This window comes from Bactrocera tryoni, unplaced genomic scaffold (assembly GCF_016617805.1).
Source record: "Bactrocera tryoni isolate S06 unplaced genomic scaffold, CSIRO_BtryS06_freeze2 scaffold_7, whole genome shotgun sequence".
In the NCBI taxonomy this organism is placed as follows: Eukaryota; Metazoa; Arthropoda; class Insecta; order Diptera; family Tephritidae; genus Bactrocera; species Bactrocera tryoni.
In genome coordinates, this window is record NW_024396366.1 from 3,745,873 (window position 1) to 3,817,961 (window position 72,089).

General features: G+C 35.1%; 7 protein-coding genes, 1 long non-coding RNA gene and 1 other non-coding gene across 10 annotated transcripts in view; 3 read left to right on the top strand and 6 right to left on the bottom strand.

The window, feature by feature from the left end:
• The window catches only part of LOC120781865 (lysine-specific demethylase lid), a 13,438-nt gene extending 12,490 nt beyond the window's left edge, over positions 1 to 948 (top strand). For both annotated transcript variants that reach the window (XM_040114087.1, XM_040114086.1), the window contains one exon: positions 1 to 948. This exon is cut by the window's left edge and continues 2,087 nt beyond it. In XM_040114087.1, coding sequence (XP_039970021.1) covers positions 1 to 505 — 505 coding nt within the window. In that variant the 3' untranslated portion in view covers positions 506 to 948.
• Positions 949 to 21,709: 20,761 nt separating this feature from the next.
• Positions 21,710 to 22,370, bottom strand: LOC120781513. The gene is made up of 2 exons (XM_040113735.1): positions 22,343 to 22,370; positions 21,710 to 22,274 (listed from the first exon to the last, which is right to left on the bottom strand). Exons 1-2 carry the CDS (start codon positions 22,348 to 22,350, stop codon positions 21,710 to 21,712), a joined length of 573 nt encoding a protein of 190 aa, XP_039969669.1. The 5' UTR covers positions 22,351 to 22,370.
• Positions 22,371 to 30,213: 7,843 nt separating this feature from the next.
• On the bottom strand, positions 30,214 to 30,874 carry LOC120781626 (putative nuclease HARBI1). Its single transcript, XM_040113858.1, has 2 exons — positions 30,651 to 30,874; positions 30,214 to 30,596 (listed from the first exon to the last, which is right to left on the bottom strand). Exons 1-2 carry the CDS (start codon positions 30,775 to 30,777, stop codon positions 30,214 to 30,216), a joined length of 510 nt encoding a protein of 169 aa, XP_039969792.1. The 5' UTR covers positions 30,778 to 30,874.
• Positions 30,875 to 30,959: 85 nt separating this feature from the next.
• On the bottom strand, positions 30,960 to 31,485 carry LOC120781515. The gene is made up of 2 exons (XM_040113736.1): positions 31,361 to 31,485; positions 30,960 to 31,296 (listed from the first exon to the last, which is right to left on the bottom strand). Exons 1-2 carry the CDS (start codon positions 31,483 to 31,485, stop codon positions 30,960 to 30,962), a joined length of 462 nt encoding a protein of 153 aa, XP_039969670.1.
• A 2,895-nt stretch (positions 31,486 to 34,380) lies between these two features.
• On the bottom strand, positions 34,381 to 34,589 carry LOC120781896. The gene has a single exon (XR_005706174.1). It is a non-coding gene; the product is annotated as a small nucleolar RNA U3 (small nucleolar RNA).
• A 9,739-nt stretch (positions 34,590 to 44,328) lies between these two features.
• LOC120781539 lies at positions 44,329 to 47,207 on the top strand. Its single transcript, XM_040113771.1, has 5 exons — positions 44,329 to 44,624; positions 46,642 to 46,708; positions 46,775 to 46,864; positions 46,935 to 47,034; positions 47,103 to 47,207. The coding sequence occupies exons 2-5, from the start codon at positions 46,642 to 46,644 to the stop codon at positions 47,194 to 47,196; spliced, it is 351 nt and encodes a 116-aa protein (XP_039969705.1). The 5' UTR covers positions 44,329 to 44,624; the 3' UTR covers positions 47,197 to 47,207.
• Positions 47,208 to 48,002: 795 nt separating this feature from the next.
• Positions 48,003 to 48,829, bottom strand: LOC120781679. The gene is made up of 4 exons (XM_040113900.1): positions 48,766 to 48,829; positions 48,510 to 48,697; positions 48,289 to 48,445; positions 48,003 to 48,212 (listed from the first exon to the last, which is right to left on the bottom strand). Exons 2-4 carry the CDS (start codon positions 48,549 to 48,551, stop codon positions 48,097 to 48,099), a joined length of 315 nt encoding a protein of 104 aa, XP_039969834.1. The 5' UTR covers positions 48,552 to 48,697; positions 48,766 to 48,829; the 3' UTR covers positions 48,003 to 48,096.
• A 5,595-nt stretch (positions 48,830 to 54,424) lies between these two features.
• On the top strand, positions 54,425 to 55,763 carry LOC120781516. The gene is made up of 3 exons (XM_040113737.1): positions 54,425 to 54,442; positions 55,001 to 55,114; positions 55,179 to 55,763. Exons 1-3 carry the CDS (start codon positions 54,425 to 54,427, stop codon positions 55,761 to 55,763), a joined length of 717 nt encoding a protein of 238 aa, XP_039969671.1.
• A 545-nt stretch (positions 55,764 to 56,308) lies between these two features.
• Positions 56,309 to 56,683, bottom strand: LOC120781676. The gene is made up of 3 exons (XR_005706127.1): positions 56,616 to 56,683; positions 56,420 to 56,552; positions 56,309 to 56,363 (listed from the first exon to the last, which is right to left on the bottom strand). It is a non-coding gene; the product is annotated as an uncharacterized LOC120781676 (long non-coding RNA).
• Positions 56,684 to 72,089: the final 15,406 nt, after the last annotated feature.

Below are 72,089 nucleotides of genomic sequence, written 5' to 3' on the forward strand. Positions count from 1 at the left end.
AAACTCAAACACGCTTTCAGGACAAAAGAAGCGGAAACGCGTTGGAGCCAGTTCGAACATCAGTACTAATGTTACCTGTCAAAAAAAGCACTCTCAACGTAGTCAAACAGAGCAACAAGAAGATGATGAAGAAGAGTGCCGCGCAGAAAACTGTCATAAACCAACTGGCCGTGAAGTTGATTGGGTACAATGTGATGGCGGTTGCAATGAATGGTTCCATATGTACTGCGTTGGTCTAAATAGAAGTCAAATTAAAGCCGATGATGATTACTTCTGCATACGTTGCTCCAGAACGATGGCTATATCGACAGTCGTGGCAAGTGGCGCTAATAGTAGTAACCATTCTGTAATTGAGTCCAGTGCAACATCCACAGCAATGCCCATTATTAGTACAAGCGGCAATAATAGTAATGCGTTAAGTACAGGGACATCTGCACCACAACAACAACCATCGACAAATAGCGCTGTTGCATCATCTAAGGGCAGAGCTCAAGCTACGCGTTAAGTTCTTAATACATATAATTTTAAATACATAAATAAATTTTCATATTTTCCTGCATTTTGGATTTGCGAAGCAGAATAAGTAAACCTGAGTCCTCATTGTGCTAATTTTTTAATTAAGCAAATGCAAAACCAACTTAACTCTTAAAAAAATTTACATATATGATATTTTCAACTATATGGAACGCTTTAGAATAATATGCATTATATTCTTCCCTTTAGCTATTTTAGTGCATTATAAAAGTTTATTTCAAGACTGCAATGCTGCACATTCAACAAAAACAGCTGGATTCCGACTTGACATCCTTTGTTTTATAATAGAATCCATTTATAAAAGAAAAAATGGGTTTCACCCTTTTTGAAGGAAGCTATTTGGGATTAACATTTTTGATTCAATGCCTGTCTTTTTTTTTTCTTACGATAAAAATAATAAAAATTGAGACCATATTTATTTATTTTATTTTTTTTATTTTGTTAGTAATCCATAATTATTTTTATAATTATTTGGTAAAAGTTTTATATTGAAAATATTCGATTTTGCGTCCTTCATTTTTTTAATTATTATTGCGACGATACGGCTTGCAAATATCAAACAGCAATTAATCGACATACATGTGTATATACTTCTTTGGCGTGAGTAATTCCAGTCTGCTATTTGTACATACATTACACAATAAATGCATATATTTGCCACTTCTATATAATAGTCTTAAAACTGTATATCTTTAAAAACGTAATGTAAAAACGTGTTATCTAAATGGCTTTAAATGCCATATACATATACATATATGTATAATTTATAAGGCCTAACATGGTGATTTAAATTTTTTTCTGTTCCTTATTTCCATAACATAAGCATATTTATGTATGCCATAAAAATTAATTATTTCAAGAATCTATTTGAAAACACCCTACTTAAATTTACGTATATAAGATATTTTCGCAGAGGAATGTATTTTATTTCTAGATTTTCCTACTAAAGTCCCTTGTGAGAATATAATGTCAGGAAATTTGAGGTTTAATGCTATAAAGCATTTGATTTGCTGGATAATTTGGTCTTTTAATAATACATATATGTACATATATGAACTTGCAACATATTAATATTGTTATAAGTTATTTTAAGATTTAGTATGTTCGTATACATAAACACACGTGTAATAATTTACTCAATTGAATGTCTTTTTAATTTAATGAAGGTACTAACCATTAAACGTTAATCGCAGTATACTTTCTTTTAATCATACATATTAATTAGTTAAAAGTATTAACTTCAATTCAGTGAGAAACACATTTACTAATATAGCAAGATTAAGATTGTGATTAAATTAGCTCTTTTACTTTGCATTTTCAAATAGATCAGATATTTGAAAAGGACTTGTTTAATAAAATATAAGATTTTTCTTTGTAAATGGATAGTCCATAAATATGAATTTTTGAGCGCAATAAAATATTGCAAATATTTTTATACAGAATAAAAATATTGGACTTTTTCGGAAATGCAGTAAATACTGGTACATTGCGCAGTTTGCACTGATTTTCTGCCGGCTGATGCCCTTGCATGGAACTCCCTGACGAGTTACATAGTAACCAAAAATAAATGATCGATTTCAATTAAAAAGGTACAAAAAAAAGATATTTATTAATTGCGACTAACTAGCACAGTTGGCTTTGCTGTAAAGTTTTGTGCAACTACTTTTCAAATGTTGCAAGTTTTATGCGTTTATGCGTGTTCAGTACGATATTGATGTTTTTTCGAATTTTCAATATCGGCAAAGATACTAGGTTTGCTTTTTCGAACAAATTTCATCATGCATACTGCGCAGTTTGCATCACCGTAAGCGTCCATTAATATTTTTTTTAAATACATGTATACTACTTACTATATCTACGTTAAATGGAAATTGAATAACTTATGAATATAATCGTTAAATTAGCGCATATTATGTCAAACGTATGACCTGAATTAAAACAATATTTTTTTTTTCAAAATCATAACAATTAATTGTTACTGTCTAATTAACTGAGTGCAATTGTATCAATTTCAATAAATACTGTCATGAGCGCACCAAATATCCAAAATACGTTTACATTGGTATGTGCAATGAAGCTTCATTTCGCTTTTTTTTTTTTTATATAGTTTTTCTTTTTACCACTAAAATCGAAAAAAACTTACAAAGACTCATATACTGCTTTGTTATTTTTAATATACATAAGTATATGGAATAAAAATTGCACTAAACCTATGCAAACAATAACAAAGTAATATATATATATATATATATATATATATATATGTATATATATTTATATATATAATGTAGAGAGTAAGAATTTCATGTAATTCTTTACAATAAATAAATCAAGTAGTAATTAAATAATTGTTATATTTGATTATCTCTTTAGTTAAGTGATTATAGTTAAAATTTTACATTTTTCTGACGGTGCAATAGACGCTTATGTAGTTAATTTAACAAGTGGAACATTTTGATGTCCTGTGCTCATTTAGAAATGAGAAAGATAATGGAATTTCAAAATATATGCTCCGCATTTTCACTACTGTTACCACAGAAAGAGCAAGTAACTCCATTGTGATGACCATACCTATGCAGGTACTCTCTGAAACATCCATGTCCTGTCAGAAACAACGTCATGTAAAAGTCTATCATGCTTTTGTTCCAACCATTCTTGTACATTTCCGAATTATCGCTACCATCTTCCCTTTGTTGTTGTGTCCGAACGATTTTTCCATTCCTCTATGCTTTCTTGTCTTTCCTCTTTTCGCTCTGTCATTGTCAGCTTTCTGTCTATAATTTTGCTCTTGTCATAGATCCGCTTCAGTTCTCGAGCCATTATGTCTGGCGTCATTGCCCCAGATATAATGCTAGCGGCTTCATGAGATACCGCGCGGAATGCGCTAATAGTTCTAATTGCGCTTAGCCGGAACACTGATTGTGTCATTCTTGCATATGTTTTTTTAATTAGTTTTGGTCCCCATACAGGTGCGGCATACGTTAAGATTGACTGGCTAACCTTGCTCAAGTGTTCTGCTGCTTTGTTTTGGACCTCCTAAGTTGGTCATAATTCTGGATAGGGCCGCATTTACACGGGCAGCTTTTTCGCAGACTTTCTAAATAAGAACTTTGTAGCTCAGTCTGGCGACGATAATTACACCAAGGTACTTTAGTACTGATAGTGTTCTAATGCTGTGTCCGTCAATGTTTAGGGAGATATTCTGTAGTTTTTTCTGCTTGCAATAAGCACTGTTTCCGTTTTTTGTTCCGAGAGTTGAAGTTTTGAGCTATGTAGGCAGTGTTTTATTTTTGGTGCCGTTTCACTACATATGCTCTGAATTTGGTGGAGTTCTTTGGCCAGTATGGTTACCGCTATATCATCGGCGTATCCGATAATCTGGACTTCTTTAGGTAGCGGGAGGCGTTATATTCCATCATACAGGACACTCCCCAATACAATATGGACCCAATGCGGAACCTTGTGGCACACCACCAGTTACCGTATACTCTTTTGGACCTTCGTCTGTGTCATAGAGCAGCAGCATTTTGGACAAACAGCTCTGTTTGATGCTCAACAAGTAAGTTAGTATTTTTTTCGCGAATTAAATGCGTTTTTCACATCAAGCGTTATGACCGCGCAGTATTCTTTATTGCCGTATTTTCCGCAATACCTGTGAGCTTCTTAATTGCGTTAACAGTTGAGTGTTTTTTGCGGAAGCCGTATTGGTTATTTGATAGACTGCAGGCCTCCCCTTCTAGGTAACTTTCTAGTCGGACACAGATAATGCACTCCAGCATGTTTCCCATTGTGTCGATCATGCATAGTGGGTGGTAAGAGCTCGGTTCCCCTGCTGGTTTATTTGCCTTCTGCAATAGCGCTAGACGTTGCATTTTCTATATCCTGGGGAAATTCCCTTCTCGTAGGCATCGTGTAAAAAGCTCCACAAATAGTTTTGCTTTACATTTTACTGCGAGCTTCTGGACCTTGTTCGGGATTCCATCCAGGCCTGGTTTTGGAATTGCCGAAACGTTCAGCAGCTTGTAGCACTTTGAGGTCATTTACTGGTGCTGCATCTGTAGGCTCTGCTTCTTCGAGAAGTAAACTTCCACCTTCTTGGCTTTGCTTAGGGAATAGCGTTTCTATCACATTTCTTAGCAAAGAGGGACAGGTCGGAGCTTGCCCCTTGCCCCCTCCTATCCTTTCCATTACTATCTATATGGCGCCTAGCCCCATGGGTTTTCATCTACTTTGTCGCATAACATCTTGAAGCAAGAAGTTTTGCTCGCCTTTAGCTTTTTTGAGGTCCCTGCGCTTTCTCCTGAAAATTTCTCTCAGTCCAGTACAATCGCCGCTGCCCGTAGCATAGGTTACGTTGAAACCGGCGCCTCACTTTGTGGCACTCGCTTCTCAGTAAAGCGATTTCATTGTTCCACCAGTATACCGGCTTTCTATGAGCTATTTGCTTCCTTCTGACCATAGTCGCATCGCAAGCTTTGGATATGTGTTCTACTAGCAGTTTGGCCTGGAGTTCTGCGTCAGTATCTTCCTTTAGGGTATCGTCCAGCATAAATTGGAAAAGTTCATCGTCAAGTGTTTCAATCCTCCACCCTTTGGACTGCATTCTTTGGCGACAAGTGGTTCTACGTAGTTCTTGTGAGGGTTTACTGATATTTATTAATATAGCCAGGTGATCACTCTGGGTATATATATCGCATACCCGCCAGTCCGTTGATCGAATTAAGGTTCTGCTAGGAAAGGATAATAATGAAGCCACGTCCATTATTTTAAAAAGTGTTCTTTGTCCCTGTATTCAGCAGGACAGCGTCCAACACAGCGAAGGCTTTACGCTTTGCTTCCCAATTCTATCGCCCAGGCATTGAAGTCCCTGGCAATTATGTTTGGCGTAGTTGACGTTGCATCTTTCACAAGTTCGTCACGTATTTTTATTATTCGTCAATTGGCATACTTGGCGGTATGTGACGGCTGTAGAAGTAGATCCCAGATATTTTCGCTCTTGCGTAATAGGCCCTTCCAGTTAGTGGTTTGTGTTGGAACGTTTTGTCTCCACATGCTCATATTGCTACCTTTTTTGTGGTATCTGAGATCCACTTGTCAGTCGTTTTATTTTTGTATTGTTTACAAATTATTGCTACGTCAATACTATATTCATATATCGTTTGCGTTAATAGCTCCTGACCCACCTCACAGTGGTTCGGGTTTATTTGCAGGATCTTCATCTTATGTCTTTACTGCACGCTGCTGTGTAAATGAGTGTTCGCTTTCCCATTCTTTTTGCACGCAATGCAAAAGGTTTTATTAGTACACGATTTCGAAAAGTGATCCTCCTCTCCGCATTTAATACAGCACTTGCTCCTGTCTTCCAAGTTGCTGCACGCCTTCGCCACATGCCCATATTCGAGACACCTAAAGCACTCCTTCAGTTGAGCTTTCTCCCTTATCCTGCAGATTGTCCAGCCGAGCCTATCTTTTGGGCCTGTAGTAAATATCTTGCTTCTAGCGCAGGAATACTTACCACTGCTATCTGTGTGTCGCCGCGAGTTCTTTAATTTCTGCTCAGATTGCTTCTGCTATGTCTTCTTTTGTGGTGATATCGTCCAAGTTCAGCAACTCTACTGTGGTTTCTTGCTTCAATGGTTTTCTTTAGTTCAAGTAGAATCTCTCCTTTGGCTGTCTTTTTTAATCTCGAGACATTTTTACCAAGTTCTTGTAGTGTCCCATTTGTTTTAACTGTTCGAAGAATGTCTGCGTATATCATTTCACCAACTTTTTCAATCACGATAGCATTAGGTCGAAGACGTTGTGTCGTGTTTGCATTCTTCTTAATCTTTTTTTTTTCTGTGTCCTACGCTGGACCGTGACCCAGTCTTCCTCTGTAGCTGATTTCGCTCTAGCAAATTTAGGATAGTTACCTTTGTCCTCGCCTGTCAGATCGACTACAGTTCTCATCGATAGCACTTCATAGGCGGTTTTGATTTTTTTTTTGGGCGTTCTTCTCCCCATTTGCCTTCCGTCACGTTGCGTTTTAGGTGTTAGTTCGACAAGTTTTGTCTGACTGGACACATTACGCTTCAATTCACCCAGTCGGGCATGCTCATCCTTGGCACATGCGTGAAGCTTCGCGATAGAACTAAGTAGCTCCTGCATGAAATTGTTGATAGAGCGCTTTGGTGGGCGCATCATATCAACTAACTTCTGTATCATTTCTCCTAACTCTGCCATGTGGTCTCGTTTGCCTAGTCTTCCCATTGATGACGGCGAGGGTGAAGATTTGGCTCGCGCAAGTCTATCCACCGATAGAACATTTACAAGCGATCTGGCCATTCGCGAAGCCTTCTTAAAGGGATCCATCCCTGGGTACTCCATATTTTTTTGCTGCTATTGTTGTTGTCGTTGTTTTTTTTCCATTGCTTTCCATTGCGGGCCGAAATAGATAGGAACGGGTGTACACTCGGGGGCGATGTCCCTACCTCAGTTCCCTGAGCTTCTCCTTCACTTTACCGGTCCCGGAATACGCGTACGAACCGCCGCTCTCCCTGAGTAACGCAGTCTACTAGTTCTGCGCCCAATGAACACTTCTTAACCAAGGCTCGAAGGGGCTGGTTGCTGATTCACATCGTGGCTAACACTTCGGAAGAGCAAGCTCACATCACTCTTTCCACACCATCAGTGGGAAACAGCTGATGGTGCTTCGTGGGACTCCCAGTGCGCCCCGGTATTGGCCCGTCATGTTCGCAGCCGCACCTAACATGGTGAACAGACGCTGACCAGGAAGCCGCTCGTTGTGAGTCCGTCCCGCCTGGGTTTTTGTATTACCCACCATGCCCACGCATGATGGGGTGGGGAGAGGGGTTGGTTACACCTATTTTTAAGAGGCGGTATCGACTCGGCTCTGTCGCAGGGGTTCCATCGGCTTAGCTGGCTTTTATACCGCATCCTCCACTCCTGCCGCTCCTCCTCGGGGGTTGTTTATTCGTTTTAACTTATTTTGCAACTAACCTGTTACTACCGGCCGTCCGGCTATCCGCGACCTGCCGACCTTCAAAATACCATATGAGCAATGTAGTATTTTGCTGGTAACAATACTATGATGTTTCATTGTGGTATTTGTGTAAACACAACTAAAAAAAGGTAACAAGCTTTCCTAAAAGCTTTTACACAAAAGCTCTTCGAAATATTCTATGACTAACATTACTTAAAAAATTAATTAATAAAATGGAAAACAAAACATTTTTCACAATTTTTCTTCCGGAAAAGCAGGAAATGCCTCATTTTATGTGAGGATTTTAGAGAGACTTTAACCAAATCGCTTTTTTGCGATAAAAATAGATTAACTTTACAGTATTTAAAAAAAATATACTTATTTTCTTCACAACACACAAATACATATTTATTGTTTGAATTTTTTTTGCAATATTTAACGCCTATGAAACAAAGCTTGTATTTGAGTTTACTACATTGCCTTTTGTGTCACCAACGTAGTAAACAGAATACCATGATGCCTTTACTATGGTATTGTTACTACATGTCTGTTAGGGTGGGTCGATTCCGGACTTTTTTCGATTCGGGATTTATAATAGTGCGGAAAAGTTGCCTTAGTACTTCCTGATTCCAATGCAACTTTTTGTTTTTGTATAAAACAAAAGTTATTTGTCACGTCATTTGCTACCGAAATGGTATAAATGATCATGGCCGTAGGACGAACCGTTCCCGAGATACGAGCGAAAAGGCGGCGCGCCACAGCGCAAGGTGAAAATTGTTGCAGCTCTCAGCTAACCTGTATTTGTCACCCAGAACCCACCGCGTGGAGGTGGCTGCTCCTCGGGTTCCTCCCAAGCCCAACCCAACCAACCAACCATACGTCAGACTTGTTTTAGTCTGAATCTGTGTCAAATTTATTGATAAAATCAGATTTTGTACTAAACTTTGGCACTTGTTGCCTAGATTTCAGTGTAGAGCGTATAAAACGATCACAAGATTGGGGGCCAATAACTTAAAAGATGCCTCTGTCAAGAGTTTGACGGTTCTCTCGACTGCCACGGTGTGAGAGGGGAATTCACTAAATTTCCATACCTCTGCAGTGTCTCCCGACAGCCCTTTTATGAGTTCTTCGTTAGAAACTGAACAAAGAACTGGTGGAACAGTCAAGGTAATAGTCTTCCAGTTAATCATATTGTAATAATTATTAGCTTTGAAATTCAGCTTTGGCACTTTATTACATCTAACCCTTCCATTTACAGTGTCAGACTCTGCTTCTCTGGCTGCCAGAAGACGGTCAAGGGCCAACTTTCTGACTTCCATCCGTTCGTCAGTCATACTAAGGAGAATGTTTTCTGGAAGAGCAAAGAAAGCATTCTGTTGAATGGATGAATCGACAACCTTGCGCAGTTTAGCAGGTAAGTATCTCGACCTTTGAATTGCAGCATAGAGATGGCGCGAGCCATCTTTGATTGAACTGTTGAATCTTATTGAGAACCACAAAGGTGAGTAAACTGTAAGTATGTACTTGACCAAAATCTTTATTTCCTTTGTTGGTTTGTCAGTAGAAATGCATAATCTCAGAATTCTATTTGCACAGGTGAGCCAGCGAGATTTGCACATGTTACCTGGATGCATCGACGCTAAATCTGAGGAACATTGACCGGAAATAACTGATTCAGATATTTTATAGAGATAAGCTTGGTCTGTGCTAAGTTGGGTCGGATTAATAACCTCAGAAGGTAATTGGCAGGATGGAAAACTTTCAAATTTGACAACAGGCAACTTCTCACAATCAGGGAGTAGTTTACCTATGTCGCCAGAGAATGTATTTGGACTCTTTGAGACACCATCTATGTGTTCGGAAAGAGCACGAAATGGAATTTCGTTGAAATGTAGAAGACAAACAACCCACTGTAAAGGCCTACCTATTCTTTCTTCTAGTTTCCGAATGATTCCACCTTTCCAACCTGTGTTCGTGTTGGTGCCATCAGCACCGACAACTTCTCGATGTTCCACATCAACTGAATTATCTTGTAAATGTTGCCACATAGCTTGCGTCTCATCCTCAGCTGACCCGGAAGGAGAGGTGACGTGGCCAAAGTAATGACAACCAGGTTCCGCTATAAGAGAAATATGTTCCTCTTTGACAGTGTCGCGGTAGTACTTTTCACCTACGCTGACCTGTGTAAGTGTATTGTCTTTGCGGCCGTCAAAATACAGCTCATATACAGAGTCAATACTTTCGGTGTTTTGGAGCTTAACTCCAACACTTTTTTTTGCCCGACTAATCTTGCATTTGTCAATGACAAAGCTAGCCTGATCCTCTGTTATCAAACCTGCTTTTTTGCCATCCAGAAAAGCAGATGAAACAATCAAGGCCGCTGCTCTATCTCTTACTCCAAATCTTTGGGCAGCTAAAGCAGTGTGTTCTAATACTAGTGTGTTTTGTTTGGTTTTAGAGGATGGAAGAGAAAATTCATCATCAGCATCGTTTTTGGAAGAATCCATGTGCGACGCACCTACATTGTTGTCGTCTGTATGAGAGTCTGGCTGATCTGAATGGTCACGTGTTCTAGCTGATACTTTTCTGGTAAGTGTTGATGTTGAATGACGTTTTGAAAGCTTTTCTTTACGTTCATTTTTCTTTGTAATCTTTTTTGTTTCAGGTAGATCAACACTTCCAATGCGACCAATTCTTCTAGTTCTTTGGTCCAAGAGAAATGGTTGTTCATTGATATGAACTTTCCTTTCCTTTGGACAAGTGAAAGAAGAAAAATAAATTCATTTACAAGCAGCGATGTCAAATATACGTAATTTTCCGGCAGAAGAGACAAAGTCGTCTCTTTTAGAGCTCAAACCTATTGGGTTCCTTAAAAACATTTGTTTAAGAGTCAGAAATTTCTTATGGTATGTGGTGAGCATTTGTATAACTCTGGTGTGTGAAACTATCAGAATAGATGACTTTTTGAAAGTATTTTCAACCTTTTTTGCAACTGTTTCTGTAACCTGTTTACTCCTAGGTTCATAGTTGTCGCCGCGGAGTCGCCCTATACGAAATCTTTCAAACTGATAACACAAAAGAACATCCTGGTAAGTAGGTAACTGGGACTCAGAGAGATTGTACGGATATATGCCAAACACAGGACATTTCTGTCTAAATTTAAATTTAGATAGAGACATTTTGAGTTCTGTGTTCTGTTGAGAGAATATAAGTGATAGCACTCGGCGAAATCAACGACAAGAGTGAAGGAACTCGATGAAAAAATATTTATGTGGAGACCAGTCCGAACGTGTCGTATGGCGCAGGGAAATGAATGTAAGTGATAGAACTCGGCGAAATCACCGACAAGAGTGAAAGAACTCGATGAAAAAATATTTGTGTGGAGACTTGTCCGAACGTGTCCTTTGGCGTAGGTGAATGAATGTGAGTGATAGCACTCGGCGAAATCAACGTCAAGAAGTGTGGCCGCAAGCCGATTTTCACCTTGCGCTGTGGCGCGCCGCATTTTCGCTCGTATCTCAGGAACGGTTCGTCCTACGGCCATGATATACCATTTCGGTAGCAAACGACGTGACAAATAACTTTTGTTTTATACATTTTGCCATGAGATGCGTATTTCAGGTGCTAGGTAGACAATTTCACGATTTTAGGCGAATTTCCGAAATTTCAAGGCCGGAGTTGGGGTTGAAGATGCAATCCGATCTCAAAACAAAAAGTTGCATTGGAATCAGGAAGTACTAAGGCAACTTTTCCGCACTATTAGAAATCCCGAATCGAAAAAAGTCCGGAATCGACCCACCCTAATGTCTGTCACGGGTATGCGAGTTATTTCATAATTTTTATTTATTGCTCATAGAAAAATAGTTATGCGGTGAGCTTTAAATAACTTATAGCCCTGACAGACGACAGCGCTAATATGCATTAGCGGGCTTAATTTACATTTACTTGCGCATTTGACCGATGTTAATGCAAGTTTGTAATGCACAAGAATTCCGTGCATTTAGTTGAATTTACCAAATTTGAGTAGGCAACACTGCTCAAAAATGGCCGATTTTTGCTATTTTTTGAAAGATGTCGCTTGACATCTGCCGCCTTGTTTGTGTTTACAGCTTCAGAGGTAAACAGTTTTTACATATATTACTTATTAAATTATGTGCAAGTATATTAACAAAAACAAATTTTAATATTTTTAGAAGGCAGAAAATAAACAACGCACAGTTTGCTATCCATTTTTCCAAAATTCTTAACTTTTTCGCATACTTTTATTTCACTTTTTTTTTTTAATAAATAAACAAATTTCACTGTCAGCTGTCTAAATGCACAAGTATGCCGTCTGTCACCATAAAATTGCAATGCGAATTAGCATTGCTTAAGGCGCATTAATTTTGCTCGTCTGTCAGGGCTATTAGGCAATATCAGTTGAAGAGTAAGCTTAATTTTCTTGACAAAAATATACTACTTTCACGTTTTTACTTTCAAATCGCAAAGGCAAAACAATAAGCTTAATCTTCAATTTCCTCAAAAAAAGAAATATTTTCATTACTACATAATATACATATATCTGCCCCTCCCTTCATAATGATTTTTTCAGTCAAAAATTATGAAACAAATGTTATTTTATGTCCCCTTCCGCGCTAGCTGCTGTGAAACACGGTCAAGCGATGCTTGTCCGTAGGTGGACCTTCTCTATAATTTACGTTCCTTGTTTCAGCGCAGCCGAACTTGTCTGAACTTGATATCCCCACAAAGCTGTATAAGCTGACGTTGAGCAACACCAAAAGCTCCCTCAAGATCGAGCTGTTCGATAGCAAACGAGGTTTTAGATAAGGCGACTCCCTAACATGCGACTTCTTCAATCAACTGCTGGAGAAAATAATTCGAATTACAGAATAGTGAAAGTGCAATCTTCTACAAGAGTGAACAACTGCTGGCGTAGTTGTTAGTTTTGCTTTCTCCAGACTGGATAAGGAAACAAAGCGTATGGGTCTGGTTGTGAATAAGGACAAGAAGAAATATTTTCTGTCATCAAGCAAACAGTCGTCATATTTGCGACTAGGCTCCCACGTCACTGTTGACAGGAATGTAGTACTTCAAAGAACGCAGAATAACTCTAGCCAACAGGTTCTACTTCGGACTAAGTAGGCAATTAAAAAGTAAATTCCGCTCTCGTCGAACAAAGACCAAAATCTACAAGTCCCTCATCATTCCCATCCTCCTATATGGTGCAGAAGCATGAACAATGATATCTGATGAGTCGGCCTTAGGAGTGTTCGAGAAAAAGGTTTCGCGGAAGATTTATGGTCCTTTACGCATGGGCAAAGGCGAGTACCGCAGTGGATGGAACGTTGAGCTCTACGAGATATATGCGACATTGACATAGTTCAGCGAATCAAGAGACGGCTGGCTAGATCATGTTGTCCGGAAGGAACAGCACACTCCAACTTTGAAGGTTTTCGATTCTGTATCCATCGGTGGAAGGAGATATCAAGTGGAGAAGGACTGTGCCGCCTAGTACTTCTCGAATTGGCGCCAAATAGCGAAAAGAAAAATCTGTACCTATTCTCTTATCTACTACAAGAAAAATAAAACAATAATATTTGCCATTCATGTAAACATCATAACAAATATGCTTCTACAATGTATTATCACCTAATGCACAAAACAAACAAACAATAGGTTCGAAAATATCCTCAACAGCGGATGAGCAGCAGATAAGAGACAATATACAAATCAATGTACGAAAATTATCTTATTAGCAATTAGTAGGGGAAGGTGGGGAATGTTGGGCAGGTAGGGAATCCCGGGCCAGCGCGATATTTTTTTCCCTAGTATAGGTTGACAGCTGCAACCAACTGTCATCGGCTCGTCTCATACTAAGCTCAGTTTCTATATAGCACTCGAGCTGTGAACACGTGTTATAACCTCTCTGCGACAACAAAAAGAAATTCGACACTCCGAAAGTTTTTTTCAACTCTGTGTACAGTTGATTTTTTTCACATTTTCCAATAAATTCATCCAGGTAAATATGTTTATAATATTAGTTGAGCCTTTAGCCTTCGACACACAAAAGAAATTTTGCACGAATTTACATTGTGTTCATTATCCACCGCCATTTTGCAAATATGAGCGTTTGGGGAATCTCGAGCCAATTATTACGGGGAATGTCGGGTCACATAGTTTTTTACATTTGACATGCTAACTTCATATATTTGACGTGTATAAGTGATTTTTCGTGCAGAATTTCAACAACACAATAGTTTTTCAACATTTCCTGATAGTTTCGTGCTCCGAAAAATTTTTTTTAGTCATTATGCCGCGGTACTATCCCAAACAAGAGAAAATTGTTGATTTCGACAACATTCGGTGAAAATACATCACAACAGCGTTCGACAATCTGCGACAGCACACAAAGTTCCGAGGACCAACCTGATGCGTTATATTGCAGCATTTGATGGTGCGAGCATCGACGTTACTACTGCCAATGCCGATGTAATGAAGAATTTGCTGGCTGAAAGCACGACGATGGGCACTAAAACAGTGAGTTCTGCTGGCTTCTTTCTTTTTCTTTCATCGAATAAGAAATAATTTTTGCCGCTCCTTGTCGATCAGTGCCTCGATGTTATGTTAACGCCGAAAACATTCAAATCGGCTTCCGAACAACTGGTATCTACCCGTTCAACCCGCAAATTTTCACTGATGTTGACTTTGTCGCTTCGGAACTGAGCGGCGAAAATTTGTTCGGTGACGAAGAGAAAGACGCCGACAATCAACGTCGAGTTCTTGCCTCTGGTGATGCCATTGTGACTGCTGCGAATGAGGAGGTGTCAACGTCGGAGGCATCGACAAGTGCCCCAGCTTCAACAAGTGGTGCTGCATCATCGTCGTTGTTCGTTGTTCTCTTGTTTCGGCTCCACAGCTCCGTGATGCATTGAAATCGGTTGGCCCGTTGAAATTGGGCACACCTGCGCCGAAATCAAAACGTGGCCGCAAGACAATGGAGTCAACGATTTTGACATCGTCTGAGGTTGTCGCAGATCTGCGTGACAAGGCCGAAAAAAAGCGGCAAAAATTGACGAAGGCAGCCGATGAACCAAGAAGCCAAGAAGCAAAAAGGCCGTGGCAAATCGAAGACGCCACGGAAGAGAAGCCCGTTTTCGACCGAAACCGACATCGGAGAGGACTTCGATTTTTGCACGATTTGCAAGAAAAAGATGCCGAAGCACGAGAATCGTCAAAACACGGCCCATTGCATCGTTTGTGATCGAGGGGTTCACTTGAAATGTGCCGGACCGAACCCGAACACTTACACCTGCATCCACTGCGAGTCGGAATAATTTTTTTTCGCCAATTCCTATTTTTCTTATTATTTATGAATCTCTCTTTCATTTCCATTGATAAATAAACGTTTTTCATCGGTAACAATCATGTTTTAATCGATGGCCCGACATTCCCCAAAATCAATTCAATTCCAAAATCGCAAAATCAGGTTTTTTGCGCCAATGGCTATAACTTTTAAATTTTTGTAGAATTTTATCAAACCAATGTTATCAAAAGGAAGGTTACGACTCGCACTACAAATCCATGCTTTGGAATTTTCACAAAAAATAACTTTTATGTGACTTTTTAACCGAAATCAAAACTATGCCCAACATTCCCCACCTTTCCCTATAAATAAGTAGGAGTAAGAGTATGAAATCTAGTTAGTAAGAATTTACAAAATTGTTATTTATTAACTCAACGCGAAATCACGCGTTTGCACAGATTGAGATGCTAATACAGACTCTTAGCAATAATCAATTAGAAGTCAATGCACTGGAAGATCAACAATAACCCCAAACAATATCGACGACCAATAAATACGAAGAATTTACACCGAACATCATAGATGCAAAGCAAATTAATTTGAAAATATTTGAAGATTCTGGAGGGAAAGGGTATGGACATTTATAGAATACATAAAGAGATTTCCAATCATCCAAATTTCTACACAGCATTTGCGATAGAACATTTAAAAATTATCGAAGATGTTGCTGATATACCCATTAACTGTAATATAAAAATGAACTTCTATGCGATTATAGACATTCTTGGTTACACTTATGCCGATCAAAGAAAGGCTCCACATCAATGAGCGAGCATGCCAATGAAGACGGCGTTCGTGCATTTATAACAGGACTAAATAGTAAATATACAACTGATATGTACATTATACAGTCAGCACCCGAAATATTTGGAAACTGCATATTCTACCGTGCAAAAAGTGAATTATACAATCAAAAACGAAAAATATAAAAGTGAAATTGAAAATTCTATTCAAACAAATGAAGAGACATGTGAAATTCCGCCGTTTACAATTACGATAGCAACTACATCTATGACAAAATCAGAAGATCCTATTTGGGGAAAGAATATCCGTATCCGAGCAGACAATGAATTTATAAATAGTGAAATAAACGAATTATTAAACAACCGCATTATTAAACCTACTAAAAGTCCACAGCTCTCCAATCTGGACCGGTGCAAAAAGGTACCGATAACGAAGGGAAGCCTAAAAGACGTATGGTAGTAGATTTTCAGAAGCTTAGTGCTCAAACTATCACTGATAGATCTCCTATCCCAGATGTTTCAGTGATTACTCAAAATCTAGGCAAAGCAAAAGTTTTTACAACGTTAGATTTAGAGTCAGATTTTCACCACATTTTGATCAATGAATCAAATAGGGAAAAAACCGCATTCAGCGTGAATGGTGCTAGGTATGAATTCCTTAGAATGCCATTTGGTTTCAAGAACGCTTCTTCTATATTCCAACGTCCCTATATTGACAAATTCGTATATGTTTATATTGATCTTCCTCACATGAAGAACATATGTACATACATATATTGTAGAGCATATTCGCACAATTAAAAATGCACTGCACAAAGTCAATATGAAAATTTCAAACGAAGAATCTAATTTTGTCCAGCACTCAGTAGAATACCTTGAAATTAAAATAAAATAACTGTAGATCCTTATCCTAATCCTAATTACGATAATTCCTAGATTTAGGAAGCTACTATAGGAAATATATACAGAATTTCGCTGCAATAGTAAAACTCCTTACAATCTTTTTACGAAGAGAAAATGGCATTGGAAACAAAAAATCAAAGTCGGAAAATGTTAATTATTTTAGATTAACCGGCACTTGAAGCTTTAACAAAAATAAACAAGAAAAAACGTAGACTTCGGCTGCACCGAAGCTAATATACCCTTCACAGGTGCATTTCTTTTAGTAACTATGTGTTCATTTGTATGGAAGCTATGTGCTATAGTTATCCGATCTGAACAATTTTTTCGAAGATTATATTATTACCTTAAGCAGTTATACATGTCAAATTTCGTGATGATACCACGTCAAATGCGAAAGTTTTTCATACAAGCCCTTGATTCCGATCGTTCGACAGACGGACATGGCTAAATCGACTCAGCTCAACATACTGATCATTTATATATGTATATACTTTATAGGGTCTATGACGCTTAATTCTAGGTGTTACAAACTTCGTGGCAAACTTAATATACCCTGTTCAGGGTATAAAAATACATTACAAGCACAAGTCGAATTATTCCAACCAGATTTCAACAAACCATTTGAATTAATGACAGATACAAGTAACTTTCCAATAGGAGTTGTACTCTTTCAGAATAGGAAACTTATTTCATTCATATCTAGAACTCTTAAACTTGAAACGTACAATAAATCCAAAAGTAACAACTGCTATTAAAATAGAAGAAGATGCTCTATTCAATTTTGAAAATGAGATTTTTGCTAGATTTTCAAATATATCAATTGTTTTAATTCAAAAAATTATAGAACAGGTAAAAAATATAAACAAACAAAAAGAAATTGTAATGCAACCACATAAATGTGCACATCGCAGTTATAAAAACAACACACAAGAAACACTAACTAAATATTTTTGGCCAACTATAAGACAAATGTGTAAAAATGAAACGCTGAAATTTGCCTTAAAAACAAATATGAACGCAGACCAAATAAATAACCAATTGGAGCTACGTTAAGGGGCTATACTAGTGTGACGCATGAAAAATTAGGCGATTTTCGCGAATTTTTTTAAAAGAAAGTACTAGATTGAATGTTTCGACGTTCTATGGACGTAATAAAGTATATTTTTAGCTATATTACATTTTTTTTTTACAAAAATATTGAAAAATAACGGAGTTATGTGCTGTCTGCGGAAGTGCCGAAAAAAAAGTGCCTCAACTACTGGCGTGATTCCGGTCGAATGAGTAGCTGAAACAAAAAAATTCAAAATGTTTATTAAACTTAAATATAGTTTCTATACAATGAACTACAATCTTTGAAAAATATCAGAAATTAAAAAAATGGCGTAATTTTGAAAAAAAAATCGTTTTTTTACGAAAAAATTGTCGTTTTTTTAATACCAAATTGACAATTTTCAACCAATCAAAAATCGTAGTCCATTGTATAGCAAATGTATTCAACTCTACCCAGTTTTAATTTAAAGTCGATCGCTCAAGTTCTCGTTGAGTTATCATGTCAGCAATTTTGAAAAATGTCGCTTCGAGAAAAAGCGTTTAAAGTTTCACTTATATGAGTATGTATGTTTGGACCTCTGAGCGGTCGCTGTTTAGAACGCTGCCATTCAAAAACTATTCAAGATATGACCTTGCCGATTTCACAGGATATTTTTGAATATATAAACTAATTTTTTTGAAAGTGTCACACTGGTATAGCCTCTTAATACCAGATAAAGTAAGTCAACACATAAATTTAGATCTATTCCAAATGAACGGAAGTATTTACATTGGCACAAATGATAAGTATTCAAAGTACTACTACATAAATATACTATATAGATGAAATATTTTCACAAATTTGCCCAAATGCTAAGTTTGTAGTGACTGATAACGAGTCAGAATTAAACAGTATACATATGTACATACATATGTGCGAAACAAATATACAATTCAGCAACCAACGCTCAATTTGTACCATCACACATTGATAGAAATTACAAGAGTCCTGCATAGGAAAATGGTACATCCCCAGGAGACAAAGTCTTTAACGCACCTGATCACGATGATTTAATTGAAATTAAAACAGGATTAAATATGCTAATAGAAAACAATAACAAGCAAAAGAAAATTAATTCAATTATTAATTTCCGAAGTGTATAACAATTATTTTCGGAAAAAGTAGAAATATTTATTCAGGCACTCTAAATCCAAAGGTATTCAACAAATGGTATTCAATGAAATATTAGATTTACATATAATTAATATTTTAAAACACGCTGATATACATATTTGTTATTTTAATCACGCAATCGTAATTATTTATAAATATATTATTATAAAAACAAAATGTAATTTCCGTAAACTACATACATATATTCACTTGCACACAAAAAAAAAAATTATTAGATTCTAATATATCAAAATGCAATAATGCATTTACTTCTATCGAAAAATTCCAAAACTATATTGAAAATTACATATGTAAATTTAAGAATGCAAATATTTGTACTATTAATATAATTATTACAAAATGCGCCAGCTAAATGTCAAGTAAATAATGTACCTATACAATTACTCGAAAATGGTAATATTATAACCTATCATAAACATACCTGGAATAATATAGAAATAGATAGGCCTAAGTTAATACAATTTAAATATTCCATAACTATCGATGGGAGACAATACATCAACCGCCAATAAGAACTTAAAGATGCCATACACAAGCAACATGGCGAAAAACTAGAAATTCTGAGAATAATTGAATCCAATGCCGAATATAGATTTAATAATATTGAAGAAATTTCAGCTTTTGTGATACCAATCGAAGAATATCCCATAAAATACACAATCTTTTGCATCCTGTGAATCTGTATTATAACATTATTTACCTATGCCACAATTAAATTCTGCGAATGCTACGAGATAACGGTAAAGGAAGAGAATCGATGAAATGTATAAATTAGAACTTTCAAAATCGAACAAAACCGCAATTTACACTAAAGATAATACGCTTAATTTTAAGAAGGCTTAATAATGGCTATCTCAAATCTGTCCTTAATCCCTTATCTACTACGAGAAAAATATGTACAACAAACAATAGGTTCGAGAATATCCTCAACATCAGATAAGCAGCAGATAAGATACAATAAACCAATCAATGTACGAAAATTATCTTCATAGGAATTAGTATAAATAACAGCAAGAGTTTGAAATGTAGCCAGTAATTAGCCCAATTTACAATTAATAAAGCAGAGTCGAAAGGTGGCCATAATTACAGTTGAACTGAAAAAGGTAAAATCTCAAAGTAGCATATCCCTTTATTTTCCGGTGGTGCTCCTTCTCTCTCTCATGTAAATCTTTTAACATGCGTGCCTCTATATTTGTTAATTCAAACACAAAGTATTTAACGAAAATTTGAATGAAATCAATTTGAAAACATCATTTAATTAAATTTGGCCTTATTACTTGTATATTCGTAAAAACTATGAGATCTTCAATTGTCACTGTCGATGCAAACGTAAACTTAAGTAAACATTGAAATATCATGGAACAATTTGGTACACGTATTCCTTATTACAACGAAAGAGAGGCATTGCAAATGGGCGAAATCGAGTTAGTGACATACCCACAAAATTCCGTGGTTAATTTTTTTTTAAATGGGCGAGGTCCCTCAACACACAAATTGTATAAAATTTTTCTACTTTGAATCTTCCTATTCTTAAATTCATTTTGCCACCGCTTGTATTTTGTTGATACATACTTTCTTAGCCACATCTGCCTTAGCCAAAACCGAAAAACGCAACGGCAAAACTTGGTATAATGGCCGACTTCCTAAACGCAAGTTGCGATGCATAACTCGAAAAAATGCGTATGAAATGCAAAGCTGATTTTCAACGCAACTCTACGTTGCAAATAAATGCTTTGCATATAAATGACGTTTAGGAACGTCATCGTAAAACTCATACATAAAACAAATGTCAAATAATGACTGTTATTACAAATAACGAAATTTTGAGTTAATATGGACGAGAGAAGAAATTATTCATTAATTTTGATAAAAAAACTAATTGAAAAGAAAAAAAAGAAGCGGAAGTTTTTATTAAGGACTTTGAATTTAACGAGATGAAAGGTGGTGAAAAATAAAAATTTTTGTGGATCTATTGTATTTTATTCCCATTTTCGGATGCGAAGAAGCACGTTCAAGGTAAGTACACAATTGAATTTCAAATATGGATAACATAAAACGTGTTCGCTGCAATTTCAGAGGCTGATGACTATGCTGCAACCAATGTGGACCGAATCATCAACAGGTCGTACTGTAGTTTCCATGAAAAAGGCATTGTATTTGACAATTTGGAAGCTTGCCAATAATACATCATTTCCACAAATTAGTGACAGATTTGATGTAGGAATGGGCGCCACTTATAGAGCATTTATTAAAATCCTCAAACTTATATGTCGTCTAAAATCGACAATAATAAAATTTCCAACTACTACTGCAGCTCAAAAAAAGATCGCTGATGGGTTTTCTCAACGTCAAACGTGGCAAAGGAGCTCATTTCGTAGAGCAGTAGTAAGCGGTGAATTAAAAATTCCACCAAATCATCACTTCTTAGGCGACGCAGCTTATCCGCTAGAAACGTTTCTCATGGTGCCATATCGGGATAATGGTTTTTTAACATCGCAGCAGAACCAATTTAACACTATTTTAAGCACTAACCGAGTTTTTGTTGAACAGGCGTTCGGAATATTAAAACAAAAGTTCAGAATTTTAAAATTTATTGGTGTACAGCTCGCTCATATTCCAAAAATTATTGTATTAACGTGCATGATAATACATAACGTGATTATAATCAATGAAGTTCGGCAAAACATTGATTGCATAGAATTGGACGAAGAGGAGGCCCAAACATCTGAAGTTAGTGTTCCATCATTGCAAAGAGATGAAGCCCAACAAAAACGAAATGCCCTGGCAGCGTTGTTTTCAAGTTGAATTAAACGACAATTCTAAAATAAAAAACACAATTTGAATAACATGAACATAAATGTATTTTATTTCATAAGATAGGAACTTTCAAAACTATAACATATATACATATATATATTTCTTATAATTATATAACAGCAATTATTTATATTATTTATAAACTATCCTGGGTTTTCAAATAAAGCCCGTAGTTGCTTTAATTCTTTAAGTTTTTCTTTTTCAACTTCAAGTCTTTCACTTTCTATTTTTATAAGCTTATTTATAGCTTCGTTTTCCTTTTCGGATTCTTTCTCTAAGAATTCGATTACGTCTTTTCTCTTTCTTTTAACTGATGTTGTAGGTGTTACATCCATTCCGTCAATTGTTGCTGCGGTGGAAGGACTTTCCAATGAAATTATAGAATACTCGGTCATTTCTAATGGCACTTCAATACTAGAAAGACTCCCAAACACTTCATCGATTTCACTAAAATATTCCCAATTTGATGCTGCTTCGCCAGAAGTACTGTTTCTTTTCTTTATACGCTTATAAGTCCCCATTATGTTGAGAAAACACCTCGTTATTTCATCTCTTGAAAATGGAAACGAGCTCTCAACGTCCCTCATTTCCCTTAAAATCGATTCCCAAATTGTATTTCTCTTTCTTTTTTTGCCGGAAAATTCTGCTTCATGGCGAAGCCTTGTTGTTATTAATAATTTCTTCCGCTCGTGTGTCCACTTTTTTTCTCTATAATATAAGATAAAACGAAATGATAACACAATTTAAATTAGTTACAATAAATAAAAATTATTTACTCTGCCATTGTCTGTTCTGCATACCAAATAAAATTGACGCACGCTTTAAACATCTGATGCGTTTAAAACTGAGTTGCCAACTAATTAGGAACATTAGGCGTTGCTAGAATATTCAAGTATGACTTTAGGAACTATATGCATTGTAAATATGCATTGCAACCTGCGTTTAGGAAGTCGACCAATCTCTTTCTTTATCATTCCTAGTATTGTGAATATTCAACTGTGATGTTCCGATTTTCAAGACTTTTCCAGCAGTGTTGAAAGAATAACCAGAGAACGTATAATATAGAGAAGGTTCAATTACGGACAAGCGTGTAAACTGTCAAGAGCCATGAATTTTCTATAAGTGGATTTCACCACTTTTGGCTCGGCAGGAGAAATTTTAACAGAAATGAGTGAACAGAGTTGAGCATTCAATGAAAATTATGCTCAGAAATATACATTGCTTTTACAGACGCATGTTGGCCTTTTGGCTTATATTTTTATTTGTTTACATGCTATCATATCAATTGATATGAATGTAATTTTGCGAATTTTTATGAATTTATGCAAAGTTGATAACATTATTATTAAATTATGCTATTTTCAAGATAATATTTGTAGTTAATGTCCAAATAAAAGCTACTTTTTAAATATTTCTTATCTTTGATAATATTATCTTTGATAATAAATTTCGCATGCATGTATATATGCTATATACATATATGAAATATTATCGTAATATCCTAAAAACATAATATATTATAATAATAATATATGTACAGTGGCGAGCAAATGTGGATACATGTTTGTCACTTTTGCACTCTTTTTTTTGTAAAAACTTTAATATTTATTCAAGAAGTACCGCTTTAGCGGGGCGACAACGTGGCGTCGCCACCGTCGAGTGTGGTTGCCTGCATGTCGTCTCTTCGAGGAGTACCGTTTTAGCGGAACGACAGCGTGGCGTCGCTATCGTCGAGCGTGGTTCGGTGGTAAGTTCAAAAGGAAGAAAACGACGTAGAGTCAGTCGAGTTGAGGACGTGATCTAGTGAAGTCGTGTTCAAGAGTTAATAGTGTGAAGTGTGAAAATATTGTGAAGTGAGAAAATATTGTGAAGTGTAAGTGTGAAACCGAAACTCGCTACGCTGCAAACATGTCTACCGAAGACAATGGTATTCCGACATCAGAAGTGGAATATGCCCATCTGCCTCAAACATTGGATGGACCATGGCGTACCATGATGGAGTTGCAGAGTGGAAAATTGATTGTGCGGGCCATGGATCTGGCTGTGCCAGATGCGGGGCGGAGCAGGTCAGTGCAAGTACCCAAATTCGGCTCAGACAAAGCAAGCGCCAGCACTTCGTCGTGATGTGCTATTGTTGAAGTAATTTTACAAGAAATTGTATTGAAAGGCAATGAAATGTGGATGGATACGCGATGCAGATAAAAGCGTTGCAGGATGGCTTGTTGCAAGTAAATGAACCGAGTTGAGAGGGTGCCGGAGCTGTCTTGCGATCCGCTCGTGCAAAGAGTGTTGTTGTGCATTGAAAAGTACTTAGAAGAAGGTAATGTGGGTGGTTACTTTTATCAGAGTTGCATTTGTGAGAAGTGTGTGGTTGGACGGACGGACGGGCGATAGAGTGAAACTGCTTCGAGTATTAACTGTGAAATAGTTGTGTAAAGTGCTGCGGTAAATAATATTTTAATGTGCATGCAAAGCGAAAAAGAAAGCGCTCATGGCGAAGGTGTAGAAAGTGATAAAATATGTGAGAAGTGAATAGTTTAAGTAAAGCAAAGAAGGAAGTTGATAAAAACAAGGCATTCAACCGGGAAAAGCGAGTGGAACAGTGCAGTGTTGCAGTACCTAAAGGTTGCCTGAACCACAGAGACCAAATTTTTGAAATCACATTTGATTCTGGGTCGGAATCTTCGTTAATGAAAGAAAAGCTAAGTATAAAATTTTGTGGTAAAATATTCAATAACATTGTTATGCTAAAAGGTATAGGCAGTAATGGAATTTGTAGTACTGTACAAATATTAAATAACGTAAAAATTGACGATAATTGTATTGAAATTTTGTTTTATGTAATGAGCGATGATGATATGCTAAATGACATTGTCATTGGCCGTGAAATACTTAATCAGGGTTTTGGTATTGTTATTTCATCAAACCAATTTAAAATGTCAAGAACCAAAATTGTTAATTTATGTACTGGCAATGAGCCAACCGATATTAATACTGAGCTCGAGGGACAAGACAAAATAAAACTACATTCATTGTTAGCAAAGTACTCAAATTCATTTATGACTGGTATCCCAAGTACTAAAGTCAGAATTGGTGAAATGAAAATAAGATTAATTAATCCAACAAAAACTGTACAAAGAGGGCCATATCGTTTGAGTCCATGTGAGCGAGATTTAGTTCGAGAAAAAATTAATGAATTACTAAAATGCAATATAAGTAGGCCAAGCTCTTCACCTTATGCAAGCCCTATATTATTGGTTAAGAAAAAAAAAATGGTTCAGACAGACTTTGTGTTGACTATAGAGAGCTAAATTCAAATACAGTCGCTGATAAAAACCCGTTACCACTTATACAAGATCAAATAAATAGCTCCTCCAACTAATTACTTTACATGTCTAGATATGGCCAGTGGATATTATCAAATTCCTTTACATTCAGCGTCTATTGAGTACACGGCGTTTGTAACACCAGATGGCCAATACGAATTTTTATCTATGCCATTCGGGCTCAGAAACGCACCTTCGGTTTTTCAACGATTAGTAATGCAGGCACTAGGGGATCTAGCTAATTCCTTTGTTATCGTCTATATGGACGATATCATGATAGTTGCCTCAACAAAATGCGAGGCGTTAGAAAGTTTACAGATTGTTCTAAATGTTTTGACGGAGGCTGGGTTTTCATTCAACCTTACAAAGTATTCTTTTCTGAAAACATCGGTTCAATATTTGGGTTACAATGTAAGTGCTGGTGAAATTCGTCCAAATTCACAGAAAATTGTAGCGTTGACTGCTCTTCCGCCTCCACAGTCAATCAATTCACTCACACAATTTATTGGGTTAGCATCTTATTTCCGACAGTTTATTAAGGGATTTTCACAATTAATGAAACCGTTATATTTCTTAACTGCAGACAAAAATAAATTTATTTGGAAAACAGAACATGAGCAGATACGGAAAAAGGTCATTGCCATTCTTACTGAAAAACCAGTTCTTGTTATCTTTGACCCAATTTATCCAATCGAATTGCATACAGACGCAAGTTGTACTGGCTACGGTGCAATTTTATTACTTAGAATTAATAACAAACCTCAAGTAATAGAATACTATAGCAAAACTACTTCACCCACAGAATCAAGATATCACTCGTATGAATTGGAAACCTTAGCTGTTCTATTTCGACATTATTTGTTGGGCAGGAACTTTATTGTTTATACTGACTGCAACTCTCTAAAAGCGTCAAAAAATAAACAAGATTTAACCCCCAGAGCACAACGTTGGTGGGCTTATTTGCAGTCATTCACATTCGATATTCAGTATAGAGAAGGGAAAAGAATGGCACATGTTGACTTTCTATCGAGAAATCCTCCTTTGACAAAGTCTACTTCGGCCACAAGATTGGTCGATGAGAAGAGAGTAAATTTAGCTGAAATTTCAAGCAACTGGCTTATTGCCTAACAGCGTCGAGATTCGGACATAGTCGAAATTGTAAAAAAATTAAAAGGGTTTTCTCTGCCTGAAGATATTGCAAAAACCTATGAATTGAGGGCGGGAGTTCTTCATCGAAAAATACAGAGAAATGGCAGAACACGTTGTTTACCAGTGGTGTCACGAGCTTTCATATGGTCTGTTATAAACCAAGTTCATGAGTCAATAATGCATTTGGGTTTTGATAAGACATTGGATAAAACTTACGATTTTTACTGGTTTGACAATATGTCAAAATTTGTTAAAAAATTTGTTGACAACTGCATCACTTGCAAAATGTCAAAATGCACCTCAGGGAAAATACAGGCTGAATTGCATCCAATACCAAAAGTCACTACCCCTTGGCACACTATCCACATCCATATTACAGGAAAATTAAGTGGCAAGAGTGACCAGAAGGAGAATGTTATTGTTCAGGTAGACGCGTTTACCAAATACGTCTATCTTAGTCATAGCCTTAAATTAGACAGTGAGAGTTGCATAAAAGCCGTTCAATCCGCTGTTTCATTGTTTGGAGTACCGACGAATAATAGCTGACCAGGGAAGGTGTTTTACAGACGCAAAGTTCAGTCAATTCTGTTCAGATCAGAAAATAAACTTGCATTTGATAGCCACTGGTGCAAGTCGAGCTAATGGTCAAGTGGAGCGAACCTTAAGCACGTTAAAAAATATGTTAACGGCGGTTGAAACTGGAACTCAGTCTTGGCAGAATGTGTTAGGAGAGGTGCAGTTGGCAATCAATTGTACAACCAACCGCATTACAAAAGCAAGTCCTTTAGAAATGTTGTTGGGAAAGGTAGCACGCCCATTAGGATTACTTCCACCTAGTGACATAGAAAATGTTGTTGATCTGCCAAACGTAAGAGCGCAAGCTGCAAAGAATGTGTTAGCCACTGCAGTTTATGATAAAAAACGATTTGATAAAAATGAAGCAAAAGTAGTTAGACACAAAGTTGGGGATTTTGTGTTACTTAAAAGTGAAGAAAGACATTAGACCAAGTTAAGTCCGAAATTCAAGGGACCTTTTGAAATAGGAGAGGTTCTAGAAAGTGACAGGTATATTTTGAAATCTTTAACCAATAAAAGGAATTATAAATATGCACACGAGGATTTAAGAAAGTTACCAGAGTCGCAAGCGCCCGAGGATGTTGTTGCAAGTAGAGAATCCGTTGCGAACGGTGAAGAGAACGAAAATGAAAATATTGAGAGTGTTGAAGTTACTGAAGAAAATAAGAATGAAGATGTTGAGAATGTTGAAATCACTAAAGAGAGTGAAAGAAACAAATAAGAATGACAAAGTATATGAATGGCTGGCCAAAGAAAATGGCAGAGTACTCAGATCATAATGCAAGCACAAGTTCAAAACATACTAATGGTTGTTTTGATCATGGCGTGTGACGCATTTGATTGAGTAATGAATTGATTATGTGACAGTAATGTAGAAATTGAAAAAAGACACTGTTGAAAGAGACAGTAATAAAGAAAGTTGAAAGAGACACTGTTGAAAGAGACAGTAATAAAGAAAGTTGAAAGTTCAAAGAGACAGTACAATTGCCTTAAGGGCTTATAATGATGTTTGTGATAATAATGTGGGCACAAGTGCGAAACAATTGTTTTGATCATGGTGTGTGGCGCATTGGGTATTATAATATAAACCATGAGTGGTTAATGATAGTGTGAAAATGAGCTGTGTTAAGGAAAAAGATTTTATATTAGTTAAGAAGGAAATAGAAATATGAAGATGTAATTTGTCAATGGAAATTATAAGATTAGATGAAAAATTGGAAATTACATTTGAATAAACTTTTATAAGTTGATTGAATGGTAACATAGCATTTTTGATAAAATTGCACGAGGTCGTGTAATGGTCAGAATGGCCGTGTCGGCGCACCCTAATGGTATGTGGATATTGGTATGCGTGTGTGAGTGTATGTGTATAGACATTAGAAGTCTAAGTTCCTCATTATTCCATCAGCCGTTAATTGTGCTGTGTTTGGTTGTCACTTCAAGAAGTACCGCTTTAGCGGGGCGACAACGTGGCGTCTCCACCGTCGAGTGTGGTTGTCTGCATGTCGTCTCTTCGAGGAGTACCGTTTTAGCGGGACGACAGCGTGGCGTCGCTATCGTCGAGCGTGGTTCGGTGGTAAGTTCAAAAGGAAGAAAACGACGTAAAGTCACTCGAGTTGAGAACTTGATCTAGTGAAGTCGTGTTCAAGAGTTAATAGTGTGAAGTGTGAAAATATTGTGAAGTGAGAAAATATTGTGAAGTGTAAGTGTGAAACCGAAACTCGCTACGCTGCAAACATGTCTACCGAAGACAATGGTATTCCGGCTTTCTATTCACTTGACAAGTAGGGTCCCTTCGGCATGGCTTTAAAGGGTATAAAAAAAAACAAAACGTAATAACTTAAATGAACCCAATAAATCTATGCAGTGTCAGTTGTAATATTTTTTCTAAAAAAATACAAATTACCTCTTAATTTCTTTGTAAAATGACTTTTACCACCTTTTCGGCTAAACGAAATGCGCACTGAAATTGACACTGATTACCTCTTTCCACTAAAAATTTTTCAAGTATGATATATGTAGACTAATAACATTGAAAAAATAAATGGTTACGAAAGCAAAATGCAAAATATTCGTAGAAAGCAAAAAGTACCGTAGCAATTTTCAGAATAACGTTAAATAATAGGAACAACCAGCCATTCGGCTGAACGAAATGCGCTCACTGTATGTATGCAAGTACAAATCAATTTCAAATCAAGATATTATCATTTATCAGTAATATAAAAAGTGCGCGCTTCTCTATATTTATGTACGTACACACATATGTATGAATGTGTGTATGACATTCTCACACAAATAATAGGCCTAGTCATTGAATCCGTTTCGATCGAAATATGGTTCGATATGATCGAAAAAATTTGCGTTGAAATCATTGAAACCGTATCGAAAATAAAATTTTCGATCGAAGTGAACTCACTTACCGACTTGATAAAATGCTTTCCGCGGCACATAGATGTCGCTAATTTCGAAATCATTGATACCGCAATATCGAAAATTTGTGTCGAAATCAATCCGTTGGTGAGTGCGTTGCGGAATTCTTACAAAAATGGATAATTTGTAAGTATTTTTAAAAACAATTGCTAATGACGCAATCATTTATATTTTAAATTGATATTTTAGAGATAAGAGACAAAAACACACCAACAAAAAACAATTTGAAGTGTTAGTAAGTGAAATGAAGCTGCACCCCGACATAGCGAAAGGATTTTCGCAAAGAGCACCAGGCGAATTGAATAATTTTTGGGAAGAAATTTCAAACAAATTAAACGCAGTAGGTCCCCCAATCAAGGACAGAACTGAATGGAAGAAGGTATGAAAAATCACCATTTGTATATTATCGGAATTAAGCTACCTAAGTTATAGGTTTGGACAGATTTCAAGTTTGCGACGAAGAAAAAAATGGTCAAAAATGCAAAGCAAATTTCAGGAACAGGCCAAATTTCTTTAAGTGCACTGGAAGAGGAAGTGAGTGTTATTCTATCACTCAATGCATCAGTGGAGGGATTAAAGGGCATTACAAGTTTTGGATGCTCAAAAGAAAATATTCCGGAAGAAATACCAACAACAAGTACTCCCCGCAAAAGACCGGTTGAGTCAATTTATTCCCAGCCTGACATTGACTTGATTGAAACGTCATATATGACTCCTGGCCAGACCATAGAATCTAATGCAGATGCTGATGTGTTCTGTACCCCGCATAAAAAGAGTAAAATAAACAAAATGGGTCTTCTTACAGAACAAATAAATATTCAAAAAAAGATGGAGGAAAATGTATCTAAATTGTTAGCCACGCTCATTAAACATCAAAAAGACTATATCCAAGAACAGTCCGACACAAACAGGTGGCTTAGGAAACTAAGTGAAAATGAGAAGGATAAATTGAAAGAAATGAAGCGACATAACGCTGTCATGGAAAAAATAGCCTTTGATAAATTGGAAACCAAAAAAAAAATTCTAGAACTGGAACTTGAACATTTAAATAATCCATAAGTTTTTATTATTAATTCAAAATATTTACATTTTAATGAATTTTTACGTTTTTTAACTTAGTTTTAATAGAAATGAACTCAACATATTTAGTTATATATGAACTTATACTAAAACATATCTGAAAAAGTTTCTCTTTTTCTATTTGCTTCGTCGGTAGGCATATCATTTAAATCATTGTCATCATTGTTTGAATATTCATTTTCAGATATATCCAGGTGTGGCTCATTAAAATTTTCGTTAGAATTAAAATGCAAACGAATATTATGCAATGCACAGCAGAAATTAACAATACGCGCTGCTTTATATGGTGCGTAATGTAGTCCTCGTTCACTACAAAGGCAACGAAATACTGATTTTAATAAACCTATTGTTTTCTCAAAAATTATTCGGCCTTTAGCATGATTCGTATTAAATCTTCTTTTTCTGAGGCATGTGATTGGTTCTCTAAATGGAGTTATGAGCCATGGTTGAAGAGGATACCCTTTGTCTCCTTTAATGCGTACAATTTTATTAGGTGATTGTACTTTTATCAATGGTTTCTCACCTAATATTAAATTTGGATTTCCTCTCCGATAATTGGTTGCGCTGATAGTTTTTATGTCACTCAAATCCCATATATGAGAATCGTGACTACTGCCAGGATATTTTGCACTAACGTAGCGTATTTGCATTTTGTGGTCGCACACCTATATACATTCAGAAAAGCGAATATATATAAATATTCAGTTTAAAGATAAATATAAAAGTCTCACTATCATAACGTTCAGACTTGAGAATCCTTTGCGATTATAATACAGATGTTTATCTCTCGTTGGAGCCATTATCTTTATGTGAGTTCCATCAACTGCCACTGTCACACCCGGAATTTTTGACTTGGCAAAAAAAATGTTTTTGATTCCAATTCTTCGTTTTCATTCATGTAAATAGAAATCCTCCGTGAACATAGTCTGTACTCAAGAATGTTTAGAACTTCCTCTAATATTCCACAGAATGTCGATTGGGTCACATTTATATTGAAGTCCTTTCCAACACAATGCTGATAGTTGCCTGTGGCAAAGAAGCGCAGACATGCAGCAAGTTTTATTTTCGGAGAAAGAGAACCTTGTCTCTTATCATTTCCACATACATTTTCGTATTCCTCTAAAATGTATATAAATGCTCCTTTGTTGATGCGAAAATTTTTGAAGAAACTGTAAATGTATATGCATGTAAACAAAGTTATCTATGTATGTCGTTTTTAGCTTAAATACTCACTTATAATCATCCATTTCCAATATGTCTTTTGAATTATTCCTCAAATTTCTGCGCTCGCGACGAATTTGTATACAATTTTCATCCTCATTATCGCTATCACTTAAATGTAACATGATTGTATCCATTTCAAATATTTATATAAACGAAGCAAAAGCCCAGCCAATTTAATTTTTCAAACTTGTCAAATTTACCGTCGATAATGTAGTTTGACATTTGTGTTTTTTGATAAAGCAGTTTATCGACGGAATGAATGACTGCATGAAAATTTTCGATCGAAAATCTGTATCGTATCGAAATCGAATTCGTTGCGGATTCAATGATTAGGCCCAATATATGCGTACGCATGTAAATCAAAAAATACAAACATTCTTCTGGAAAAACAACAATAGTCTCAAAAGTCATCATACATGCAATATGTTTAAATATGTAAATATGTGCGTATGACATTTCCACACAAACAATACATACTTACATGCGTTCACATGTGGATATGTCACCCTCAAAAATTACAAATATTGCTCTACAAAAACAACAATCGTTTGAAAAAGCATCAGAAACAGTGGTCGGCATTTCATAGCAAAATTTTGCAAACTAACTTCACACGTACGCTTACGCTCTATCGTTCAGTCGTTGTCGAGCCAGCAACGAATTAACATCACGCAAAACTATAGCGCAAAACCAAATATGCCCTGCGAGAAATATTTTATGATTCTAAATGCCTTTGATGCCATGCAATGCCTTTTATGTTCCAAGTCTTTTAAAGATAATAGGGAATATATCCTTAAAAGACATTTTGTTAATTTTCATTATACTAATAATTATTTATAAAATTTGCTTAATTTTAATTCCAATTTCTCACTGGGCTACTTTTTTTTCGTGCTTACCAACACAGTGACAGATCCTCTCATGCCGACCACTGATCAGAAACCAATATGGCAGCCAAATTGCCGACGTCAAAATTTGTAACAACAACACAACAACAAAATTTTCATTCGTGAACGCAAACGTACTTTCAAAAAGCATATTCGATTCATTCATAAAAGCAGACGCCATTACATCTCCCCGAGCATGCCTTACCCACAAGCTTTTTTCGCGACGTTTTCAAAAGCTAAAAATCATAAATTGAATATATTTCTGAAATGTATGAGAAGGAAAAAGTGACAACCTCGCAAATATAAGTATTAAAAAATATTAGAATAAAATAGACAACATAGTTTATTTGCCGAATTTCAAGTTTAAAAATTTTTCATATTCAATATTCTTCTTATTTTTGTGTACAGTGAATCCCGCTTAAGTAGTACTCCGCTTAAATGAAAATCATCCCTCTTAACTGCCTATGTCTTGCGGCATCTCACGGTTTGTTTTTTGAAAAACATAGAAATTATTTGTTCAATTCACAACCTGTGGTAAAGCATCGTAAAATCGTAAAATTATAAATTTTTACTCTTGTTTTTTTTTTATAATTTTACGATTTTACGATGCTTACGACAGGTTGTGAATTGCTCAATTGTTTTAAGTATCACTCGCTTAAGTATCCGCACTCGCTTATGTGCCATATGATATTTTTATTTTTAACAAACCACAAAAATCTGTATCTTTGATTGTGACACATAACCGGGATTGACTGTATTTGTCAGGGAATGTAAAAAATATTTTGTAATATTTTTACGCGGCTCACAAAAGTCTGCGTCGATATGTATGCAAGCTCACACACAAACATACATATTTACGCTTGTTTGACGGCAAAGCTGTACAGCGGCAAGGGAAGCGGTGACAATCAGCGGCCATTCGTTAATTTTTTTCGCACAGCTTGGATTTTCCACCAACAACACAATGTTGTGACGCTTTGTATGGAACAATGGGTGTGTATATTCACATACAAAGTTGTGTGTAGACAAATTTACAAACATGCGAATGGTTGTTTCAAATTTGTTTACGTGCACACAAAATTACATTCATATGTGAATATGTGAACATTATGCGTATGGTTTTTTAGAATCTTTTTACATGTACACGCAATTATATGCATATGTTAATCTGTGTGACGGCTTGGTTATAAGATGTTATCAAAACTTCTAATGCCCAAAGAAAATAAATTCATACATAAATACTTACATATGTATAAAACTTATAATAACTATATTAATTAAATATTTATTTATATTTCAACAGATTTAATGGAATTCATAACACAGTACAACAGCTAATCTGGGGGGTGAAAAATTCCAAGTCAGGGTGATGGTACTAGGTCAGTATAGTAAAACCCTCAAAGGGTTTGGCGTTCGTATGTGTCAGTTTTTTTATGACCCTTTAAATTTTATCTTATGTTATAGTGAGCGAAAATTGGGTACCAAATATAGTGTGCTACAACCGTCTAATGGATTGGAAAAATATATAATAGTGGTTCGCGAGTTATGTTAAACTACGTTTTTGCAAAAATGTTACAACTAAGCGAAAAACATCAAGATAAGGAAAAAATTTAAAAGGTCATAAAAAAAAGTGCGTGGAGTCCCTACGCGCGGATAAAGTTCTACTTCTTAGTGATATTCCAAGAAATGCATATCATTTTGTATGAAAGAAAACTAGAAAACTTAAATTCACATTTTATAAATTTATTATAATTTATTATCTCCCCGAGCATGCCTTTGCCAACAAGTCGTCTTTTCGCGACGATGGCAAAAGCTAAAAATCATAAATTGTACAACTTTCTGGTGCTTCTCGCAAAAATCTGCGTCGATATGTATTCACGATCATACGTATACATACATACATATTTACGCATGTTTGTAGGCGAAGCTGCTACAGCGGCAAGGGGTGACAATCGGCGGCCATTACTTTACTTATGCCATAGAACTTCTATTGCTACGAATATGGAAATGACAACGAAATAATGCAAATATGCATATTTCTAAATGTCATTAATTTCTTTGAAGAAATGAATGATCCTGAGAAGTATAGTCTTAACTTTTCAACGGCCAACGCAGAGCGTTTCAACCAAAAGGAATTCATTCATTAAAATCACCACTCAGAAGTCGTTTTATCCGTTGTAAGCGAATGATTTTCGAAGAAACATCATTTCTAATATGCCACAAGACAAAATTAGAAATGAACTTCTTAACCTCACGCTGTCAGATAAAACGAAAATACTTCGTCATCGTGGGTCGATTTCCAAGAAATGTAAATGAAGACCGTACTTCACAGGATCATTTCTGTAGTGAAGTATAGTCTTAATTTTTCAAAGACCAACGCAGGGTATTTCAACAAAAAGGCACATAAAATAGTTGAGAATTCGCAGAAATGAAAGACAAAGGAAAGAAAAAGCAGTAGAACTTCAATAATGAACAAGCATACAAACATACATATGCGCAGCAGCAGCAAGGAAAGAGGTAACATTCGGCTATCCATTGTATATTTCTTTCATGCATAACAAAACTATCATTAGGACAACGCAATACAAGTGTCAATGGTGGTGTTGGTGGAATGCGCTTGAAAAGTTGCGACGAGCACGTAGGTTCGAATCCCAACAGAATTTATTTTTAATTGAATATGTCACCAACCAAAAATTGAAACATTGTTCTACAAAAACAACAACAGCATAAGCATGGCAACATTGTGATGTTAGTTGAAAAGCCGAGCTGTGCCGATAGAAACGAACAAACGATCGCCGATTGTCACCGCTTCGCTTGCTGCTCGAACATCTTCGCAGACAAGGTTGCGTAGATTCATATTGAGCAAGGTTGTGCAACCTGAATCTATCGCAACCTTTCCCGAACTCGTATAAGAAGTATAACTTCAAAAACTGACACATACGAACGCCAAACCCTTTGAGGGTTTTACTATACTGACCTAGTACCATCACCCTGACTTGGAATTTCTCACCCCCCAGACAATAATCCCAAAAATGTTCCACAGTGTAATTAAAAGGGTCAACTTGCACATATGTATATGCTTAACAACTAATATGCTCAAATATACTTTTATCTTTCATAATATATACTTATGTATAAATGATATCCATAGTCGTTTCCGCATTGTATATACGCGAATCTGTAACCGTACATTTGTAAACATTGAAATTAGCATCACTTTTCTCATTTAACAATAAAAATGCTCAATTCTGCTATTTTCGACCCCCTCATGTTAAATATTGGTGAAATCCGCTAAAAATATTTTTGTGGTGAAATCCACTAATGGAAAACTCAACCCCTCCAAAAAGAGGAACGTGATGACAATCGGCACACCATGAACCTTCTTTATAAATGTACGTTCTCTGGAATAACAGTTTTAACCAAAGTGCATAAATAAAATTATTTGCAGTGTAGGGTTGTGAAGGCTAGCCTGTAAGATTTCGCCGTATTCAAGGTATTATTTTCCTTTATTGTATTTTGGCTAATTAGCCATCTTTTACCGTCAAATTATAGTGAGTAGCAATTTATATACTTTATATACAATCGGCACACCATGAACCTTCTTTATAAATGTACGTTCTCTGGAATAACAGTTTTAACCAAAGTGCATAAATAAAATTATTTGCAGTGTAGGGTTGTGAAGGCTAGCCTGTAAGATTTCGCCGTATTCAAGGTATTATTTTCCTTTATTGTATTTTGGCTAATTAGCCATCTTTTACCGTCAAATTATAGTGAGTAGCAATTTATATACTCACCAACAGATAAATGAAGGAGTGAGATGAAAATAATCTGTGATTGATCGTAATCAGGGATGGGCACCATCACAATCAAACAAGCATCACATAATGAGATTGTGTTAGTGCGCTTACTGTGGGACCAAGCATACCAGCAACCAAAAATAATCAGTCTGCTTGCAGATGTCGAACGAGCAGGTCTATGTCGCACGAAGCCGCAATGCTACGAATACGTATGTATATACATATGCACATTTTTAAGAATATGTGCATAACCATTGAATATAAAATATAATTATTTTTAATTTCAAGCAAGAATAAAATTTAAGTTATTAGTTAATTATAAATTAGTAATCTAATTCATTTAAAAACTTAAAAATAGATTAAATTTGTATATGAAAAGAAAATATAAATCTATATTTGAATTCATCGAATATTTTAAATCTATAACGAAACTTCAATAAAGTTAAAGCTATTAGAAAATGAAAGCTATTATAATATGAAATATTATGAATACACATTTCAAGAGGTCAGTTAATTTCAAACAATTATCCGAGTGTCAAAAAAAAAAGAGTTCATTCTGTAATAAATTTAAGAAGGTCGTCATAATTTATATCAAAATTTGCTACCTTTATTCTAAGCAGGTCTTCTAAATGTTTGTCTGAAAGCCTTGTTCTATAGGAACTTTTTGACATAACAAGCACTGCGGCTTCCCAGAATTATTCAAAAGAAAAAAAATTCAAATTCCCACTCTGTCTGAAACGTTTTTTGGTCTTCCATGTTTATACTCGCATATGTGTTCATTTATATACGGCATACAACTCATGCGCATCAACCTGCTCAGTTCAACTTCTGATTGCAGACTGATTTTAACATCGCTTTGTTCCATCGTAAGTGCTCGTTTTACGCTCTTCGCTTGTGCGTGTTAGTGACAATCGGTGTGTGTACGTATACGATAGCTTACGCTCTTTTAGCACCTGCTAAGACTTTGCCCATGCCTGATCGTAATCCTGAATCTTGCTTAGTGTGAGCAAGAGCTAAATGTTAGCCAGAGATAAAGAGATCTTTAACTGCTCTCTCACTGGAAGTGAGAGAGCAATTGCTAAACGTCAAAACCACCTAAACTTTGACAGTTCATCGAGTTCAGGAGGTTTTGACGTTTAGCAATTGGAAACGAGCGATGGCCAGATTGAAATCCCGCCAAATTAATATTCGAATGGAGACATTTTTCATTTTTTTGTCTCCATTTGTAACGGCCATTAGTTCAAAGAATAGCGAAAGCAAAACAGCACATAATTTGGAAGATGTGAGTATATTTTAACTTTTATTAAATAAATTTGCATTTATTTAATACTTTTTTATTTTATTTTATTTTACAGATAAAATGCCGAAAACAACCAGCAGTTGGAGGAAATGTGTTGCTGGCTGCAGCGAGGGAGGGAGAATATTCAGTTTTCCGAACAGTGGAACGGATCTCGAACGGTGAGTAAAAAACGCTAAATAGTGCAAAAAGTGTTTGTGACTTTTACTTTCCATGAAATAAGTGTTTCAATTGTGCAAGTAAAATAGATTGGATAATGAAATTGAAATTCCGGGTATTTTTAAGTGTGATATGCTGAACATGTAGATCGCGACAGACTGCAAGCGACATCTGTCAAATATTAAAATGCACACGTTCTTATGGACACAGTTATGTAGTCGTGCAGCTGCCTCAATAACTATGTCTTTAAGAACGTGTGTATTTTAATATTTGACAAATATCCTGCAGTCTATCGCATCTACGTATTAAAACTTAATTGTCAATTTGTTTCCATTACCGTTAATTAACTAAATAAATTATTTTAAAGTAACGATTTATCTTTGAATATTTATGATATTTATAAAAAAAATCGTACTTTAAAATATTCATTAAATATGCACTTTTTGCACTATTATTATTATTATACATATTTTATGATTATATATAACATTTCGTATTTTCTTTTAATAGGCGTAAATGTTGGCTCAAACGTTTAGGTGTTTTTGAAGATCAAAATGAAAAAACACCTAAACATATTTTTGCGTGTGAGCGGCATTTTTCTGAAGAAATGCGTAACGCAAAAAAACTGCGTCCGAGAGCCGTTCCGGATATAAATTTAATTATTGAGCCAATGTTTAACGCCCCAAATTCTTTTTTTGAAAACCCTATTGAAATGGGCGTTGAAGATTTTTTTTCCCCAAATGGAAGAATCTGCCTCAAATGCAAACGGTGCATCGAGGCAGCTGCTTCCGCTTTTAGAAAGGGAAGACCGCGGGAATATTTTAGAGCCTCTGCCACTTCTTGAGGAGGAACTACTAAATAGTAATGAAAAAGCCGCGCAAACATGTAGGGGTCTGACAGCAGGGACAGATAGGAAAAAAAAATTGAGGGAAGAGAATAGGATTTTAAAAATAAAATTAGATGAAAAAAGAACAGGAGAATAGGAGTTTAAAAGCTCAGGTGGTCCAAATGGCAACTGAATTAGAAAGATGTAGGGAAATGTTAAGAAGTAGTTCATTTAGGGAAAAGTCAGATCCTCTTGAGATAGTTTGCAGCAAAGTTCCTCCTCAGTTAGGTGCTTGTATTAGAAGTAGTTTTGTTAATAGTAATCGCCAAAGTCAAGGTCGGCGATATGATAGTTTTCTTAAAACTTTAGCTTTGGGTGTATTTTTTGTCGCCAATCGCTTACCGCTACCTAAAGCACCAACTTAGTTTTCCCTCGGAAATTACGTTACATAATTTTGTCGCAGATTGGCCTCGTTTCCCAGGTTGCACCCAAAGCAGTATAAAGTCTTTACAAATTAGGAGTAAGGGATTTTCTTTCGAACAAAAGTTCATATCAGTTTCTTGTGATGAAATGTCACTGAAATGTCATCTGCAGTATGATAGGAAATTTGATAGGGTGATAGGTCTGGAAGATTATGGCGATGAAAATCGCACATCTAGAATAACCACAACTGCAATGACCATAATGGTGCAAGGTATAGGTGGGAACCTTGGTCCCACCCGTTAGCTTATTTCTTTATTAGAGGCTCATGTAAAGGGATGTCCTCAAGAAATATATTCTTGAAGCCATTACCCAACTTCAAAATATAGGGCTAGTTCCTTGCCATTTTGTTTGTGACCAGGGTACCAATTTTCAAAATTTAGCCAATTTGCTAGGTGTTTCAATGTCACGGCCTTTTTCAATGTTAATGGTAAGGAAATATGTTTTTTACGATAGCCCCCATTTATTAAAATGTAGTCAGAAACTGCTTACAAAATATGAAAAATAAAGTCGATTTTAAAAATAGTCGCGTATGTTGGTCAGATATAGTCCATTTTTATAAACAGGACTCTAAGTCGAGTTATCGGTGTGCGCATAAATTAACCGATGCTCATATATACCCCAATACATTTCAAAAAATGAAAGTTAAATTCGCGTCTCAAGTGTTAAGTAATATGGTCGCTTCAGGTATGCTTTCTCTTTACAGCTCGGGAGCCTTAAGCTCAAATAGTATGAGTTTTATTAATACCGCGGATTTCGTTTCTTTTTTTAATAAATTATTCGATATCTTTAATAGTAGTTTCACTGAGGCCATTGTACCCACTAAAAAGTTTTTATAAGTTCCCCGGAGCAAAACCAGTTTTTAGATGAGGCAGAAAAAGTTTTAAAAACAATTCGGATCGTAGATGAGTTAGGAAACAACACAACAAATAATTTCAATTTTATTAAGGGGTGGTTAATTAATATTAATAGTTTAAGACGATTGTGGCGATTGCTGTCACACTCAGGATTTCCTTACCTAAAGACAAGACGACTATGTCAGGACAGCTTAGAGCATTTTTTTGGTCACATTAGAAGTAGGGGAGGTACTAGAGTAACACCTTTCATGTTCTCTAGTTTATTTAGGAAGTCGTGGGGTTTACGTTACGTAAATATCGTAACAAAAGGTAACTGTGAGCTGCCTTTAGAACCCGAAGCCACAGTTATATCAGAACATAGCCATAATGTTCTTCTTAATGTGTGCAATGATTCCGTTTTAAGTGACCTTTCTTGGCAGGATTTCCAGGGTTTACCACGGCCCGAACACTCCATTGTTAGATCCATTACTTTAGATAGTAGTTTAGAAATTAACTTTTTAAAGGAAAATGCTTTTAACTATTTTTGCGGCTACCTTTATTTGAAAATTTTTAAAATGCACACATGCCTCCTGCCATTACCTTATTTAGGAGATGAAATTCCTTCTGATGAATTCATCTTCATACACCAAAACCAGATCGATAAATGCAACTTAGTGAAGCCGCCTCAAGAATTTGTTGCATTTATTAATAATTTAGAAACAAAATTTGTTGAGGAATTTGACAGAAATTGTCATAAAATAGGATTAGGAGAAATTCTTTTACTAAATTAAAGATATTAGGCCCTTCTTGTGTTGTGAAGACTGTGACCCAAAGGTAGTTATTGCTCTATTTATTAGAATTAGAATTTATTTTGTGACTAAATTTTTAAATAAAGATTTATCTCTACCCAATTTTAAGAATAAAATTTTGTGTGTTTCTCATTTGTAGTTTTTATCTTCCTTTTTTAGTGGTTGCAATGAGCTAAATATTTTATACTAAAATAATATTTTTAAGCAGATTCGCATTAAGAGACTCTAAAGTTAGAACGATAAAGAATAGAAAGTTTTTAATTACAAATTAGAATTTGGGGCTTAAATATTGGCATTTGTATATATAGTACGTTTATTTTTATAGTTTTAAGTATCATACTCGTATAGTATTATTATGTGATATCAAGTGATATTGTTTTTGTTACTTTTTTTATACTTTTTATACTCGTATATGAATTGTTATCGTTATGTTTTTTCATTTTTTTATGTAAATAAATTTTTAATGGGTGATATAGGCCTACTGGGGAACCGAGCACCCAAAAATAACTTCGGTAACGCGCCATTTTGCATACCTCATAGGTGGTGTGGAAAATGCGAATTGGGTGTTTTACATATTTAAAATGCCCAAAAAATAGTTTTTTTCTGATCTGGCCACAATGGAAAATGTTATAAAAAACGCTTATTTTGAGGCGCTCTCACACTGGAATAAGTTTAACATCCCCTTATTCCTGATGTTAGCCCTTAAAAATAGCTTTGTATCTTAACTGCTAGTAGCTGCTAGCAATCAGGAAGAAAAACATTGACAGTTACTCTCACAAAGAGCGAAATAACAAAAAAGTAAAGAAACGGAAAACTAGCAAGAAAATACCAAAATGTTGTTTTTCACAATCACTTCATATCAATACTTGAAAATTAATCCAAAAAAATTATTTTCACAATTCAAAATAATGAAAATAAGCAAAATCAAAGAAAATTCGTCAAATATCGCTTTTTGACACATGTGTTTCTTCATAAAGTAGTAGCTATTTTCTGATTTGATTTCACTAGCAGAAATTAACAACTCTCTCAGCTTTTTACGCTCTCAATTTATGCTCTTTTCTAGTTTCTGCTAGTTTTTTTTGGTTAAAAAACGCTTTTCCAACAAAAATTGTGCTAGCTAGTAATAGTTAAGAGATAAAAAACCAACCTAATGAGTGTTACCAAGTCAAAGGGATGAGACAGTTTAACAATGATATACGCGTTTTAATGGTTAGTCATTGTTCAATTACGGATGACATAGCACCACACTCAAATGTCAAGATGAACGACTATATTTTCAAATCGAACCCGCCATAGATAATTTTAAACTTATTTAAATCAAATATTTCTTACAGATTCATTGAAAAAAAAAAGATGAAAACTTGTTAAGCTCGTGGAATAAAATCCTGAAACTGTACAAGGCAAGACACATTTTGGTAGCAGTAAGATTAAAACTGGATTGGATTGTTATTGAAAATTGAAGAAGTCGATTTCCGAACCCGATCGGTTAATACGCTCAACCAATATACATGTGTAATTATTCCCAGTCCTCTGAATTTGTAGTTGATTGATTCGTTCCCGTTTTGTAAGAATACTCAATACAATAAATTTTGTCCTTTTGGTTGATTTTATAAAAAATTAACTCACTCCGCGGCTTCGCACTCATTAAATCTTTTGAAGGAATATCAAAGATTACTAATAAAACAAAATTTCTAAATACATAATATGTACACGAATACTATACCGTTGATCAACTTTGTGATTGTGGTGTTAACCCAAATTTTTTCTGATTAATGGTTTTGATGTATTTTTTTTAGATTTTTATATTTTTCGAAACAAATTTTTTCAATTCCGAAAATTATTTTACAAAAAGAAACTGAAATTTATTTCATCGAATAAAATTGCAAAACAGCGGTGATTTTCCAAAAGATTGTGCAAATTTTCACATCTTTCCGAACGATAACGTTACAGTTAACATTACGTTATTCTGTGGTAAAAATCAGAGCTGTTGGTATTTACCTCCCTATAGCATATTCATCATATAGTATATATTTGAGTTAGTTAGATTGATTTTAATATAAATATTTCGGATATGAAGCACATTGTAGTCGGTCGTGTAATTTGCCTAACATCAAATGTTGAATTTGTAAGAAATATTTTACATAGACAAGTTGAAGTAGTGCGGTCATCCGCAAGTACAGTGAAATCGCTCATAAGCGGACAATGGCGGGGCCAGCCTTCCTATCCGGTTCATAGAGTTGTCCTTAATAAACATCAAAAAATATATAATTATGTGTAATAATTATGAAATTATTATAATAGGGGAAATAAAAAAAAATTATTTGGTAATGGTCAAAACATATATACATACCAATATTTAATTAATTGAAAATAAGTTTTTAATTTCTGTTTGATGTTGTTGCCGCTTTAGAAGTTTAGATTGGAAAACTCACTCAATATTTTTCAGACACTTAAAACCCCTGGTAGTCATTTCTTGAGAATTATTTCAAGTTTTTTACTTAAATCAAAAAGGAGTCAACACAGCCTGTCTCGGAGCACACATTATTATCAAAATCAATGAATCAATGAATGTAGATTATTACTATTCAATAAAGTTCATGTTAAATTACTGTTGTCGAAGGTGGATGTCAGAGTCCGCCCGAGAAAAGATACTATTGGGCGAGAACGAGCGATGAACCACTGCATATTTTTTCATATGCAATCGCTCGAAAGATGTCAGACTGAGAGCGAAGCGATAAAGCGAGAGAACAGTTCGCAAACTGATGACCAGAAAGGGACAGATCAAGAAAATAGTCGTATTGCTGTCAGAGTTGAGTGACAGTGAAATAGATAAGTTTAGAATACACCGAGTTCATGCATATCAAATACAAAAACAGCTAGCACGATATAATGAAATTGAGCGATTCCGCAGACGCAGTGTTCCTGTGATTCTGGAACCAGCTGCATTCCACTATGATCCGACGCTACGACCTTTTGATAGAAGCTGTGAACAGTGGATCTGGTAGAATAATAATTCCATAATTCCTTGATGCTCTCGGAGGAACCAAAAGAACGTTCAATATTTCATTGTTTTTGTCGAGGATCCGATCGCGGAATGATGTAGCACGTCTGAAATAGCTGCGAGTCTGCATAAAGGCGAGTGAACTGCACATTCTGCCTTAAAATTACCATTGAACATACAAACCACTGAAACACCAATTTACAACATCGCCAAAAATCGCGCAATGGCCAAGATCCTACAAGAATCCCCGATAAACTGTTTCTGACCAACTAAATGCATCCCTCATCGAATTTGTGGCAGTACGCAAAGAAACTAAAATTAACAACTAATATGCGAGCATTTTTGTAAGAAGATGAAACTGCAAATGTGTTTTCGAAGCAGTTGTTAAACATTGCAAATAATAAAGTCGCAGTGGACACTTCGACCGGATTCATCACATTACCAACAGATTTCTGTCTCATCACAGACACAAAATAAGAGCTTATTCAGCGTGTTTACCCAGATATAACGCAACAATTCAATAGTCATAACTGGCTAGGTGAACAAGCAATACGACCATTTATAATTTTCTTCCAGAACAAATGGTACTATAAACTCAAATAAGTATCCTTAACTTCTTACCGCTGGTGGGGAAAAAATATAGACTTACATACATATGTATATGAGCTGAGAATTTATTCATTCTGATTTTATTTTGTATTTTCCTTGCTTATATACAAATTTTAAAACTATCTTAAATAACTAAATATATGTGTATGTGTGTGTGTTTGTATGCCCAGCAAAACCTGCGTAACCGAAACTCCCACACATTTACACAATTTTTACTTATTACTAACACACCCTCACAAATCATTTAATTGCGTAAAGAGTCTATCCGCGGTGCCTTTTGATTGTTTTATATTACAAGCTCTTCACACAACATCTTTTCTATAAAAACAAAACAAAAGAAGACAAATTGATTTCGGACTTGCCACTGTTTATGGAAAACGATGTATGTAAAAGTATACAACATGATAACATGATTGTTTACATTCGTTTATTCGTTGCGAAAATTCGAATTCAAAGAAAAAGAAATTCGGCACGCGTGTTAAATTGTGAAAAATTTGTATTCTAATTAAATTTGGTTATATTTTATGAAAAAAGTGATTAAAAACGTGATTATAAAAGTGGTCCATATATAATTTGAAAAGGTGAGTAAACGGAGTAAATTTTAATATGAAAAAAAATACATTTAGTGCTTACATGAGCCGAGAAAAAAAGGCTTTTAATGTCAGTGCCTCCAAATTTGCCAAAATATGTAGTATTAATGTGAATTCTGATAGTGATTCAAATGTGGAAGAATTGAGCTCCGTAGATGTATCTTTAAATGATTATGATAGCCAAGATACCATTGATAGTGATAGTGGCAATGTGAATATTGTAGTGAAAAATGATAAATGCAAAGAAATAAAAGCTTGGGCTTTACGCAATAGAGTGTCCCACAATACAGTGACTGATTTGCTTCAAACCTTGCGAAAAATAGGTTTAGTGGATTTGCCCTTAACAGCAAAAAGTCTATTAGGTACAAGTAGAAAAAAAGTTAATATTGAAACCATTCCAAGTGGCGCGTTTTTATATAGAGGAATTCAAAATTATTTTGAGAAAAATTCATTTCCTCACCTTGAAATAAAAGATAGCATTGTACTTGATATAGGAATAGATGGTCTTAGATTATTCAAAAATTCTTATAAGGTGTTATGGCCAATTTTAGCGTCCATCGTTGATTTTCCAAACGAATTGCCATTTACAGTAGCATGTTTTTCTGGAACAGAAAAACCCTGGAATATTAACGATTTCTTAAAAGACTTTTGTGAAGAAGTAGCTTATTTAAAAGAAAATGGTCTTCAGGTAGGTTCTTCTTCCGTTAAAAAGAAATTTAACATTCGTTTATTTTGCTGTGATTCTCCCGCTCGAGCTTTTGTCACAGGTGTGCAATCGCACACTGGAAAAACCAGCTGTTCGAAATGCGATCAAATCGGAGAATACAAAGAGAGAAGAGTTTGTTTTTCAAAACGAGTTAATCAATTAAGAACTGACTTGTCTTTTAAAAATAGAATTGATAAATCACATCATATTAATCCATTTAAATTTAGAGAAAGCATTTTAGAATTAGCTAATTTCAATATGGTCTCCCAATTTTCATTAGACCCGATGAATCTTGTAGATCTTGGTGGATGTAAAAAGTTGCTTCAATTACTAATTAAGAAAGGGAATATAAATGTAAGCAAAATTAACGAAAAAATAACTTTTCTCTCTAATTTAGTTCCTTCTGAGTTTGGCAGGATATGTAGAAGTTTAGATGAAATCAGCAATTGGAAAGCGACAGAGTTTAGGCAGTTTTTATTGTATGTAGGCATATTTGTCCTAAAACATTGTATTAGTAGTGACCATTACTACCATTTTTTATTATTGAACGCAGGAAAGGCTGTTATCATGTGAAAAATCATATAGTACTGAAGCCAACGTTGCCCAACAAATATTACAAGGATTCGTTGATTTGTTTGGGAATATATACGGAGACCATTTAGTTAGTTATAACGTGCATGGTTTACTGCATTTAACTGACTGCACTAAGCAATTCGGTCCTCTAGATCAGTTTTCAGCCTATAAGTTTGAAAACCATATGCAATATTTAAAAAAACTTATAAATAAACCGAATAAAATCCTTCAGCAATTGCATTTAAGACTTGATGAAAGAACTAATACAAACATTGAACCCAACAAAACTTTAAAAATTAATTTATTTAATATAGAATTTAAAAAAGAAAAAGATTGTTATTGTTTTAGTGAAAAATTAGGGCCCATAAAAGTAATAACTATGTCAGACGAATCTGGTTGCGTTATGGTATCTGCACATTGTTTTTTAGATGTTGAAAATTATTTTGAAGAACCTTTAGAATCGTCATCGGGTTTAGGTATTTTAGTAGCGAAGAAATTAGATAAAAAAGTATTTAAAATCAAAAAAGACGACATAGTTTACAAATATTTCTCTATTTCACATGAGGGAAAGTTTCTCCTTATACCCTTTCTACATCATTTATTTCATAAATTTTCAAATTAGGATTTTTAAGTCTTTATGTACATATATTTTTCTCGGCTCATTTTATTACATTTTCATAAATTTTTGGAAAAGAACTTTGATACTGCCAATTTTTATTTCTCAATTAGATGGAAAATATATTTGACGAAATTGACTTGGAGGATTGTCCAACAACGTCTTCAACTCCCGCAAAAGGTATGTAAATAAATGTAAACTTACAAAATTTCGTTTCAATATATTGTTACGTTTTTGTTATTGTAGACCAATTACATTTAAAGCGTAAAAAGTTTAACACGTCTGGTTGCTACAATACAGAGGTCAACATTTCAAAACGACCTGTGGAAGGAAACGGTAATCTAACATCCATATAATTTATTTCTTTAAATTTGTTCAATTTATTATGTTTCCAACCTTTTTCCAGAGGTTATTGCCATTTTAACCACTATTTCCAAACAGCTTGACGATTTGACGACGAGGGTATGCGATTTGGAAACTAAAATCGATAAGCATTTAAAGAAAATGTAAGTGAACAGTTTTTATATGCATACATTATTATTTTTCTCTACATGTCTCTTTGTTTCTTTTTCAGATTATTCATAAAAGTGAAGAAATGGCGCAGCAAAAAACCGTTCGTGAATGCAAGGTCCTCATCCGCAAAATTCATCAATCGGTATGCCGAATGACTGGTAAAGATGTCGACAAGATTCAAACCGAAATTGCTTCCACCCTTTGGAAATGGACGAAAAATTGAAAGGCGACGAATTTGCTGCTACAACGGTAAGTAATATATAAACTTTTTTCAATAAACAATTCAGTTTTTACATACTATTTTTATTTACAGAAACAATTCGTTTTGAGGATAAAAGGTACTTCAGATAGTGTACATAATGTGTTGTTAAGTCTGTACACTGATGAACTTCTTTATTTATGTAACTGGGACGGTAGGGGTGGGAAGCAACCTCTCTCCAAATTCCTGCTGGTTTCCGGCACGCGTTGCCGGCATGTCACTAGGTAACATGACCGGCACTGTTCTAACTGGGTGTATTGCAGCATATTGTTTCCCAGTTAGAACAGTGCCGGTCATGTTACCTAGTGACATGCCGGTAACGCGTGCCGGTTTAATTGTCACACTTTCCTATCACGCTCTTAAGGGCGAATCAAAAAACCTCCCAAAACTTTTGTATACATGTGATTTTTATCACCTTCTTGAGCACACATTTTCTGCTACAATAAAACTATATCCTCGCTACTCACACTTTAGTTAAATTTAAGGCAAACGGGGAAAACTGGTTCCAGGAAAGCGCGACGCTGCATGCTATACTAGCCTAGTGGTTAAACGCACGGCTTGGTATTCCATGAGACTGCAGTTCGAATCTCAAAATAAAAGATTTTTTATTTTTTTTTTAATTTTTTTTCAAATTATTTTTAACAAAAATTACATTAAAGTTTAAATTAAAACAAATATTTCATTATTAATTCAATTCCTGCTTTGCAATGCTTTCTTAAAATCTAGTATGTATTAAAATAATTATTTTTAATAATATCAGAAATACATATAACTTTTTAATAAATATTTAAAGGGTTCACTCCTCAGTTCTCCTCTTCCTATAAATTCTTTGTTTGTGCCTATGGTGGCTCATTTCAATGGCTTTTCGAACTTGTTTTTCGAACATTGCCAATCCATACGTTATGAATGAATCTATAAAAAAACATAATGAAAATTACAAATTAAAACAAATAATTGTAAGTAAAATTAAATAAAAAACAGAATTTACCGTATAAAATGTTGGAAACCAGCAGGAATTTGGAGAGAGGTTGCTTCCCACCCCTACCGTCCCAGTTACATAAATAAAGAAGTTCATCAGTGTACAGACTTCGCAACACATTATGTACACTATCTGAAGTACCTTTTATCCTCAAAACGAATTGTTTCTGTAAATAAAAATAGTATGTAAAAACTGAATTGTTTATTGAAAAAATTGTATATATTACTTACCGTTGTAGCAGCAAATTCGTGGACTTTCAATTTTTCGTCCATTTCCAAAGGGTGGAAGCAATTTCGGTTTGAACGTTGTCGACATCTTCACCAGTCATTCGGCATACCGATTGATGAATTTTGCGGATGAGGACCTTGCATTCACGAACCGTTTTTTGCTGCGCCATTTCTTCACTTTTATGAATAATCTGAAAAAGAAACAAAGAGACATGTAGAGAAAAATAATAATGTATGCATATAAAAACTGTTCACTTACATTTTCTTTTAAATGCTTATCGATTTTAGTTTCCAAATCGCATACCCTCGTCGTCAAATCGTCAGGCTGTTTGGAAACAGTGGTTAAAATGTCAATAACCTCTGGAAAAAGGTTGGAAACATAACAAATTAAACAAATTTAAAGAAATAAATTATATGGATGTTAGATTACCGTTTCCTTCCACAGGTCGTTTTGAAATGTTGACCTCTGTATTGTAGCAACCAGACGTGTTAAACTTTTTACGCTTTAAATGTAATTGGTCTACAATAACAAAAACGTAACAATATATTGAAACGAAATTTTGTAAGTTTACATTTATTTACACATACCTTTTGCGGGAGTTGAAGACGTTGTTGGACAATCCTCTAAGTCAATTTCGTCAAATATATTTTCCATCTAATTGAGAAATAAAAATTGGCAGTATCAAAGTTCTTTTCCAAAAATTTAAGAAAATGTAATAAAATGAGCCAAGAAAAATAAATGTACATAAATACTTAAAAATCCTAATTTGAAAATTTATGAAATAAATGATGTAGAATGGGTATAAGGAGAAACTTTCCCTCATGTGGAATAGAGAAATATTTGTAAACTATATGCCGTCTTTTTTGATTTTAAATACTTTTTTATCTAATTTCTTCGCTACTAAAATACCTAAACCCGATGACGATTCTAAAGGTTCTTCAAAATAATTTTCAACATCTAAAAACAATGTGCAGATACCATAACGCAACCAGATTCGTCTGACATAGTTATTACTTTTATGGGCCCTAATTTTTCACTAAAACAATAACAATCTTTTTCTTTTTTAAATTCTATATTAAATAAATTAATTTTTAAAGTTTTGTTGGGTTCAATGTTTGTATTAGTTCTTTCATCAAGTCTTAAATGCAATTGCTGAAGGATTTTATTCGGTTTACTTTTTTTTAAATATTGCATATGGTTTTCAAACTTATAGGCTGAAAACTGATCTAGAGGACCGAATTGCTTAGTGCAGTCAGTTAAATGCAGTAAACCATGCACGTTATAACTAACAAATGGTCTCCGTATATATTCCCAAACAAATCAACGAATCCTTGTAATATTTGTTGGGCAACGTTAGCTTCAGTACTATATGATTTTTCACATGATAACAGCCTTTCCTGCGTGCAATAATAAAAAATGGTAGTAATGGTCACTACTAATACAATGTTTTAGGACAAATATGCCTATATATCTACAATAAAAACTGCCTAAACTCTGTCGCTTTCCAATTGCTGATTTCATCTAAACTTCTACATATCCTGCCAAACTCAGAAGGAACTAAATTAGAGAGAAAAGTTATTTTTTCGTTAATTTTTTGCTTACATTTATATTCCCTTTCTTAATTAGTAATTGAAGCAACTTTTTACATCCACCAAGATCTACCACAAGATTCATCGGGTCTAATGAAAATTGGGAGACCATATTGAAATTAGCTAATTTCTAAAATGCTTTCTCTAAATTTAAATGGATTAATATGATGTGATTTATCAATTCTATTTTTAAAGACAAGTCAGTTCTTAATTGATTAACTCGTTTTGAAAAACAACTCTTCTCTCTTTGTATTCTCCGATTTGATCGCATTTCGAACAGCTGGTTTTTCCAGTGTGCGATTGCACACCTGTGACAAAAGCTCGAGCAGGAGAATCACAGCAAAATAAACGAATGTTAAATTTCTTTTTAACGGAAGAAGAACCTACCTGAAGACCGTTTTCTTTTAAATAAGCTACTTCTTCACAAAAGTCTTTTAAGAAATCGTTAATATTCCAGGGTTTTTCTGTTCCAGAAAAACATGATACTGTAAATGGCAATTCGTTTGGAAAATCAACGATGGACGCTAAAATTGGCCATAACACCTTATAAGAATTTTTGAATAATCTAAGACCATCTATTCCTATATCAAGTACAATGCTATCTTTTATTTCAAGGTGAGGAAATGAATTTTTCTCAAAATAATTTTGAATTCCTCTATATAAAAACGCGCCACTTGGAATGGTTTCAATATTAACCTTTTTTCTACTTGTACCTAATAGACTTTTTGCTGTTAAGGGCAAATCCACTAAACCTATTTTTCGCAAGGTTTGAAGCAAATCAGTCACTGTATTGTGGGACACTCTATTGCGTAAAGCCCAAGCTTTTATTTCTTTGCATTTATCATTTTTCACTACAATATTCACATTGTCACTATCACTATCAATGGTATCTTGGCTATCATAATCATTTAAAGATATATCTACGGAGCTCAATTCTTCCACATTTGAATCACTATCAGAATTCACATTAATACTACATATTTTGGCAAATTTGGAGGCACTGACATTAAAAGCCTTTTTTTCTCGGCTCATGTAAGCACTAAATGTATTTTTTTCATATTAAAATTTACTCCGTTTACTCACCTTTTCAAATTATATATGGACCACTTTTATAATCACGTTTTTAATCACTTTTTTCATAAAATATAACCAAATTTAATTAGAATACAAATTTTTCACAATTTAACACGCGTGCCGAATTTCTTTTTCTTTGAATTCGAATTTTCGCAACGAATAAACGAATGTAAACAATCATGTTATCATGTTGTATACTTTTACATGCATCGTTTTCCATAAACAGTGGCAAGTCCGAAATCAATTTGTCTTCTTTTGTTTTGTTTTTATAGAAAAGATGTTGTGTGAAGAGCTTGTAATATAAAACAATCAAAAGGCACAGCGGATAGACTCTTTACGCAATTAAATGATTTGTGAGGGTGTGTTAGTAATAAGTAAAAATTGTGTAAATGTGTGGGAGTTTCGGTCACGCAGGTTTTGCTGGGTGCGCATTGCATGTAAATGCATGAGTATGTTTATGTCCATACATACATATGTACATATGTCATTCAAAAATATGTATGTATTTATGTATGTTTGAAAATAAATATTTATTTTTAATTGTATTTCGGCTTTGCTGATAAGTATGCAAGTTAACACCAGAAATGTTGCCAATAAACCAATAACTGCCGACGTCAACTATCTCCCAATAGGAAATATTCCAGACGTTTAGTCAGCAGAAACAAACAATTATGAACAACATCCGCCATGCGCCGCATAAGCGAACGTTAACCAAAAGTGCTGACGCAAGTAAATTTAAGCAATACTAAGAATATGTTTAATTGTAAATAAGTTAGTTGTTATTTTGGATTCAACCAATAAAGGTCGTTAATTTGCATGTTCAATGATATTTGAACAAATGGTTTCCTTCAAATCAGTCGACACCATTATGAACCATGATGACGTAGTCAACTATCCCACGGAATTTTTAAATTCACTGGAATTGTCTGGATTACTACTTCACAATTTGCAGTTAAAAGTTGCTTCGAAACATTAATCAAACTCGACTGTGCAATGGAACAACACTGGCTGTGAAAAAGCTGATTAATAACGACAACAATAATAAAAGGAAAATTTAAAAGAGAGGATACCATTCGATTTTAAACGCTTGCAATTTCCTGGCCTTTGCGATTACCGTATATAAATCGCAAGGCCAATCTTTAGAAGTTTGCGGAATCAACTAGACGTTTCCCAGTTTCGCGCTTGGACAATTGTACGTCGCGTGTTGGCGCTGTATAACAAAACAAAAAATAAGTTTATGAGAAAGCTTTAAATTGGTTAACAGACTGTATCATAACAGTGTGTCTCTGTCAATATCAAATTTAAACCTTATAAATAGCCAGTATTGTTGGAAAGTTTTGTTTTATATGTAAGAAACATGATGTGTCATTCAAAAAATGTTTTCTTTATTAAATACGGATTCATGTTGTTTGTTATAAAATTTCGATCAGAAGACATCTATAACCGGATGAAACTGGACGCTTTTGTTGAGTTCTTTCCCAAAAGACTTTGGCTTTTAAAGGAGAAACTTGCATAGGTGAAAAACTAGCCAAGGAACGTTTAACAGTTTTACCCTTTGCAACTCATCTGCAAGCTATTTGGAAGTCACAAGTCCTGGATGACTCGTAAGATAAGGACAGAGTTGCTGCACCAATCAGATAGACAAATAATAAGTGAGAGAGGAAAGGTTTTGCTATTTTTGGGCAAAGCCACTTCAGGGACATGACAATCGCTTAATCATGATACGAAACTTCAAATTGCATTATCGCAACTTTATATTAGAAACAAGATTGTTGAATTAAAGTTCAAAAAGCGTCTCAGAATTTGCAAAATCAATGAACGTCTTAACGCGAAACAAGTTTAATCTGAAACAATACTATATTATTTTTGCAAAGCGAAATTCATAAAAACTAAGTGGTTGAGTAGTAACTCTGGCGACGTTTACTATTGGCACAAACAAGACGACTTTTTATCAAGAAATTATTTCCGCTTCTGAAAAGATGCAAATAGCGAAATTCTTAAGCGGACTCTAGTCACTATTTGATACATTTCGAAGTAATGTCTCCATTTGTGACAAGTTACTATTCACAACACAGTATCAAATTGTTTCAAATTTGTCACCTGATGGTTAGCAGGTCACAAAATTAAAAAGAACTCTTGTTTGCCATTTTGCCATTTGAATATACTGATACTTAACTTACAGAGATCATCATAGATATAATCGTTTGTCATTTTTTATATTTTGCAAGCAACTCAGGACATACATACCCTCCGATATTTATATGTAGGAGTACAAAAGAATTTAAAATACCATAACTTTAAAATAGAAATAAACAAAGATAATAACCAATTGTATTTGTAAATGTATTTTAAAAGAGAGATGACAAATAGAAAGCTCAGATAAAATAGTATTGCAAGATCAGACTTTATATCATTAGAAAAACTTAAAACTAACGTAAATTATCCTAAACATCCAGCCCGGTCGAATCGAAAACCTCCTTCTCTAGCAATAGACATAGTTTCTGGATCCTCTGCAGGTTCTTAACGTGACATTGCGGACCACACCATTAGCTTAGGAATGTACTGTTATCACTTGACCTAGGCACCAGTGGGTTGGAGGCAGGTTCTCCTGTTTGACTAGGACGATATCATCCACCCTTATATTCCTTGTGCACCGAAGCCATTTGTTTCGTCTCTGCAAAATAGTGAGATACCCAAAATCCTTTTTGTATTTGACGTATCGATTGCTATTTTTTCAGTCGCTAGGAAAATGTTTCAGATCTGATTCGGCGACCGCCAGTGGTGAAGACCCAATCACCAGGCGTTAACGCAAGTTTCTCTTCAGGATCGTCGTGAAGTGGTGTAATAGGACGGGAATTGACTATACCACATGACCGTACATGGCGTACCTAAGCGGCGTGTTACGCACTGGTAATGAAATGCCAATGAGTGCCCGAATTTGCTAACGATTACTGATTACTGTCACCCTGCCATGCTGCAGGATCTTCCTTCAGGAGTCGGTTGGTACCAACAAACGCTGTACGGTTATCTCTTTATAAACTCCGACAAGGAACGCGTCGGCTGACGAAACAAGTAAAATCATCTAAAAAGGCTTGTGCTGATACCACCCCCAAGACTTGTGATTAACCACCTCAATGTGTACAGCCTTGGTAACCATACAAACGAAAATTATGAGATACGTTTTGATAAACGTCCGAGAGCATTTCGTTCTGATTCATAATGTGAAAGGTCCACAGTAATCGGAATCGTTAATTATGTCCTCGTTCGGCATTGTGAATGCGTCTTCCAACACGTATTATTCGGTCTTTGTCTATAAATGTAAGTCTGGAAGATTCTAAGCCTGAATTAGACTTCAATTGTCGGAATTCATCTGCAAAATGTTCCTCTTGCGCTGAAAGGATTATAGTGTGTAGTGCGTCGTCCATTTCCTGAGCAACGATCATCGGTTGGAGAAAGTGTCAACGCTTTCTTAACCATGGTATGATAATCAGCCTTATCGTGAATTTTCATTTCGTGTGGAATGATTCACATTTCGCCTATGCCGTTCACCTATGCTATTTTGAATATTCACCATGCGAAACAGTTCGCTTCGAATTATTTCCACCCTATCGTGAACGGCATCAACGGCGAAATAATTGTCAAATTATTGGTGAAATTTTTCGTTAAAATTTTGTGCGCGAAATATATTTGAATCATGTAAGTATCAATAAAAATTAGATAAAAATTCCTATTTTTATATAATTTAAAAACAATTATTTTAAGGTCAAAATCGATTAATAAAACGCAATCTGAAATTTTGCTCAGTAAAATGGCAGAAAATCCTGATTTAGCGGCTGGCTTCTCTAAACAAGGAAAAAGACAGACAAGAAGCGTTATGGAAGGAAACGGCCGCGGATTTGAACAGTGCTGGGCCTCCGACTAAAACGGTGTCTGAGTGGAAAAGGGTAATTTTCATATTAGCACTGGCTAGTAAAATTTTAAAATAATTATTACAAAAATCTGTTAAAGGTTTGGAATGACCAAAAGCGTTACGTACGCAAAAAGTTGACGTTTAATGCGGAACAAATTAGAGGCACTGGTGGGGGACCAAACCTGCATCATAAACTGTCAACATCGGAGGAAACTATTGTAGCAATCACTGGCATGACAAATAGCGTTGAGGGATTGGAAGGAATAGTGTCACACGGATTTCAGCCGCTAAGCACAACTGAGAGTGAATTGGACGCAGAAACAATTGTGAACAAAAGTCCACAGCAAACTCCAAAAAGGAACCCCTTTCTTAAAGATGCGCCGTCATCCTCTAAAAGAAAGGGCACATCTGTGATATTAGAAGAAGAAATAGAAGTGCAAAAAGAAATCTTAAAACGGATAAGGAGAATTGAAGACAATACAAGGGCGTTGAATAAAAATTTCACAATTTTAAACAATTTAAAAGAAGAAGAATTAAAAGAACTAAAAAATCAAACGATAGAAAATAAGCGGCATAATATTGAAATAGAAAATTTGAGAAAAAGAGAAATTAAAGCAAAGTTAGAAAAAACAAGAAGGTTAATAGAAATTGAAGAAATGAAGCTTTCAATGATGAAAAGATAACTTATTCAGAATTACATTTTATTAATTTTTAATTTTATATTTATGTGGTCTCATGTTAATTTTTTTATTTTACTTATATTTTATTTGAAATACATTTTATGTTCATTGAATTAGGATTATAAGAAATGAAGAAATAGTTTTTCGTTACAGAAAAATGGAGTTAGTTTTGTTTTTCTACAAACGATATTGAAAGAAGTAATAATGCTTTAAGGGAGTGAGTGAGCTATTTGGTTCCTAATTCTTTGCGCTTCGCTCATTCTTTGCATTCCGAAATCTATGTTGTCCTCCTCCATAGTCACTAGAGATTCCTCTTCGTCACAATCAGGTATCTCAACGATATCAGCAAATTGATCTTTGAAATGAATGCATAAATTATGTAACATTACGCACACATTGAATATTTTAGCTGCTTTCTGTGGGCTGTAATAAAGTTCTCTAGCACCAAGCAAACATCTCCATCGGCTTTTAAGCAACCCAATTGCACGTTCTATAATATTTCGGCACCGAGAATGAGCTAAATTAAATTTTGCTTCTACACTTCCTCTTCAGGTGTCCTATAAGGTGTTAATAAGAAGGATTCCAGAGGATATCCTGCGTCGCCTATTCATAAAATATGTTTTTATGGTTACAAATAAAATTTGTTTAAACTAATTTACCTAACATCCAAAAGTTGCTGCGATTATTGCAAATATGTCTCTTTAGTTCCGAAACGTTCCACACTAAAGAGTCGTGACAAGCTCCAGGATGCGACGCATCAATAAATCGAAACCTCATTTTTTGGTCACAAACCTATAAGTGTTGAAGCATTTATACAGCTACAGTATGTACATATAATTTAACAAAAGTACTTACAACAAGAGCATTTAAACTAAAGTATCCTTTTCGATTATAAAATGAGTGCTTATTGTGTTTTGGTCCCACACTTTTTATATGGGTACCATCAATACACCCCATAACACTCGGAATTTTATACTTTTCATAAAATTTAAGAGCAGCACTTCTCATTTCTTCGTTACTCATCCATTTTATCCACAAACGACATAAATTCACTTCGAACACGTCAAGCATCTCTTCTAGTGTGGCACTAAAGGCAGACTGTGACAATCCCACATCGTATTCCCTACCGACACCCTTTTGGTAGCCTCCTTCTGCAAAGAAACGCAGCGAAGCCGCCAACTTCACTATTGGGGGTATTCCAAAAGATTTCATCGGGTTTGAAGCTTTGTTTGTTGTAATGTCTAGTAGATATTTAAACGCTGTTTTGTTGGTCCTATAACATTTCTGAAACCTAGAGGAACAATAGCAAATAGTTGGTATACTATTTGCATCACAAATTATTTACAAATTATACACAAATTTACAATTGATCCTGCAATTCAAGCGGATTTGAAGCATCCCTAATCTTTCTACGAGCGACTCTTTGATCTTGCACATTTTCATCTGCTAACAGCAGTCTCCTTAAATTTATATTAATCATTTTAAATTTTTCACTAAAGTAAAATGCGTTCAATTTGGTTTCTTTGTTAATATTTTATTTGACGTTTTGACAGCTGTCATCTCACATTCGAAATTTCGATGTGAAATGCTGTTCACCCGAAATCTTTCTGCGTTCATGGTAAGGTGAACGATTTCGGGTGAACGAAATATTTCGCTGGTGAACTATTCCACGCGAATATTCATGATAAGGCTGAATGGCAAACGTTCCCAAAAATTTAGTGATACTACTGAAACGTTCAGTTAACAGAATAGCATGCTTGTTTGAACGATGAGTATATAACGGATGTGACACGAGTACAATTACTTTGTTCGTTTTGCGGTTTTCGGCGACTAATACATCTGTTTTATCCTTGCTGAGAGGAAGATCACTACTGTCCAAGTAGATCATCCCTATGATGCCTCTACTGGCACAATCAGCTGGATTATGAGAAGAACGAATGTGATGCCATAACAAGGGGGATGTCATCTCTATCTAGCATCGCAAAACCCGTGAAACGATGTTTTAACAGGTGGAATCATTCTCATTTATCGTGCGATACAAATTTAATTAAGCTGTGTAAGATGTGACCGATGCTTCTGCCATTCGCGGCAAAGATCGTCGGATAATGGTGAGTCCTAAGATAGACCGGCAGACTACAATCGCTGGGTCAGTATTTTCCCGGTTACGACAACAGGCGATAACAATCTAGTAGGATCAAAGAGTCGAGCCACCTCGCTGAATACACGGCGCTTCGTAGGTATATCTTTTCATAGCTCGAGGCGAAAAAATAACTAACCCGAGAGTGCGTTCCATCTTAAGCCCAAAAATAAAGCCTCACCAGGATATAACTAGGAAGAGATGGCTCATTAGATAAACGCATCATCACACAACTATCGTTCGAGCTGGATTTTCTTAGAACTTCTTAGGCTAAGAAGTCGCCCAAATAAAATAAAATTAATATCACAGTTCGAGCGGTCGCCGCTTGTTGTATGTCAGGAACCACAGCGCAATTGTCATAAGCACATTTTTGTAGGGTTCGTACTCCATTGTAAGGACTACGTGCCATATATGCTATGGGTAATTGTCTTCAGGCGGTACACTCAATTATCGTCTGCAGGAGACTCAAGAAAGAACATCCGTTTGAAGGCGAGATAAAGTGAGAAAGCGAAATATCCCCTCCACAGGGCTGTGTGCTGGTTTTGGGTCGTAAAAAACACTACCCATGAAAAAGTGTAAATAGACTTGGATAAGAGACCCCCTTTTTGACGACGACTATGGGAAGCGAATTAAGGATTACGACATGAGGGCATGCACCTGGAATGTCCGGTCCTTTAATTGGTCCTTGTGGCATCAAAGATGCCTACTATGAACGCTTGAAGCGCACCTATGAGAGCTGCCCCGCCACGATGTCAAAATCGGGCTTTGCGACTGTAACGCCAAGGTGGGCAAAGAAGGTATCTTTGGAGCAACAGTCGGTAAATCGACTTCGCCGGGGCCCGAAATATGGTTATCTGTAGTACTAGATTTCTGCATAAGAAAATACATTAGCTACCTGGTTGTCTCTGGATCAAGCCATCAACCACATCGATCATCTTGTGATAGAAGGAAGACATGTCTCCAGTGTTCTAGACGAGCGTACGCTCCGAGGTCCTAATATCGACTCTGATCACTATCTTGTTCCTTCCAAGATTCCTGTGTGCAGCAAAAAACGCACCTCTACAAACAAAAGGAAGGTTCGACGTCGAGAAGCTGAAATCACAACAGGCAGCCGAACGACTTTCGACTCTCCTGGAATTCCTGCTCTCTGCGAGTACTCGTCAACAACTTGGTATAAGGGAAATGTGGGACTGCATTTGAAGCTCCTTACGTATAGCTGCAACCGAAAACATTGGATTGCGGAAAATACAAAAGAACAGCTGGTACGACGAGGAGTGCCGTGTCGCAGCGGAGAGAAAACAGACTGCCTACCACGCCACATTACAATCGACCACAACACGTGCGGGATGGGATAGATACCGAGAGTTGACAAAAGGAAGTGAAAAGTATTAGCAGACAGAAAAACAGAGAAGCCGAAAAGCGTGAGTATGTAGAGCTTGAAAAGCTGGCCGACAGGGGTAATGTTCGAAAATTCTACGAAAAAATGCGGCGGCTAACAGAAAGTTTCAAGACCGGAGCATACTATTTTAGAACCTCCAGAGGTGATCTATTAACCGATGCTCAGAGCATACAAACATTATGGAGGGAACATTTCTCCAGCCTGCTGAATGGCAGTAAATGCATAACCCCAGGAGACGGTGAACCCGATGAACCCCGATTATGCACCCACGTCACTGTGTCATAGTTGATAGCGTTGATAGTCATAACATCGAAATCGTAGATAATTTCGTCTATATTGGAACCAGCGTCAACACCAACAACAACGTCAACCTGTTGATAACTCAGCTATATCCGCGCAAGCGGTTTCTACGCCAGTAAAAAAGTAGAAGGGGCTTGATCAATTTTGGTTGGTTTCAGAAAATTGTTGGTCATAAGGTGGCACACACTAAAGGCATTATTCGTGCGAAGTTTAATGCCGTTATATTAATTTCTTTATGATTTTTGTACTGGAAACTGAACGATTCAAGTGGAAAATTGGAAAAAGAGCTGCCTTACGCCGCAATGTCTGAATTTGCTATCCGCGCAAATCTAATACGGCTCTGTAAAAAGACGTTGAGCAATACCAAAAGCTTTGTCAGCTTCGGGAAGGACCTCTTCGAACCGTTCGATACCACACGAGTCTTCAGACAAGGCGACTCTCTTATGTGCGAGTTTTCGAGAGAAAGGTTCTGCGAAAGATTTATGGTTACCGTATTCGATGGAACGATGGGCTCTGTGATGTATACGACGGCGTTAACATAGTTCAGCGAATTAAAGAGAGCGTCTACACTGGCTAGGTCAAGCCGTCCGAATGTACGCCAGTAAAGAAGAAGGATATATATAGTAAATTTAACCTCTTCGAACGAGTTTGAAAATAATTATAATATATTTTAGCTGACGCGAGCTAAAATATAGCAATAAAACTAAGTATAAGTTAATTGCCATAATTAAGTCACGAGTATTCCAGTAATTAGTAAAGTTTTGCCAGCATCTCAAGGAATTTCCTGTGCCTTGATTTTTGCGAGTTGCAAGATTGTAAAATGTTTGGTTACACCCGAATTTAGCCCTTTCTTACTTGTTTGTATTAATTTCCACCTGTCTAACGAGATCATTTGTGCTTCTGGACAATCTATTATTGAGCATTCGATTAAAAAGTAATTAAATGTTAAAATATGTATTATTGCTTTCACTGACAATTGAACATAAAGATCGTGAATTTAGGGGTGCTTCAATTTGTGATAGCAAAGTAATCATCTCTTCAAATGTCAATTTACTTTCGCCTAACATGAACATTTTCATTTATCATTTTCAATTATTAGTGAGGATGAAATTTTTGTCTTCTTATTATTCATCATTATCTGTGTTACTTTTTTTTATATTTTCTCGGATGTTGTAAAATTCCCGTCAACATCCTGTAAAACTTTGAAACTAAAAATCTATTTTTCTTAAGGGATCGTCTCAGTGTGACCCTCCGAAAAATCGCTGATTTTCGCGATTTTTTTTAATGTTGAAATTAACTAGTCGGTCCAGTTTTCTTTTTTTTATAAATAAATACATTCATGACGAATACAAAATGATTTTTATATGTTTATTTATTGGGGGTATACTAGTTAAATAACTTGTTGAAATGACAAAAGAAGATCCTGTACGATGTTCACGATTGCGGCCACAATTTTGATTTATAACAAAAAGAATCAGTAAGAAAGTCACTATAGCGCTATGGAAGCTTTTTTTTTTTTGTTTTTTTGACATTTGACAAAATGGCGGTGGCAAATAATCGAATTTGGCTATTTTTTTCAGACAGGTCTTCTTCTAGGTGACGTTAAAAACGTGTGCAGATCAGCTTTACCAATATTTTAGCCATCGTAACGATCTTACAAAGTTGTCGATACGCACTCGGCTCGTCCGCTGGTTTGTTTGGTTTCTGAAGGAGGACCAGACGTTGCTTCTTCTATATCCTTGGGAAAACGCCTTCATTTAGGCACCGAAAAAAAATTCCAGCGAAAACCTTCTTGCTGTGTTTAACTGCGATCTAAAGCGCCGTGTTTAGGATGCCATCAAGTCCAGTTGCCTTTGCATTGCCGAATCTCTCCGCCACTTCTACTATCTCCTCCTCGTCGATTGACAAAGCTTAAACCACTGACGGCATTCATCTGCTCGTTTACTGCTCTTGCGTTGAAAAAAGCGTTTTCACCACTTTTTCTAGCAAGGTTGGTGCCTGGTTTCAAACAATCAAAACAATGCGGTTTCGCGTCTTCTTGCAAATTTCCAGCATAATGGCAAAGCTGTGTGTGTAGAAGTCGCGCACTTTCCAATGTGCAGTTCGTGCAAATGAGCTGCAGTCGAATGTAATATCTATAATCGATCAGCGGCCATTCTTTTCGAAGGTATTTCTGCCGCCGATATTAAGCGGCACTGCATCTAGACAGCGAGCGCTTTGAGCAGAGCATTACCCCGCCTGTTTGAGTTGCTACTACCCCAGGCGTCCTGGACTAGTTCGTCGAGGATCTGTTCATAACCACCTTGTAGTACACTCGGAGCGACGAAATACTGGGACAGACACCTACACATGTATGCGTGTGAATATAAAAATGAGTTATGTGGAAGCTTCCAAATATGGTAAGCTTTAGTATGCACACATGTTTGTTAACACAACCGAGTGTATGCTTTTATACAAATATATGAGTAACTAAATATTAAAAACTGAGTAATCTGCAGGCTGTAACCTAACATCCCTATTACGAGATTAAACTCCACTCAGTGAGTTGAAGTTAAAGCAATACTACTCCAGATCAATCGAAATCTTTTTTGCCATTACGAAGTGCAACTATTTTCAATCCAAATTTCTTTGGAGTTGCCAAGGTAAAAAGAAAAGATTTGACAGATACTTCAGCCAAAACTGATGTGCTGTACATAAGAAAAAAACTTTGTGATCACTCAAATCCATTGGAAATTCCAAACACCGATTAAGCTAAAATTTTGCGAAAGTTAAATGCCTTTTAAATAGAATCATACTACGTTTAAAATGGATGCAAATATTTGGTATTCATTAAGTTTAGATAAGTCTATATTTTATATATGTATGTTGGAAACTACACTATCTGTGGTGAACATACGCTATACTAAATTTTCAAAGAAGTTAGGGATCCAATATCCCTATCCAATAATGTGAAAAAATTATCAAAAACTTTCTTAAATCGCGTGCGCTGGGAAAACTATTGATTATAGAACAAAATAATGTACTATACATTTGCAAACCATATAATTATCTACAAAAAATGTAGCGACAGCATACAAGTATGTCTAACTATAATAGTTATAATACATAGTAGTTTAAAAAAAAATATACAAATTATATATAGTGGAGCGCCGTAAGGTTTATACCTCGGAATCCAGGGCCAGTCAATGAATCTTTACAAAACTTTGGAAATGTGTTTTTAATAGTATATAAAAAAATGTTAAAAAAATATTTTGTGCGATCTCAATTTTTTAATTATTTTTATAAATAATTATTAATTTTTGGAGTTTTATTTGATTTATAATAGTTTAAAATTATATTTTAAAGAGAAGAGCTATTACAAACTTGATCTTAGTTCTTAAGGGACTTCAGGTATAAAAATGAAGGGCTGGGAGGGGAATAGAGGGGACAACAGCAGCTGTTGAATGTTGTTAATGCGGGCCCTAACAGAATAGTACACGGGACAACGTGCAAGGCTTAATACGTAGCTGTTGTTGTTCGCTCCGAAAAAAAATAATTTCTAATTATTGTTTATTTACAATTAACATATATATTATTGTGCAGTGAGCGTGATAAAAATTAATAACTGAACATTACTGAAAGTTAGAATGTAATAGTCAAATTTAATAATATAAATCATTCATTATGATATAAAGGTCAGTTATTAATATTAGTAATATTTGTTGTTACAGCCTTGTATAAAAATGGGTGAACCATCGAATAGTGATAATATAAGTAATGATTGCCTCATTTGTGACAAAATCGGATGTAGAGAATTAATCTCTGAACTAGGTGATATTATAAAAGTCACTAGAGGAATATCAACACTGAAAGCTGCTTCTGCGGAAAGAGCGGATGGACTTTCTCTGTATTTAAATACTCGCGAATTTGTCTACGTGCATTCAGTATGCAGACAAAAATATATCAATAAATTCTTATTAAAAAAAACACCACACCAGCATGCTCTCCACCTAAAAAACACTTCGAGCGGCTACTTCAATTGATTTTGATTGGAAAAATAGGTGCTTTTTATGTGAAAAAGAAGTGGAGAAGTGGTGGAAATCCCAATCGTCAAGACAACAAATCAGCAAGTAACTACTTCTGATTTCAAGAAAACGATATTAAATTTGATAAGTGAAGAGAGAAGTGAATATTGTCGCAATGTCCATTAAAGAATTGTAGGCGTGTTAGATTTAGTAGCTCAGGAAGCTAAGTATCACGCGGATTGTTATATGCGTTTAAAACATACCGTAAAACAGACCCAGAGAGAGAAAAAAATTCATCCAGTCACAATACAAGTAGATGCAGCAATGGAGCAGATTTTCAAATATATTGAAGAAAACGATGACTGACAGTTTTCACTGGCACAATTAAAAAGTATTGTAACAATCAGAGGCGTAGCTACAATATCGGGCCAAGGATGTTCTGCCGCCCCCTTATCTACCTACCTACAAGTTTCATGAGGTGGTTCGAACAAAAGTGAATTTTTACAAAATATCTTCGATATTAAATATATAAAATTTAGGAACTAGAAGCCACGCAAATTGTGAAGTTCCAAAATTTTCACAATACGGTTTTGAGGAAATTGATAGTAAATTTACAAGACATCTTCTTAAAAGCCATAGAAAAAAGCCATTTTGGCCCTATATCTTGTACACTTTTGACACAATTTGCAGGAATTTTTGCCCGAATTGGAGTTTTTAAGTACCATTTTTGAAAATTGTATTCTCCAGTAAATTTGGATCCAATACAATAATATGTTTTAAAAAACAACAATACGAAATATTGTCCGATAACTGGTACAGTCAGAGGTCAAAAGAGAGTGAAGAAGAAGAATACCGTATTTTGAAAGCTGCCGGTGAAATTTTACGACGACACATCCGGGCGCAGGTTTATGATAATAAAATGTATCCGGCTAGTGATAAAATGTTTAACAACGTTCATGAGACAATACCAAAATCTCTCTATAATTTTTTTTATCAGAAATTCTAAATGACAAAAAAGGTAAACCAGAGTTTATGAATCATTATGAAACGAAATGCTCCTCAATTGCTCATGCGATTATATCTGCAGTAAGGCCTCGTTCATTTGTACTCGTATCACCACTGAATGTGGATTTAGCTGTTACACTTCATAGAAAATTTAGCTCCAAAAATATAATTGAAATATGTAACGCTTTAGGCTTTTGCGGATCATACAAAGAAGCAAAAATCTATAAAGCTTCTGCAACCTTCACAAATCCTGTGAAAATAAAAACAGGTACTTTTGTACAATTTGTGAACGATAACGCAGATTTTAACGTCAACACACTGGATGGCAAAGATACTTTCCATAATTTAGGTTCGATTGAAATCGTAACTCCGAGCGATGGAATACAAACCAGGGAACCAATTAAACGTTTCGATAAGATTCCGACAGAGACAACCATTTCTGAAGAATGTCATATACCCCTTCAAATATATCCTGCTTCTGCTGGTGAAGGATTGAAAAAACTTCAAATCAAAATTTCGGAGCAAGAACCAAATTTAACCCCCACAGTTTTTTTCAAAATTAAACATTCTCTTGATGTATCTCAAATTCAATAATAATGAATTCCCGGGATGGAACAGATTTATGAATCTGTTAACAAGTGCACATGGTTTTGATATTTCGTCAATAATATTCTTACCATTCATTAATGCATCTACAAGTGATTATAATACTTTGTATACGGCGATGAAAACATCAGTAGAAAACGAAAAGTAGTTAAATATGAAGACATGTATCGTAACATTTGATCAACCTCTGTACATAGAATCGCGCGATTTAAAGAAGCCCTCTCTACGGTTTATGACGAAAATACAACCCATCATATCATGTCTATTAAGGGGTCCCGGTGGTCTAGAACCCTCAAAGTAAGGGTATTTTCTGGATTTTTTTAAGGTTTAAAAAAAGGGCAATCAATTTAAAATTTTTACTGTTTACTCCTACACTTGTAAAAAGTACAAAAGTATTTTTTTGTTAAATATTAAAAATGGCGTCCAAAAAAAGCTATCTTAAAAGATGACTCCCGGTGCCGTTGTTGATTTTGACTCTTCCGAACATCTGAAACATAAAAACCAAATAAATGGATACTTTTTTCATCAACGGGACGCCGAAAAAAGTAGTTTTGAGATAAATGAGTACAAAGCATCCTTTCATCGAGCCCCTCGACCGCGCGTTATTTGCTAAAACGGCTGTAGAAGCTAAAATAATGTAAATATCCTTCCAAAAATTTTACAGTACATTCTTAAAGGGCTACACTTTCGAACTATCAAAAAAAATCGATTTTTTGAAAATTCTAGACCACCGGGACCTCTTAAAAAATAATTCGGAATTTCAAACTGTAATTGCTGATGAGACGAATGCCAATATTTTTGAAATGTTTAATTACACCGAAATAACGGAAAATATTGGATTCCAAAGTTTTAATGAAATTTTCGAAAAAAAAATTACATGATCTAGAGAGTAAAAATAAAACGTCCAGATTATGGATCAGCTATTTTCGAATGGTATCAGTGCTGAAAGATTTTATTGCAGCTGAGCGTATGGGTGATTGGAATCTGCATTTACAAACTATTGAAAGGATGATTCCATATTTCCATGCATCAGGACATTTCCCGTATGCAAAGTCCGCGCGACTGTACTTGCAAGACATACAGGAGTTATCTATTCAAATGGACCCAGAAGAGTTTCAAAAATTGACAGAAGGTTATTCACTGCTAGACGTTCCGATGTTTTTCTTTCTGGAATTTCCACCGAATCATTTGAACAAACTTTAATGAAATCTATGAGTGTTGAAGGAGGACCTTTTAAACGTGGTGTAACAGAAAGTATCGTCTATAAATGGATAAAAAGTTTTACTTTTTCAAAAGATATAATAGAAGGTATAGAAGAATTTTGTAATATATCTATTAAAAAAAAGTTATCAACACGCTGATTCAACCGATGCACGAATCTAAAGGGACGACACACAGTGGCATTTCGGCGTAAAAAATAGGATTTTTCCACTTTCCAATTTCAAAACTTTAATGATTTTGTTTTGTAAAGAAATATTTGGATAAGAAAAATTCAACAAGGCTTTTTATAAAAAGTGAAATTTTATAGTTAAAAAAACTAACAGAAGTCGACGGAAAGTTATTCAATGAAATCAGATTAAAATTATTGTCCAAATAGAGAATTTTTTGTGTGTAAGCTTACAGCTATGGCTTTTCTTTTATTTTTTAGTAAAAATATAGCACCTACTTGTTTATAAAAAAAAAATTTATTGAAATTGGCAAAGTAAGCTAATTATTATAATTTTTCAAAAATTATACTAAAAAATATCAACTTTTCATTTTTTGTGTGCTTTGCCTTGCTTAGCCCTCGTACTATTTAAAAATGAAAGTTCCGAGTCTGTACTTTCAATTAAAAAAAAAAAAAAAACAACCGCCAATTACCGTCCCTTTTAGTAACATCGATTTTAATTTCACCAAATACTGATGTCTTCAACAGACTTTTTATAACTTCGGATCCTTACATAAGTAGCTTAAGGCGTCATTCGAACAAAATTTCCTTAGAACTAGATCCCATTGTTAAAGATATGGTGCTTGTATAATATTAGGTACAAATAAAAACTTTTTTTTTTTATTCAAGTTAAATTTACAATCTGTCTTAATATTAATAGACAATAAGTAAAAGTGCTGTTAAGGTACAAACAAATTGTGAGTGTTACTTCATTAACATAAACAGACATGTTGACAGTATAATAAAAATAAAAATCCAAACCACATACATACTAATTTACATAATTATTTGCTATTTTCTTTATGTTAAAATAACATAATCATACACTAGTTTGTGCTAAAGTTATGTATTTGCATTACGTGCATGCGTGCTGGATTACAAGTTTAATATGTCTTTTCTTTTTAACCTTGTTGTAGTGGGTGCCTGTAGTAATGCCACTGCTAAAGGATTGGGATGGATCTCTAACCTGATTTTGTATCCTTCACTAAACTTTTTTATTTTATCTTTCACTTTGCATGTTTTTAAATCTCTGTGAATAGTATGATTTGAAACATACCATGAAGCTTTTGTAATTGACCTGAGAGTTTTTGATTGAACAAAAAAAAATTAAAAAAAAAACTAACACAATTTTTCGCCTGTTACATATTCAATTAAAACATTGCATATTATATTGGATTTTTATCAAGGTAAAGGTATAAATAACGTCACTTTGCGTTTAAGTTTAATTTTTTTTCATCAGGAGGTTTTCCAAAATTTTCTCAAAATTTCTTAATTTAGTCCAGAGAAGTGTTTCTGCAAAGTTTCATTGTTGTACGACCACTCCTTCTATTTTTTTCCAAGAAATGTATGGAGCGGTGCCACTGTGCGACATAGACGTAAAAAAATTGGGAGAATATTTTATTCAACATTCTCCATTCCATGATGTTGGTGTCATTATGTCTATCGCAACTGGAATAACTGGGAAAGAAAACATAAATTGCTACGCAGCTTTTGAGCTACAAATAATGAAGACAATTAATGGAAAAAATTTTAAAGAAGTTAAGTTGTCAAAAAAAGACAAGATTTGGCATCCACTAGCAAAATCAAAGTGGATGATGATATTATTCCAATTGATCTATTATTATTATTTCAGCGTATATGCGTATGAATAAAATCTGATGAAGAACTAAAAAACTACATGACTTATGAATTATTCTCTTGCTCTTTTTGAAGATGGTGAACTACGAAAAACAACAAAATCCATATTTTATGACCTATTACCAGAAGTGTCAGAGGATGTCAACAAAGAATGATAGAAACAAGATTGCGCAATGTCGAGTTCAAATTTTGTTCGTTCTGCGATCTACGTCACGGTTGACCAACTTACAATCAGCTGATTTTCAGTTGGTTGTTTTTCTTTGCAATAAGAAGCAATTTTGTATTGCAGGCAACAAAATCATGAATATCATCAAATTTAACATCAATATATTAGTGAATATTAATAAAAGATATGAATATAAGTGAATATTTTATAGTGAACATTTACATACATATTCATTTAATTGAATTTTCATTGTATTATTTAAAAAGAGACAATCTTTGCTGTGTTTGTTTCAACCATATACATTTATGTAAATAAAAGGATTGAATATTTTGTAACCAAGTATCAATTTATTGTTTTATTTAATTTTCTTTTTTTACTAAACATATGTTCAATTATCCTAATCCTAATCCTAAAATACATTCTAGCTCTGAAAAATAATTCTTTTATTTTCGAGCTACAATTTACAAAATCACTTAAATCTATGTGTTTCTGGACGTAATTTGTACATATATGCAAATCATTACCATTGACGTCGTCAAATATTGCTTGCAAAGCTCTCATATGCTCCATCAACATATCTGTTGGTTTTGAGAGTCCTCCTTCAGAAAGGTGATCCACCCAAGTATAGGACGAACAATTTTCGGAATTGGCACAAATTTCGGGGTTGTATTTACCGAGTTTGTGGCAGATGTACCCTGCCAAATTCTCAAGTCCGTCGTTGTTGAGAATCTCCAAGTCATCATTTTTTTCGATTGGGTCAGTGGAATTCAGATCAACTGACACACGTTGAAAAATATTACCTGCAAAAATATAATAAACATACATACATGCGTATCAATAAATGGAATAAATTGTTAGTTATTATTATTAGTATAACTAGGATAAAAAACAGTGGTTAGTATGCAAAAACTTAGTTTGTCGGTATTCTTCAAGATTGTTGTCAACATCTCTTTCTTGGAACGAGACTCCATCCTCTTCTGCCGTTCATTAGCCTCTGTAGGAGCAGTGGTAGCAACTTCGTAGGATTCCGCGAACTTAAACCTGCAAGAGTGTTGGGTTATAAAAGTAAAATTATTGTTATCAAAATGCTATAATTACCCATTTCAAACTGCAAATTTCTTTCGAAAGCTTCCGGCGCAAAGTGCACTTCACAAACGCACGCATTTTTAACGTTAATTTTGTCCATCCGACGACAAAAATGAATCCATTGTTTTAATGCGGCTTTATCCTTACGGAAATGAAAAAATCTTCACTTCGTAGCACTATTTTTACCATTGTTATTATTACAACCGAACACTGCACAATGCATTTTAAAAATATAGAATTTAACAATTAATATAACACTTGAAAACACAATTCGAATTCACTTTCAATAGCGCGGGCGAATAATAAGTCAACCGTGACGTCAACAAGAACAGCTGACTGAAAGCAAACATGCGCATTGCGTAATCTCTTTCTCTATCTTCTTGGATGTCAACGATGTACGAAAATTTTCCTACGTAATTGATGGAGGGATGTTACTACACCGTTGCAAGTGGCAATTAGATGAAAATTTCGGTACCATATGTCAACATTACATCAAATATCTACATAACAATTATGGACATAACATTTATGTCGTATTTGATGGTTACATGAAGAGCTGCACAAAATCGATCGAACGAACGCGTCGCTCTAAAAAAAATGCATGTAATGATATAATATTTGATAAAACCGTGCCTCTAAAAATAGCGCAGGAGAAATTTTTATCAAATGCCAAAAATAAGAGTAGGCTCATAGATATGCTACGAGAAACACTCACAGAAAATAAAATATTTTCTTGCCAAGCAGAAGCTAATGCTGATAGACTTATAATTGAAACTGCAGTTAATGTGAAAACATTGCTGTAGTGTCCGAAGATGTCGATGTTTTAGTTTTATTGACTGCACTCTCACCACCAGACCGTGAAATTTATTTTCGGAAACCATCGAAAGGCAAAATACCGCAAAAGCATACTCTTCTATGAGCTTAGAAAAAATATTACCAAAGTGTAAAGAGCATATTCTGTTCTTACATGCATTTACTGGCTGTGATACGACGTCAGCTTTTTTCCAACGTGGCAAAAACGTGTTTGCAAAAAATTTTGAAAAACGAACAGACATGCTGCGACGGTTTTTAAAAATGAATGCAAAGACATCGATGAAATTTTTAAGGCTACATGCTCTTAACTCTTTTTTGAAAGCAACTGCTAAAAATACCAGCGTTAAACTGCCGTCTTGATACCGCAAACAATGATGCAACGACCAACTCCAGAATCTTTAATGAAAATTATTTTTTGCACATGCAAAACAGGATGTGGAGCATCTTGTGGGTGCAGGAAAGTGAATTAAACTGCACTGCAGATTGCTTAGAATGCAATGGTTAAAGCTGTACTAATCCTTTACCTACAATCTACCTCAACGAGATCGACGACGACAATAATGAACAATAATGTATATAGTTAATGATAAATTTTTGTTGTAAATCATAATTTTTTGCAAAAATCTAATAAATTAACATTGAAGTTACTTTGCAAACATAATTCATAACATATAAAATTAAAAACTTTACTGTAAACATTTTTTCCCCTTTCGCCTCTCATTTTTCAGTAAATTGTTGTAATCGACATCGGCCAATTTTTTTTTAACTTTTTTATTTGGGGTTTTAATAACGCAGTCAAACACTTGTTATACGGATTCATTGACTGTCCCTGCGTTCCGAGATTTTACTATTTTTATGCCTCACGGCGCCCCACTAATAACTTTTTGAATTATTCAGTTTGGAAAGATATCACAAGTTTAAAATTGTAAGTTATTTGAAATGTGTCGCATGGTCGCTACATGCTCGCCGCTCAAGCTGCTAGGTTAGGTTGCATCATAACGGAGCAACTCGACAGGCAAAAGTTTATAGCATACTAACTGCCAAATCGATTGCTATTGAGTTGGAAAATTCTTTATGTGATCATTTGATATCTTGATATCAGGTTCGAACTCTTGAACCGTTTTAAAATTTGAAGAGCATGAAAAAAGTATGATAATTGTTATTTATTCGAAGTACTGCATTTTTAATACAAATATCTATTATATACATATATTGTCATTTATATAATTACTGATTTCAATAATTTTTCAAGAATATTCATTGATCTATTTGAGGGTACTAATTTCATCAAAAAGTATCTACACATACATATGCCAACAATTCTCATTAAAATATTAACTGTAAACATATATACAAGATGCACACATATGTATGTATTTACCTACTATTCCAGCCTATCTTCAAATAATATTTTGCTTGTCGGAATGCCCCGTAATAATAATAAGCGATGTTGGTACGTGTCACTGGGGTATTGAATAGGAGTCAATGTCAAGAAATCAAGTTTTGTTTTCGTTTTAAAAAACATATGTAAAACCACCACTATAAAAGATCGTGTGCGCAATTAAATAAATTTTGTTAGAATATATTGTCTATATTGAATGTACATATATATACATATACCTTAAATTCGTATAGCAGGTAATTCAACCCAAAATAGAAGTTTTTTGTTTTCAAAATAAACAAACTTTTCAGAACTTAAAATCAGTTTTCTTTTCAGAACTATGTACATATGTAAATCCATTTTTTTAA

Bases quoted from the DNA above. Each gene is read 5' to 3' on its own strand.
- LOC120781539 (XM_040113771.1), top strand. From the start codon at position 46,642: ATGGAAAATATATTTGACGAAATTGACTTGGAGGATTGTCCAACAACG. The intron at 46,709-46,774 runs GTATGTAAATAA...TTGTTATTGTAG, and splicing joins GTCTTCAACTCCCGCAAAAG to ACCAATTACATTTAAAGCGT. The intron at 46,865-46,934 runs GTAATCTAACAT...ACCTTTTTCCAG, and splicing joins ACGACCTGTGGAAGGAAACG to AGGTTATTGCCATTTTAACC.
- LOC120781679 (XM_040113900.1), bottom strand. From the start codon at position 48,551: ATGGACGAAAAATTGAAAGTCCACGAATTTGCTGCTACAACG. The intron at 48,446-48,509 runs GTAAGTAATATA...TTTTATTTACAG, and splicing joins ACGAATTTGCTGCTACAACG to AAACAATTCGTTTTGAGGAT. The intron at 48,213-48,288 runs GTAAATTCTGTT...GTTTTTTTATAG, and splicing joins GGTTTCCAACATTTTATACG to ATTCATTCATAACGTATGGA.
- LOC120781515 (XM_040113736.1), bottom strand. From the start codon at position 31,485: ATGGATACAATCATGTTACATTTAAGTGATAGCGATAATGAGGATGAA. The intron at 31,297-31,360 runs GTGAGTATTTAA...ATACATTTACAG, and splicing joins TTGGAAATGGATGATTATAA to TTTCTTCAAAAATTTTCGCA.
- LOC120781516 (XM_040113737.1), top strand. The intron at 55,115-55,178 runs GTAATTTTCATA...AATCTGTTAAAG, and splicing joins CGGTGTCTGAGTGGAAAAGG to GTTTGGAATGACCAAAAGCG.
- LOC120781626 (XM_040113858.1), bottom strand. From the start codon at position 30,777: ATGCAAATACGCTACGTTAGTGCAAAATATCCTGGCAGTAGTCACGAT. The intron at 30,597-30,650 runs GTGAGAAACCAT...TACGCATTAAAG, and splicing joins AAATCCAAATTTAATATTAG to GAGACAAAGGGTATCCTCTT.